Here is a 60,618-nt window from a genome sequence, read left to right on the forward strand (position 1 = left end):
TGCGTGCATATGTTTCTGTGTGTGTGTGTAGTCTGTTTCAACACGTCTGCAACTTGCGGGAATCTTATAATCTGGAAGTGGAATATGTGCTCATGTCTGTGTCTGTCTAGCCCTGCTCCACCTCGCTCCTTTTCGTCTTTTCTCGGCCCCTCATTCTTTGACAGCTCTAATAAGTTTTGTGGATCAGATTACACTGTTGATGCATGCCAACTTTACCCTGTACTTCTGTTTTCTCCAATTCGGTCGGTGTCTTCTTTCTTTTTCCCAAAATGCGATTTCCCACCAGTAGAAAGTTTCTCAGGAACATGAGGATACACACACTGAGACAAGTGGGACACAGTCCATGTATGCACTGTCTCTGTAGGCCTCTCAGTTTGCTGACATTTTCCATTTTTGCGCATATAAAGTAATAATAATAATATTAGTGGGTGTGACAGAGCAAGGGTCCATTCACTACCACTGCCAGCCTCCTATAAATATCCCCCTTCTTCTGGGGAATCCGAGAAGCAGCAGAGACCTTCAGTTTACACAGCTGAGGAGCATGTGGACGAAAACCTCCATTCTCCCTCTTTTTTCCTCCCTCTTCTTCCCCCTATCCCTGGTCTTCACTTTCCTATCACCTCCCTACTTAGTGTGCTACTGGATGTCTTTAACATTTTTCTGTTGGCTTTCTTTGTCCTCTCTTATCTCCTCTCACCTGCCTTCCTCCCTCATAATTTCTTGCTCGCATCTCTCTGTCTTACATGAACTCCCACCTCACCCCTCCCTCCCACATCTCTCATTTTCTGTTTGTCTTCTCTGATAGATATCGTGCTGAAACACTGGACAAAGTTCAGCAGGTTATTATGGAAACTGTGGAGTGATGGGGTGAACTTAATTGCAGGTGGAAGTCACCCTCCTTTTCATCACATGTCTGTATTTTGCTGCATCTGCGCTGACTTCCCTTTGACTTCTGTTCACCTCAGACCCCAACACATACACACGTGCACACACACACACATCTGCTGAAGTAATCAAAATTATTTCAATACATTGTCATTTATCTAACAAACATGCATACAAAATATCACAGGCGATTCATATAGACACACACAGGCTACAAACACCTTTGAAGCAGATGTACATACCTCATTAGATCATGTGTTTATATCTGTATAGAAGACAGACACAGAATGTGGAAAACGTGCCTCGGTCTGTGTTTTATTAGTCTCCAGCTCCTCCTAGTGGACATTATGTGTCAACATAAATCTCTGAAAAGGGATACGTCATTCCAATCCCTCTCTGGAGTGTCATCAAATCCACCCGTTTCACCTGTGTGCTACCTGAGCACGTGGAAGAAATGCGTGCGCAGGCAGAAAGTGTCATACGGTCATTTCCAGTTATGACACTCAGGTAAATTGGAGGAGATGAAAATAATAAAAGCTTTTTCTAAAAGATGAATGGCTGTTTTCTTATTATTGGGAACTGCTAAATATCATTCATCTGTTATATTCTTTTTGCGCATCACGGTTCCAAAGCAGACCAAAAAGAAGCACAAGCTGTTGGTCAGGTCTGAGTCACCGCACACCACGTGATCTGGTGCGTGTACACACACAGGAAGACACCAGTCTGTCCCCACACGTCAGCCCCAGAACTTTTAAGATCACAAATAACTTATCATACAATTCTTTCTGGGTTTGCTCTGTATTTATTCAACATGTTGAGTTTGACTCGTAACGTCGCCTCTTCATGGATTGAATCGCTAAAGGAAAAATAAAACCAGTCGTCAGCACGTCCATATGTACAAAGAGCTTTATAAGGAAGTTGTAAGCCTATTTTATTTGCATCGGTTTAGCTCAGTGGTTACTTCTTACATCAAACGTTTCCGTCTCACGGTCCGCGGACTGTCAGGTTCAACCACGGGCGCTGTCCGATGTTTTTTAGTCTTTTCACCCTCATACTACTGTAAAGGCTTACTGAACCAATGAGGGTGAAAAAAGTGTCAGTGGAGAAATTACAATCTGTAGCCTATACAAACACCACAAATTCTCATTTGACTTTTGCCTTGGATAACAAAATCCGAATCTAAGTTATAGTAGAGAGAGAGAGAGAGAATAAGTAGCGTCTGTGGGGCAATGAAAATCTTCAGGTGCTCAACGCGTCGGCTTATTTGGATGTCCATGATTCAATAAAGGACTTTTAAGGACTTCAGAGTGCCTCGGACCCCTTCTCTTTTTACCTCTAAGTTATAGTAGTTAGAAAATAAATAAATACATGGCCACCAAAACCCTTTGCCATTGTTCAAATTGCGATTTATTTTCTTAACAAATGCACACAGTATGTTGGGATTTAACAGCAGCTCATACATGCAACACTGTATCCAGTAGAAGTCGCTATATATAACTGTGTTTATCCAGGTTATAACAAGTCGCGATCTTGTGATTTTTAGCGGTTCTTCAAGTTTACTACAATCTTAATCGAGATATAGTTCACAATATCAAATGTAAAGTGAAAAACACATGTGCCGAAATGTTTTTTCCATTGAATAACTGAATAGAATGTATCTTAACTATTTTACTGTCGGGACTAATGTTTGATGAAGTTAAAATGGTAAAAAATAATAACTAAATAAATAAATAAATAAAATAAAATAAAAACAACAACATTAGCAATGAAGATAGTGGATGGCACTGTGAAATAACGGAACAACAACCAGAAATAACGTCCCAGAAATAGGCTGTTTACGAGAGAAATATGGACGTCCGATCGTTTGCTTTTGAGTGGTGCTGATCGGTGGCTGAAATGCACATAAATGTCCAGCGGATGGCGCCAAAAAAAAAATAGAGAAAGAAAACTCGCCTACTAGACATTGGTCCTTGAAGGGGGGCCGAGTCACATGGAAGTTTTTCTGTGCCATCAGTTTGAATACGAATTTCTAATATTGATTTTTTACAGCATCAAAATCAGACTTTGAATTTGAAAAACCAACAGTGTAAAAAAAAATCAATTTCTAAAAACAAAAATCAGTGTAAAAAAATTCAACATCTAAAAATTCAGTGGAAAAAATTCAATGGAAAAAAATTCAGTGGAAAAAAATTCAGTGGAAAAAAATTCAGTGGATAAAAATTTAACTTAAAAAAATTCAGTGGAAAAAGAACTGGACTCAACATCCGGGTAAACAGGGAGAAGCAATAGATCCCTCAATAGATAAATAAAAAAAATCATAAAATCAGCCCAATAGATATTAGTAATATATATTACTCAATTTTACTAACACAAATGGCAAATAAAGTAAACTCAGTCACCGAAGCACCATCACCCACTGGTGGACATAGCTGATCTGTCCAATGGAGCGTAACTTGATTGGCTGCTGTTGGATGAATTGAGACAGGGATCGATTGCTTCTCCCTGTTTACCCGGATGTTGAGTCTGGTTCTTTTTCCACTGAATTTTTTGAAGTTGAATTTTTTTACACTGATGGTTTTCAAATTCAAAGTCTGATGTTGATGCTGTAAAAATTCAATATTAGAAATTCGTATTCAAACTCTAATGGCACAGAAAAGCTTCCATAAAGTTACAACTTCAGAAACTTAAGTGACTAATCCTGATCAGCAGTTTTCTCCATTAGCAAAATGTTTGTGTTTTTTTGGCTGGAAGCGACCATGAGAGGTACATTCTGGGAGAAAACCTCCGATTCTGTGTTTGACATAATCTGAAAGCCTGCACCTGGAATAATTGTTTTGCACCTGTATCCTAACGCTCAATTTATCTGAAAAAAAGGAAATTAAGAGAACAAAACCTCATGCTCCATGTGCATCAAAACTTTCTAAATTCTGTTTTTTAGTTGCACTTTGAAAATATATTTTTTTTTCTAAAAGACATCACAATGAAGACTGTAGTCTGAAACACATTTATGTTAAACTCAGTGTTTGATTAGTCCATTTATGAATATGGCACTTTCATGTTGTCTTGGTGCAAGACTACCTTTGCCTTGAAATTCTATCCACAGACAGACAGATGTCCTTTCAAATTCACTGGCAGTTTTCTGATTCATTGTTTCATCAGTCAAGCCATCCCGGCCCAGATAGTGGAAACAAGCTCAAACTACCACCACTTGCTTAATGAGGTTCTTTTTTTTCTTCATTTTTTTTCAAATCTCAAATCGTTGCCCAACAGTCTTCTGGCGCTCCTCTCCTTAATCTTCAGCAAACTGCAAACAGGCAACGATGTCCTTTTAGGAGAACAGCAGCTTTCTCCTTGCCTGAGATAAACACCATTGTTGTTCAGTGTCCTCCCGACAGAGGACTCCCGGACATGAACATTGGTCAGTGTGCATTGGTACTGCAACAACTTAAATTACAACGTGTGAGTAAAAATGTTGGAAAATCATTTTGATCGCTACTCTAATCCACATGTGTTACTGAATCAAACAATTATCTTGATTGCATATAGACCTCAAGTATAAACTGTGTGAACTCATCATTGTGGCCTTCTTTGCAGTGGTTGTTATGTGGATAAATGTCCAGTAGATGGCGCCATAGGATCATAAATGAATATGGAAAAACATTAAATGAATATTGGACCCTGATGGAGGACAAAGTGACAACAGCAGACTTTTTGTTCAGATGAGTCGGCCATATCTGCTCAAACTATGAACTCAAAACATTTATTCTCTTTAAATATATTCATTATTTTGTTTCACTTTCTGGAAGGTGGACTTCAGTTCTGGGATGATCATGATCTAGATTAGTTGTAATATTATCACCTTTTGTCCACCCTGATTCTCACTGTTAATTTATGTTGTTGGCCCAGGACTAAGAAACCTCATGCTCAAGTCGTACGTATTGATGTTTATGTGTGAATTTCACAGTTTAAAATGTAGTTACTATTTTAAGTTACTATTTAAGTTACTATTTTAAGTGACTATTTTCATTGTAAGCCAAGTTTACCAAAGACATGAAAGTGAAGTGTGCATCATAACTGTTTTCATAACTTTTTTTACAGCCACATGAATTGGTTGTCAGTAATCAATTTATTCATATGACATGTTCTTTGTATCAGAGACATGTGACTGGGACTACTGCAAAGAAATTATTTGCTCTTAAGTCATGTCTCCTTATTGCTTTCAGTGATCATTTTCCTTGTCTTAATGCTTCAGTCCTGAGCGTCAGCTTGGAGGAATTTCAGTCCACTCATCCGCACAACACAGCTTCGACTCTGGGATGTTGTTGTGTTTCCTCATATGAACTGTTCGCTTCAAGTCTTTCTGCATGTCCGTTGGATTAAAGTCAGGACTGTGATTTGGCCATTAAGAAAAAAAACAACAACTTTGTTCTTTAACCATTCTTAGCAAAACAACTTGGATGCTTATTTGTTGTCTTGGCGATTGTCTGGCTTTCTCTTGAGAGTTAGTTGGCACACAAATGTCCAGACATCTTCATTCAGAATTTAGTTGTATAATTCAGAATTTTTTTCATCAGTGATGGTAAGCTGTCCTGGCCCAGATGCAAGAAAACAGGCTCAATCCATGATACCATTACAATGTGTCACACATAAGAGACCAGGGTTCTCCTGAGAAAGGAGTCGTGTACATTAACATTAGCCAATGTGAGAAGTTTAGTTGCTTTGAAGTTACCCTGAGGTCCTTTGTAACCTCACACATTGTTACACCGTTTGTATCTGGAGTGATCTTTTGTTGGTTGACCACACATTGTGAGGGTAACAATGGCTTTGAATTCCCTCCATTTGTACACGATCTGTCTCGCTGTGGATTGACAAGAGTCCAAACTCAATAAAGATCATGTTTCCAACAACTCTTTTTGTGAGGCCCTGAGAAAACTCATTTGTATGTGCCATGATACACAATCATGATGTGAAGCTCACTCTTTTATAGTTCCCTCTTCGGTAAATAACTCACACCTGATTGTATCTCATTGATTGAAAACACTTGACTCTTAACTTTGCCTTCAATTTAAGTGCTAATCCCAAATACGCACGCAGTGGCTCACTTGCATTGAATTATAAATGACAAAGTAACATTCTCTTTATACTACTTCTAGGACTGTTTATATCTGGGGATGTTTTTGGTCACATTTACGCATAAATGTAAAAAAATATAAAGCACAAAAACAATGTGTACGGTAGAGAATCAGATTCAGAATAATTTGTCAGGTAAGTTAAATGAAGAAAAAAAAAACTTGATTTTTCTAATCTTTTGAAAATGTTTTGATTATGGTATCTTGTTTGGCAACACAGCAGAACTAATTGCTACGCTACGTTTCTACAGTTCAGCAGAGTCTCCAGGAGATGGCGCCATTAAATCACCAAAAATAAAAGAGGTTCAGTTTGCTCCGCTTGTTCATATCATGGGGCCAAAAGAAAAGCAGCCCACTAGTTTTAAGCTGGAAACATTTGTAGAAAAAGTAACTTTTTAATTTTGAGGGTGCCAAAGAGAGGTGTTTATGAGTTCATAGAAACGATCTTTTCCCATGCCTGATGCAGCCCCCCGTCGCCATATCATCCCCCGACACTCTTCAGGAAGTGCAATGACGGGTCACGGTCAGGTGGCTGTTGAGCGGCAGTTCAGAGAAAGTAATGACTGTCTTCCTGTTGGACAATGGGGGTGAGCAAGGCGATAGGGCGGATGAGAGCGGCTTAATGCTCCGTGTAATGCATGTTAATGTAACATGCACCGAGGGAGCGCCGGTCGGAGTGCTGTGGGATTATTTATCACAAAACATTTGTATTCTTCCGTCGGAGAACGGTTGATCCCGGATAGCTGCACACTAATCCTTCACTCCGTTAATTAAAAAGAAGGGGAAAGCAATGGAACTGGTGGTGGGGATTTTTTTCTTCTTTTTTCCAGAAATGTAATCATTTCTGGAGAAGCTTAACCATCTGCTTGAGGTTAAGTCTACAAGCAGATTGTGTTTTCTGCTTATTTAAACCTGGGGATTTTAGTGTTTTCTCTTTTTTGTCCTCAAAAGGGGGAGGGTGTGGCATTTCAGGACTGTTGGAGAGATGGGTTAGAACTTTTGTTGCCAAGTAAATGATAAGTGACATTTTTCTGCAACTTCTTCCAAATGACGGTACACGCTGAGAGCAATAGAGCTAAAAAAAATTAAATGCCAAACTGAACACGAATTTCACAGAAAATACATGCCTTCCCTGATGATTAGTTATTTTCCCATTTGATTGAGGGAGACATATCATAAACAACCGCTAATTCAAAGTGGAAGCATCCTCGATTGCCCTGCTTGATTTGATTTCTTTTTAGCTGAAAAGATCACAGCAACATAAGACATCAGCAATGCTTTGTTTCTCCAATCACTTTCACAGAGGACCAGCTACCATTCCAATTTCAAACAGAGGATGCAGTCCTTGGGTTTTCGGGGCAATTTGATAGAAAATGTGTCATCTAGAATATAAGAAAAATGCTGCCCATAAGGAAGCAGAAATATTTGTTTCTCTGTTCTCTCTCATCTTTTTAGTAGCTAACAAGCTCAACGCTGCCCGAGGGCCAAGGCTGTGTCGTCAGTCCCAAGAAGAGACTTTCACATTTCAATCCACAGTTTCACATTAGGATGCCGCTCGTGTCTTTTTGGAGACGAACTCGAATTCACAAAGGCATCCTTTAATTCCCCCTCACTCTTCCTTTCGCACTCTGTGTCGTTCACTGGTCTAACTGACCAGGATAAACAGGGAAAAGATTAGATCTGGGCAAACAAGTGCCGCGCCCAATAAAGGCTTCTCATCTTTATCGTATGAAAAACGATAGTGGTAGTACTTTCATCCATTGGCGTCACTTGTAATCTGATTTTAGTATTCTAAAATTTCCTCAGCATCCATGTGCGGCTTTTTTTCGCCTCTCCCAATGGTGTAAACACATCACCTATTATCTGGGATATTCACCTAATCCGAACTATAAAACCTGATTAGAGAACAAGTGTGATTGAATCTTTATGACATTGCTTTTATGTTGATTCTGTTGATACATGTTCAGGTCTACTTAAGTGAATTAAAGTCGTGTAATGCATATTTGTATGGGAGCGTTGTCCATCCACGATTGTCATTGTAATCATTTTAAGCTCCACAAAGTAGCTCACACTGATTTGAATGTTGATTAAAAATGAATACCCTGACCTATCAAAGATTCTTTTTGTAAAAGCCCATTTCGTCTGTGATGATTAATGAATGGGACTGTTTTGCAGTGCGGGCATTCATCTTCAAAGGGCTCTAATTAAAAAGCATTATTAAGTCCCTAGAGCCTGCTGGTAGTGGCCACTGGACCATTTGAGGCAAAGCCAATGAGAGCTTTGTAGAGCATAGTGGAACCCCGGAGTTTATTCTTTTCTACAGCTAATGGGGTTATATCAAAACTTTGTTCAATCATGTTAGCTATCACCGTCACCCTGTCAGACACTGTGGACACCAAGACAAAACCTTATCCGATCTCATCTGGTAAATCCAGCCTAGAAAGCGACACCCACGACACAGTTAGTCTCTTAATCCAAATCTGGCTCTGACGTCTGGTGTCAAATTTACACCCTCACGTCTCTTTAATGGGTCAGACGAACAGACATGGGGATGTGAAAGGGTTAAACGTCTACAGTAATTAGTCGCACTTCGCGTCGGCGTCCTCCAATACGGAGCAGCGAGAATCAACGTCCACCCCCTCCACCTCTCCTTTTCTCTCTCTCTCTGTCAAACACTCACACACATACACACCCATCCTCTCTCTCTCTCTCTCTCGCACACAGACACACACACACGCACACACACAGACACACACACACACACACACACACACACACACACACACACACACACACACACACACACACACACACACACACACACACACACACACACACACACACACACACGCCTCCCCACCAGCTCCTCCGAGTGCCTAATACACTGGAAAATCAAAGCGCGATCCTCCTCCGTTCACACATCATCAGTGTTGCGCGCGGGGCACAACACAGAGAGAAGAGCCTTCGCTCTCCTCTGCCTCCCTGCTCTCTCATAGTCAGTATTCTGTAAAGTTATCCATACACACAGATGTGACAAATTTACATCTGAAGGTTTTATTTTCTAACTTGGGACAAACCCCTCCTGTTTTTACTTTGTGGCTGTACAGCTGAATGGCTTTTGAGGAGAAAGATGTCTGGGTGAGGTGATTTTACGCACGCTGCTGAAATGGATCACAGACTCTCCAGAGGCAGCTGGGTACCGGTGACTGGTCTAGTTATATGTCTGCTTTTTTGTGCGTGTGTTGTGGACTTGGTTCTCGCACAAATTCGATACTCAATTCCTGAGGAGCTGGAACATGGAGCGTTTGTGGGCAACATCGCAGAGGACCTGGGTCTGGATGTGGCCAGACTGTCAGCCCGTCGGTTTCGTATTGTCTCCGGCGCAAAGAAGCAGTATTTAGAAGTGAACTTGGAAAATGGTATTCTTTTCGTGAACGAAAAGATAGACAGAGAAGAGCTGTGTGAACGAAGTCCAAACTGCTTTCTACACTTACAAGTGGTCATTGAAAACCCTTTAGAGCTGTACAGAGTGGAAGTTGAGATTTTAGATGTAAACGACAACTCGCCCAGTTTCCCGTGGAGTGAGTTTAACCTTGACATCACGGAATCTGCCGCACCCGGTTCACGTTTCCCGTTGGAGAGCGCACAGGACCAGGACGTGGGTACCAACTCTCTGCGCTCCTACCAGCTGAGCGCAAACGAGCACTTCCTACTGAATATCCAGACGCGCAATGATGGAAGCAAGTTTGCTGAGCTCGTGCTGGACACCCCACTGGACCGTGAACAGCAGAAAAAGCACGAAATGGTTCTTACTGCCTATGACGGAGGATCACCGGAGCGCTCCGGGACAGCGTTGATAACTATTACAGTGCTAGATGCCAATGATAATGTGCCTGTGTTTGACCGCTCTGTTTACCGGGCAAGCATGGTGGAAAACGCACCGAGGGGGACGCTGGTGCTGAAACTGAACGCCACGGACTTGGACGAAGGCTCCAACGGGGAGGTTACTTATGCGTTTAGCGGGCACGCACCTCTAAAGGTGCGTGAGCTGTTCAGCGTTGACCCGTACATGGGCGAAATCCGAGTCAAGGGCGTTGTGGACTATGAGAAAGCCAGTGTGTATGAGTTGTATGTGCAAGCAAAAGACAGGGGACCCTCGGCTGTGGCGGTGCACAGTAAAGTACTGGTGGACATCCTGGATGTGAACGACAATGCGCCCGAAGTCATCCTCACATCCGTATCCACACCTGTCCAAGAAGACGCCCCGCCGGGGACGGTGATAGCTGTGATCAGCGTCATGGACCGGGACTCGGGAGAGAATGGGAACGTTGACTGCCAGATTCCGAACACCGTCCCCTTTCAGCTCCATTCATCTTTCAAAAACTATTATACTCTGGTGACAAGCGAATTCCTGGACAGAGAAACGGTGTCTGAGTACAACATAACTCTCACAGCGCGAGACTTGGGCTCTCCTTCGCTCTCCACCAGGAAAACAATCCTTGTTCAAGTGTCTGACATTAACGACAACCCCCCGCGGTTCTCCCAACCTTCATACACAGTTTATGTGACCGAGAATAATGCCCCAGGCGCTTCCATTTGCTCTGTCTCTGCTTTTGACCCTGATTCTAACCAGAACGCCTATCTGTCTTATTCTATTCTCGAGGGTCAGATTCAGGGCATGCCCGTGTCCACTTATGTCTCAATCAACTCTGACAACGGCAATATCTACGCTCTGCGCTCTTTCGATTATGAGCAACTTAGAAACTTTCAGATTCTGGTACAGGCACAGGACGCTGGTTTCCCCCCTCTCGCCAGCAATGTCACAGTCAACGTCTTTGTCTTGGACCAGAACGACAACGCACCTGTTATTATATCCCCGCTGCCCAAAAACGGCACCGTGGCCACAGAGGTAGTTCCACGGTCAATAGACGCCGGGTATCTGGTTACAAAAATAACGGCGTTAGACGCAGACGCAGGACAGAACTCAAGGCTGTCCTACCAGGTGGTGCAAGCGACAGACCCGGGGCTGTTCAGTGTGGCTCTGTACACAGGGGAAATCAGGACTATTCGCCGCTTAGTTGAAAAAGACGCAACAAGGCAAAGACTCGTAATATTAGTGAAGGACAACGGACAACCACCGCTTTCCGCCACCGTCTCCATTGTCCTGACAGTGGTAGACAGCGTACCCGAGTCGCTGTCAGATTTCGGAGACCTCACACTCAGCCCACAGCCCCCCTCAAACCTCGCCCTCTACTTGATCGTGTCACTGAGCACGATATCCTTGATATTCCTAGTGGCTATTATCGTGCTGGCCGCGGTCAAGTGCTACAAGGACAGAGAGACCCACAGCGGGTATAACCTGCACCCTTTAGCCTGCTGCTGTTGCGGTGGGTTTCAGCCAGAGCCGCCACCGGAGGTGTTAAAAAAATCCAATCTAAACCTGCAGATTTCATCTGCGGCCAAAGTGCCCACAAACTGTATGGAGGTGAATGGAAATAGCAGTCTCTCTCAGTCATATTGTTATAAAGTATGTCTGACCCCCGAATCAGCCAAAAGTGACTTTATGTTTCTGAAGCCGTGCAGCCCTAGCAGCGCACCGAGGAACAACAAGGCGAAGAGCGCGGAAAACTCGTGGAACGCGCACAGCCGGAGCGCATCTGTAAACAACGGAGCAACTACTCCCAGCGAGGTATAGTCAATTCAGATAATAGAATAAGACCTGGGAGGGGGTGTTATCCTTTTCACCTGGCATACTCTGTCAAAAATAAAAACCCGACTCAGTAAGAATCCACACTGTGACATTCTATCCCATGAAGGTCAAATCACGCATGCCACACAGGTTTAAAGTCAACTTAAAGAAAAACCGAGTTGAATCATTCTTTTCACCCTCTGTTATTAGAGTGTTACACACTATGTCATTTCAATATATTAAGATAATAATTCCTCTTCATTGTGATGCCTATGGTAATGTTTTGCACCCGGGGAATGAAATGAGACGACGTGAGATTACAATTTAATTGACTTGTTAATGAAAGTGTAAAGCCCCCTCTTGCGAGGAGCATTTGATGTGCGCAGACCGTGTCTTGCAATGAAGTGAGATGTCAGTTACTGTGTGAGAGAAAGGATAGATGCAGTTAAAGCTGCCCTCTGCTTCAGTCTTAGTAACAATTCAAGCATTTAACAATAATGTACCAAGCTGTTGTAATAAATTGTGACCTGCGTGAATAATCCTGCAGGGTCACTGCCGTATACCTTTCATGGGATGAGATGGAGCGCATACCTGCTTACAGCACATCCACCTGAGTTTGAACAAGAAGGCAAGGTTATATACGTGACACTGAATATAAGTGGTTTGGATTCAGACAAGTGTTGTTGACGAGCCGGTTTTGCCACACGCCTTCTTGCACTTGAACTAACAATATAGGACAGATAACCTCACTAACTATGCCTCAAGGGCACAAGCACGACCGTATCGCTCCACTACACACACAATGTGGCGTATTCACAAGGGGGTTGGGGGGGGGGGGGGGGGGGGGGGAGTTGTCAATTATTGATGAGAAATGGCACATGGCCGGTTTTGGAGAGACGAGGGAGGACATCGTTGTGGGGAGGGGGCAAGGAGAAGGAAGAGGGGGTGCAAGGACATGGCTGGACTGAGACGTGGACAGCCTGTAGATCGTAGCGTTGTCCTCTGAATGTGAGGAGAGAGGGAGGGAAAGACGAGGCTTCATGTTTGCCGAGCGAGGGAGGGGAAGAGGAGGGCTGTAATCGAAGAAGAGGGAGGGAAGGAGACAATGAAAGAGGGCATTTACAGTGGCAGGATGTCTACACTGGTGTTTTCTGATTCTAATAGGCGGAGCGGGAGACCGTGAATATGTGCGTAATGCTGATGTTCGTCTGCGCGCTTTTCCTCAAAACGCAGAGGGACAAATCAGTCAGAACCCTCTTACTAGACTCCACCAGGAAAAGTAAGAAATGTCACTGGTACAAACACCTCTGGCCACAAGAGGGATTTCGAGGTCACGCTGATTGTTCCGCCTGTGGGTATGCTCCTTCAGGAGAATGTGTCCTTCCTCCTATTAATTGGCTCCTCTAATTCACCCGGATTCCCTCAGCGTATACTCTTGAGTCCTCGTGAGGTCGTCAATGACACATAAAAGACAAATCACAGAGAAACTATGTGAGTATTATGTAAAGCAAATTCACATGCCCGCTTAAGTTGATGGATAGAAGGCGAAAAGGGACATTAAGGACACATTCAGTCATGCAAAACAACACAGGGCAGGTACATGAAGTGCCATGCTTCGCTATATAAATGCACCTACAACTGCAAGGGCTGCAAACTTTTCAAGGCTTTCTCTGAGACTTTTAATTAAAAACCTTGCTCGAGGAGCATCAGGAAAGCATTAACGTAAAATGATGCATAAAATCCAAGAAACAATGACGTGTGTAATGTTCTTAATTTTCTCCCCGGCACGGTTTCCTTTGATGATTAAAATCATGTTTCGTTTCATCCCGGTGGGGTTCTAATTGGTTTTGTGCGTATTTAGCGAGGGGAGTATTTTGAATACCGAATATAATAATACGCTTGCATCGCATCCTCTCTGTTAACAACTTTAGATGAATTAATAGAGCGTAGAATCGATACTATGAGCAGCTTATCCGGAATAAATATCACTCGGGCGCCCTCCTTCACCCTTCCAGCTGTGCAACAGAGGATAAAAGCAAAACTTAGTAACAGGCGAGTCGTAGCTGAAGGCATCTCCTCCAATGTGTGTTCTGACAAAACTCCACAAGGCGGCAGCCACGATCCACCAGAAAAGAGTCTCCAGGTCAAGGCAAACACAAAAGACTGCTCCTCTCAGTTCCCACTGGCCCTTATGACATAGGATGGCACCGTAAACATATGTCGTTTGTCAGCAAACCTGGTAGTAACTAAACATTGTCTAAAAGGAAGACATTTCTGAAAATAGGGAGGTCCTTTACTTATTAGATGGGATTTTAACCGGGGTAATTGTAGTCAAATTTTGATTAAGGCGTACTTGTCTTTTTCCCGCAGCTGAAGCAGCCAAATACAGACTGGACTCTCACAAAGAATCAAAACTCTTCCATCAAAAGGTATCATGCTCAAATAATGAGCTGAATTGAACAGCGTCTTTAAATGTTTCACCACATTACCATATTTAGAAAGATTGGATTTTCATGAATATAAAATGTTCTCTTTCTGTTTTGCAGTTACAACTCTATCAACATGGATGGCACCTTAATGGGGAAGGCCATGCATGCAGACCCAGACAACTATGTCACTTCCATGACACCTGGGCAGTACTGGACCTGGGGGTCTCATATGAAAGGCACGAAAGGTAAGATGTGGTGCGCCTCAAGCAGCTTTCATCAAAACTGTACACATTCACAATTACAACTGTTTATGTTCAACCAGACTGCAGAATTCTTCTTTTTCTTGTCCCTATTGTCATTATTTACAACACAGCACCTTATACATGCCTTCAAGAACAACACAAGGGTTATCATGTGCAACATTAGTTTATCTTTTACCATTTTGCTGCAGACCTCTCCTTTCGCTCCGTGTATTGTTTATTGTCCTTTTTGCAAAAAACAATGGACCACAATTTCCATAAGTGTTATGTAAATGTAAATAGCCCTGTCGTAGTAAGGTCAGTAGTGTATAATAAGTTGCTGCCTCTGCTGTCCTGTGTCCTCATAGACTATAAGATGTCTCCTTCACCCAGTGGGCTCCCCTCTCGCCCTTGGACTCCTCGGTGCACACCTCCTCCCCAACAACAGCAGCCATCGATCCCCTCCCACCCACACCCGCACCCACACCCGCACCCACACCCACACCCACATCCACCCCCTGACTACCACCACAATGTGTACATCCCTGGAACTCCATCAGGCTTCTGTACCCTGCGGCCCACTGCACAACGAAGTGAGCTGGATGTTCACAACTCCTTCTCTACTTTTGGCAAAAAGCGACGCCTTCAGATGTCCCCACAGGGAGAGGCGGCGATGATAAACAACGACTTGTACAATGACTGACTTTGTAGTGACTGCCCGAATGGATGACTGAAATGATGCATAACCTCATATAAAAAAAAAGGAGAGTCGATTCATGACATAAAGAAATTAGCGTATGATTAATAAGTGGTATATAAAATGGGGAGGATCAGCAGTCCCAGAAGGAAAAGAGTCTGATGGATGTGATGTATGTGACATGCCACTGCAACATTATCTATATGTGTCTGTTATTATTATCATTACTTCTATTATTACTATTATTACTATGATTATGATTATTATTTAGACAATCAAACTGGAGCAGCAATTCCATCCAAAATGTTTTGAAAAGCATAAGTGGACATTGATTTTGCACATTCTTATGAATTTATATTTTTGGTTTTATGAAACGAAAAGCTCTTTGTTTTTTCTTTTTTATGTTTATTTGCTTACAAAGCTTGTGTAAATATGACAAATATGTAAATGTATATGCAAGCTGCACTATGAAGCAGGCCACTGTAATGATGGGTGATTTTTTTTTTCCCCACACATGTACTGTATACATTTATGAAAATAAAGTATTTTTTTCACCTGGTCTTTTTTACGTCTCTTGAACACGCATGTGTGACCTGCTGAAGTCCATGACTCAAAGTTTGACTGAGCCCATGCAACCAAACACTGACTCACAGAATCTGCATACATAAATCTTTTGGACTAAGTTTCAAATATCTAGTTTTAATGAGCTTGAGTCAATTATTTGGGTTGAAAAAGTTCTGCAGCTACTCTGACAATGGTGGAAAGCCTTTCTGCCTTCGTAAGCTGTTTTCCACGGTGAAGAATAAACATAGTAAAATGCTAACATATGCTAATTGGAGTGCTTGCATTTCCATTTGCCCGCAGAGAATACTGGGGTTCATTAACTGAACAAACACAACCCCCTCTCTCGAAATATCACTTTAATTAAGACTACGAACATGAATACAAGTGTCAGGGGAAGTGGGGGATCAACTCCAAATGCCACCTGAATAAAAACTACAGGGGCCTGTGGCTTCTCTCCTTCTCTGCCCTTTTACATCTTGGGGAATTAGTTTCTACCAGCAACAGATGAGAACAGGCCACTGGCCAGAAATGAGCAGGGTAATTAGGTCATACCATGGCTTGAATTAAAAATAATTTTGTTAATAAGGGAACCAGTGTCCACAGAGACCATTGGGGGGGCAGACTAACCTTCTCTGCAGTAAGGTGATCCACTGGGATGACTGAAGGGGCAGCCATATTTAGGTCAGCTTGGCTTCTTTTTTTCAGAAGAATGAGAAATTGCCCAGTTTAAACAGGAGTTTAAGAGATTTCTAGTAGAACTAAGAACCTAAGAATACAAATATGTAAATATAAAAAAAAAACACCAGTTCAATGGCTGTAAAATAGGAGTAGGCACACTTATTTTTTTGTTTATTTGAACTCTCTGGATGGTGAAAATAATTAAATGTCTCTGTGAAAGTAAATGTCATTAAAGATATCACACAGTCTGAAACTTGTCACATCCCTTTGTCCAAGTCATTCGCACTGGGAGCTGTCCGATGACGTGGTGCTGAAATGACGGTGACAGTGGTCTTTTCTATCAATGTATAAGGTCATCCACCAGAGGGCGCACCAAACGGTACTCAATACATACTGATATGTATTAGTACACCGCACAACACCGCACACACAATAAAATGTTTTCTTTTTTTTTTGTCAGGCCTGTGGTGGATGAATTATTCATATAATTTATAGCTTCAGCAAACCAAATAATAATAAAAATAGTTACAAAAGCAAATTTAAAAAAAATGCTTTGAATGCACAGGTCATATTTAAACTTCTTAAATAATTTAAATACTGTTGGCCATGTTAATCTATAATAATGTCTATATTATTTGAAGTGATACATCGAAGTGGTGCATTGTAGTAGCATCTTAATCTGTAAATTAACAAATAACATCAGTTATATACATACATATTTGGGTTTGGGGCTCAGGTTGATTAAATAGTATCCTTTTTTGTCGAGAGAGCGTACTTGTGACAAATTTGAAACCCTTTAAAAATGTACATAGAGTAAATAAGTTTAAAGTAATAAATACATTACATGTATTTAAATGCATGTATTTAATACGCATGTTTTGTTACCTCAGATTAGTCATTTGTTTACACAAAAGTTACGTGCTCAGAACTGAAACGTGACTTTGTCATTATTATCTCTAACAAATAATCAGAACACCTTTTTAGAAGAAGCTGCGCATTTGATGTTTCAACTTTGTTTCAACATTTCTCCAGCAGATGGCATCGTTGAGTAAGAATCACTTAATACCAAATAAAGAATCATTTGAATGGAGGAGTCATATTTATAACATTTATAACATTCAATTGGGAGTTGAGACATGTAAATCAGAACAATATCACAAAAAGGAGACTATGGCTTAAAGCCTTTGGGGGGAACAACAGCAACGACAAAAGGAAAAAAGAGGGAAGCTAGAGGGGGAGAGAAACCCATCTCCTTTTCTTTTGTCTTTGTATTTGAAACCATTAAACAGACTCAAAACAGACTGCAAAAACACAAAACCAGTGTAATTTACTGTCTAATATTTCGATTAAGTTTGTGTTTCTTTATGAGTACCAAATTGTGAATGAAAATAAAGTACTACTTGTTTGGATGAAATCATACAGACTGCTCTCTCTTATTCCTTCTGTAAGATATGTGAATGCTCCTTATAGGGTTGCCTATAGCCTCTTAAGATAATTTCTTAAAACTCTGGATATTTAGCTTGTTGCCATGCAACAGAATTCATTTGGGAGCAATTAGCTGCCCCATAAGAATTTGATGTGGGATGTTGCCAGAGTTCAAGAAGGGTCACCATAAGGAAATATAAATCTTGCTGTTAAAGAATTTGATTAATTATTTATAGATTTGACTTGTAATTGTGGAAGGTTTCACTGAAATCTGACTAAAGAGTATATTATGGTTATTGGTCCGTATCAAAGAACTTATCAAAGGTTATATTATTACTCATATCAATGAATAGCCATATACAACATAATATTATGGCTCCTTCTTGCCAAAATTGCGACAAAATTAATTAAAAGTTAGAATGTTAGATAAAAAAACGTCAGTTATATTAGTTTATGACCTCATTGATTATTGACTGACCAGGTAGTATATTGCAAAGATTAAGGGACGTAAATTTATTATAGAATATAAAACCTAGATCACTATATTATCCCTCAAGTTAATGCTATTTTAAAAAGTATACTAAGCAATGAAGCAGCATTTTGTTATCCTTACATTTAGTGTATTATTATTATTATTATTATTTAGTAATAAGAACAATTTCTCTCTCTTCTTTCATTGTTTGGCAAGTTGCTTATGAACAATGCTTTTTTGTGCAACATGCATGTGTAAAAATACGTGCCCATTTCAAATAATACATTTCTTAATCTTGCTTTGCTATAAGGGCACACCATCTGTCCCACATCTGGTCAAAACGTACCAACAACATTCAGGTTAACAGTATAGCAGAAGGATTGGAATATCACTGTAAACCTTTTGTTTAAAAAATTGTAAAAGTAAGTCAGCCCTACTGACAATAGAGAGCAACGTATAATGAATACAGTACAAAGATTAGGTTTTACATGTAAAATGAGCACGAGCCAATAACTGGTGCACCTCTGAACTTGTGGCTGAAGTTGCAAAAATGACAACCAGTTTCCCAAATGTTGTCTTATGTGGATAAGTTATTTACATGATATATATATACAGTATATATGTGAGGGTGTACAATGTCAAGAACAGATTCATATAACATTCATATGTATTGCAAATCATTTGACTTACATAGTTAATGAACAATATCAGATTTTTTGACTTGAGAGTGTCTAAATGAAAAACAGAACATGGAGGAGAAGCTGAAACTTTTAGAAGCGCTCTAAAAATAAAGGACAGTTGATCTCTTTTCTTTTAACAATAAGATGTGTGAAAAGAGGCATATTTTTTACGATAGCAGAAATGGCTTCGGAGCGCTGTGAGCCGTAACGCTGTGAGTTTTGAGGCACCAGTGAAATCGCAACTTTTCAACACACGAGCAAATGTTATGAATTTAGAAACCACGTGTTGTGAATACCAAAGCACGACATTTTGTGACAGGGATCGTGTCAGCACACAGAACCCTGGTTAGGGAAGTCTGACGAAACAAAGACAACGACACAAGTGGACCCCGATGCATGTCACTGTCCTGTGAGTTTAAGACACAAAGCTGATTAAAAAATAACACAACATTACTGTATGTGCAGTGTGAGTCACATGGTGTCACTGTTGACCACTAAAGCATTATGCAGCTCTTCTCTCGAAATCATGACACACCTCTTTGGGTGTGTAGAACCCACAGCTTTCTGGATAACATGCTTTTTATTCTCAAGCACTCTTATTTTTTTCGCACATTTTTCATAATAATCTATTTTTCAAAACTTTAAAATCAACAAAAGATCGAACGCTTTCAGCCTCTGAAACATATCTATATTTTCCCTGCAGAAGAAAGGATGACATTCTGGGTCGCTGTCTTTGTCTTGGCTGCAGTGTGGCCCAGAGCTTTTTGTGTGACACGGTACTCCATAGCCGAGGAGATGGAGATGGGCTCTGTTGTGGCTAATCTGGCTGCGGACTTGGGACTTGAACCTGGAGGTTTGTCACAACGAGAGGTAAAGCTCGATATTTTCACCAACAGAAAATATCTAGATTTTAACAAAAAGACAGGAGAACTTTACATTGTGGAAAAAATGGACAGGGAATATCTTTGTCCGGCAAAGCCCTCATCCTGTTTTTTAAAGCTTGATTTCATCATAGAAAGCCCCTTACGCATCTTCAATATTGAGCTTGGAATAACAGATATAAATGATAACGCTCCACATTTTCGACGAGACCGAGTAGAGCTCGACGTTTCAGAGTCCGCAACACCGGGAGAAAGGTTCTCTCTGCCAAATGCTGTAGATCCAGATGTTGGCATCAATACAATTAAAACATACAAACTCAGCGCCAGCGGACATTTCACCATTGAAATTCAGACCGGCAGTGACGGTACTCAATATGTGGATTTGGTATTGACCAAATCTTTAGACAGAGAGGAGAATGCTGTTCATAATTTAATATTGACTGCTGTGGATGGAGGTGTCCCTGTGCGCTCTGGCACTGCCAATATTATAGTTAGAGTACAAGACACTAATGACAATCCTCCTAGGTTTGACAAGCAGACCTACACGATTGACATGACAGAAAACACCCCGATAGGAACATTGGTGATGAAGCTTAACGCTACAGATCTTGACGAGGGTCAGAATTCAGAGATACTGTACTCATTCACTCTTTACACGTCAGAAAAAACACAAGGGGTTTTTGCACTGAATCCTAAAACTGGGGATATAACCGTAAAGGGAACAATAGATTATGAAGACATGAAATTTTATGAGATGCATATTGAGGCCAGAGATAAAGGGACGCAACCCCTACTGGGGCACTGTAAAGTAGTCGTTCACGTGACAGATATGAATGATAATTATCCAGAAATAACTATACAGTCTGTGAAAAATACAGTAGCCGAAAATATACCAGTAGGAAGTGTCATTGCGCTTGTAGGAATAAGTGACATAGATACTGGAGATAATGGAAAAGTCAGTTTATCTATACATCAGTCTATGCCTTTTATGCTTAACAAATCATCAGATAGACCCGCACATTACAAGCTCATAGTGTCTGAGCCCTTGGATCGTGAAACTGTACATGAATATGACGTCACATTGGTTGTGACAGATTCAGGCACGCCCCCATTGTCTGACAATGAAACAGTAACAGTGCATCTATTAGATGTTAATGACAACGCGCCACAGTTTGCTCAGTCATTTTATACAATACGCGTGAAGGAGAATAATGCACCTGGGGCCTTGCTCAGCTCACTCACTGCGTTTGACCCTGACCTCCATGAAAACCAGTATCTAGTTTACTTCATAATAGAGAAAGAGATTGCCAACACCTCCATGTCCATGCTGTTCTCCATCAATCCAGAGAACGGTAATCTGTACGCACTGAAAACCTTTGACTATGAGATTGAGAGGGAGTTTCTTTTCCACATCGAGGCCAGAGACTCTGGCTCTCCTCCACTCACCAGTAACGTGACCGTCCACATCATTATTGTGGACCAGAATGACAACGCTCCAGTGATTGTTTCTCCGTGGCGCGCGCACGGCTCGCTGGTGGAGGAAAAGATCCCCAGATCCACTGATAAAGGCTCCCTGGTTGCCAAGGTGATAGCCTTAGACACAGACTCTGTGCACAACTCTCGGATTACCTACCAGTTTCTACAGGTTACTGATGCCACCTTGTTCAGTCTGGACCAATACAACGGAGAGATCCGGACTATGAGGATGTTCAGTTACAAAGATTCGCGTCACCACAGACTGGTTGTTGTTGCCAAGGACAACGGGGAGCCTGCTCTCTCTGCTACAGTCACCATCAAGCTGTCCACAATAGAGACTGTCATGAAGGCCTACTCTGACATGACTGAGGTTCCTCTGGAATATGACATCTTTTCAGATCTGAACCTGTATTTGGTCATCGGTCTGGGCTCTGTGTCATTTCTCCTGCTGATCACCATATTGGTCACCATCGTGATCAAGTGTCAGAACCCCAAACCCAGCAAAGCGGCTCCACCCAGCAGGAACAGTGTGATCAGTGAGAGGAACTCCACCATCGCAGACTCCACTCTGGTCTCCAACGATGCCTACTGGTACAGTCTGTTTCTAGCAGAGACCAGGAAAGGAAAGATGGTGGTTAGACAGCCTATGCCAAAAGGCTCCAGATACATCGTGTCCAGTTTACCAAGAGGGACAGGACTGACTGACACCAGCGACTCAGCAGCTTCAACTCTGCAGGTATGAATCCAATGCATACTTTTGCTTTTATGTGTATCATTCGTGTGCAGTATATTCTTCTCTATCTACTTTTACACCCTAGAATTTTTCAGGTGGCTAAGCTTCATCACTGGGGCTGGTTAAGGGCTGCATAAATGTGAAAACATTTTGCAACAACTTGAAATTGGAACTTCAATTGAAAGAAAAATCACATTTCAGAGGTATGCTGTTTAAATCAGTTCAAAGTTTCAGGCAAAAATCTTATAGGTGGCGCTATTCTATCAGTAATATGATCGTCCATCAACACTGTGACAGAATCTCCCTGTTTTCGGGGTTAATGAAGAGACAACTGGACAGCTCCGTGGTGCGGAAAAACGACTGCGAAAACACGCAAGCCCATTTTACTGCTGCATGATCAGTCGAATGTTATTCTTGGGATAAAGGACAAAAAAAAAATCAAAGGAAACGTTTATAATACCGATTGATGCGTTGCAAACCCCGTACACAACAATCGGTCCCGTTGCAACAATGGAGACAAGCAAAAGGTATGTTTCGTTCGTTATACTTATTCATTTTTCGTTTGTGAGCAAAATATCAACCTCCGTTACCCATTACTCCATACCCGAGGAAATGAAAGAAGGATCAGTCGTTGCAAACCTCGCTAACGATCTCAGTTTGGACGTTAAAACGCTAAATCAGAGGAAGATGCGTCTTGACATCATCGCAAACAAAAAATATCTGAATGTGAACAAAGAGACTGGTGAGCTGTACGTTGTGGAGAAGATTGACAGAGAACACATTTGTAACACAAAATCATCAGCTTCTTGTTATCTAAGACTGGAGGTAATACTAGAAAACCCTTTACGAATTTTCAATATAGAGGTAGAAATTTTGGACATAAACGACAACGCCCCACAATTTCGAAGAGACGCCATTCATCTAGATATATCTGAAGCAACACCAAAGGGAGAAAGGTTTTCACTTAGTAATGCAGTCGATCCTGATGTTGGATCGAACTCAGTTAAAACATATATTCTGAGTGAAAGCCAATATTTTAACATTGAGGTTCAAACTGGAAGAGAAGGCACGAAGTTTGCTGATTTAATCCTGACAAAGATTTTAGATCGAGAGGAGCAGGCTGTTCATAATTTAATACTGACAGCAGTAGATGGAGGAACCCCTGCTCGATCTGGCACAGCCAGCGTTATTGTTCATGTCTTGGACACAAATGATAATTCTCCTGCTTTTGAAAAAGTCAACCTTAGTGTAAAAATAATGGAAAATTCTCCTATTGGAAGCCTTGTTATTGATCTTAATGCAACAGACTCAGATGAAGGCTCAAATGCTGATATAACATACTCATATAGTTTATATACATCAGAAAAAACACAAGAAACGTTTTATCTGAATCCTAAAACAGGTGAAATTACTGTCAAAGGAATGTTGAACTATGAGGATTTCAGGATTTTTGATATGGAAGTTATAGCAACAGACAAAGGAGCCAACAGTTTATCCGGACAATGTACCATAAAGATTCTAGTTGAAGACATGAATGACAACCACCCAGAAATATCTATTAAATCATTTCAGAGTCCAGTCAGTGAAAACATAGAGTTAGACACAGTGATAGCTGTAGTTAGTGTCAGTGATAAAGACTCAGGTGACAATGGAGTGGTTGATCTTCATATTCCACATCATATGCCTTTCAAACTGAGGGAGTCCTCTGATAACTATTATGAATTAGTGGTGTCAGAGCCATTAGACCGTGAGAAGGTCCCAGAATATGACATCACTTTCACTGTCACAGACAGAGGTTCTCCTCCTTTATCTGACAATGAAACTATGACTTTAGAGCTGCTGGATGTTAATGACAATGTTCCACAGTTTGCTCAGTCATTTTATCCAATACGTGTGATGGAGAATAATGCACCTGGGGCCTTGCTCAGCTCACTCACTGCGTTTGACCCTGACCTCCATGAAAACCAGTATCTAGTTTACTTCATAATAGAGAAAGAGATTGCCAACACCTCCATGTCCATGCTGTTCTCCATCAATCCAGAGAACGGTAATCTGTACGCACTGAAAACCTTTGACTATGAGATTGAGACGGAGTTTCTTTTCCACATCGAGGCCAGAGACTCTGGCTCTCCTCCACTCAGCAGTAACGTGACCGTCCACATCATTATTGTGGACCAGAATGACAACGCTCCAGTGATTGTTTCTCCGTGGCGCGCCCACGGCTCGCTGGTGGAGGAAAAGATCCCCAGATCCACTGATAAAGGCTCCCTAGTTGCCAAGGTGATAGCCTTAGACACAGACTCTGTGCACAACTCTCGGATTACCTACCAGTTTCTACAGGTTACTGATGCCACCTTGTTCAGTCTGGACCAATACAACGGAGAGATCCGGACTATGAGGATGTTCAGTTACAAAGATTCGCGCCACCACAGACTGATTGTTGTTGCCAAGGACAACGGGGAGCCTGCTCTCTCTGCTACAGTCACCATTAAGCTGTCCACAATGGAGACTGTCATGAAGGCCTACTCTGACATGACTGAGGTTCCTCTGGAATATGACATTTTTTCAGATCTGAACCTGTATTTGGTCATTGGTCTGGGCTCTGTGTCATTTCTCCTGCTGATCACCATATTGGTCACCATCGTGATCAAGTGTCAGAACCCCAAACCCAGCAAAGCGGCTCCACCCAGCAGGAACAGTGTGATCAGTGAGAGGAACTCCACCATCGCAGACTCCACTCTGGTCTCCAACGATGCCTACTGGTACAGTCTGTTTCTAGCAGAGACCAGGAAAGGAAAGATGGTGGTTAGACAGCCTATGCCAAAAGGCTCCAGATACATTGTGTCCAGTTTACCAAGAGGGACAGGACTGACTGACACCAGCGACTCAGCAGCTTCAACTCTGCAGGTATGAATCCAACACAGACTTTTGTTTTTTTAAGTATTGTTAATCTGTGGTATATCTAATTATATCTAATTTTAGACTTAGAAATGTTTTTATGGTTGTTCTTCATCAGTAGGGGTTGTTAAAGAGCCAAATAAAAACAACAATTCTAGTCAGCAATATTTAAATACAACTCAGATTGAAAGAATTTTCAGAGGTTTCTTGATTAATTCTGTTAAAATGGTGCGGCAAAACTTAATGGGGGGCGCTGTTTTATTAGTAAAAAACCTATCCATAAACGCCATGACAGTGAACTGTTGTCTTCAGAGCACATTTGGGAAAAACGGAAAGCTACGTGATGTGGAAAGTCTTTTACGAAAACACTATTCCTCATTTTACTGCGGACTGATCTGCAAGAATATAGCCTACTTGGGATGGTGACCTTTCAGCAAAATTAAGTGTTATTGGAAACGTTTGTTTTACCGATTTATGTGTTTTAACCTCCGAACACAACAATGGATCCCGTCGGAACAATGAAGTCTTGGAAAAGGTATGTCCTATTTGTGATTCTTTGTTCTTTTATAAGCAACGTATCGGCCTCAATGACACATTATTCTATACCCGAGGAAATGAAAGAAGGATCTGTTGTGGCCAATCTCGCCACCGATCTCAGCCTGGGCGTTAAAACACTGAATCAGAGGAAGATGCGTCTTGACATAATTGCAAATAAGAAATATCTGGATGTGAACAAAGAGACTGGTGAGCTGTACGTTGTGGAAAAAATTGACAGAGAATACATTTGCCCAACAAAGACATCAGCTTCTTGCTATCTAAGACTGGAGGTCATTCTTGAAAACCCAGTACGTATTTTTAACATAGAGGTAGAAATTTTGGACATGAACGACAACGCCCCACAATTTCGAAGAGACACCATACATTTAGACATATCGGAAGCTACGCCGAAAGGAGAGAGATTTTCGCTCAGTAATGCAGTCGATCCTGATGTCGGAATGAATTCTGTAAAAACTTATCATCTGAGTGAAAGTGAATATTTTAACATTGAAGTCCAGACAGGAAGAGACGGGTCTAAATTTGCTGATTTGATCCTGAAAAAGACTTTAGACCGGGAGCAACACGCTGTTCATAATTTAATACTGACCGCTGTAGATGGAGGAACCCCTGCTCGTTCTGGCACTGCCAGCGTTATTGTTCGTGTTTTGGACACAAATGATAATTCACCAACATTTGACAAATCGATTTATAATGTCATAATAATGGAAAATTCTCCTATTGGAAGCCTTGTTATTGATCTCAATGCAACAGACTTAGATGATGGGTCAAATGCTGATATAACGTACTCATATAGTTTATATACATCAGAAAAAACACAAGAAACTTTTAATCTGAATCCTAAAACAGGTGAAATTACTGTCAAAGGAATGTTGAATTATGAGGATTTCAGGATTTATGATATGGAAGTTATAGCAACAGACAAAGGAGCCAACAGTTTATCCGGACAATGTACCATAAAGATTCTAGTTGAAGACATGAATGACAACCACCCAGAAATATCTATTAAATCATTTCAGAGTCCAGTCAGTGAAAACATAGAGTTAGAAACAGTGATAGCTGTAGTTAGTGTCAGTGATAAAGACTCAGGTGACAATGGAGTGGTTGATCTTCATATTCCACATCATATGCCTTTCAAACTGAGGGAGTCCTCTGATAACTATTATGAATTAGTGGTGTCAGAGCCATTAGACCGTGAGAAGGTCCCAGAATATGACATCACTTTCACTGTCACAGACAGAGGTTCTCCTCCTTTATCTGACAATGAAACTATGACTTTAGAGCTGCTGGATGTTAACGACAATGTTCCACAGTTTGCTCAGTTATTTTATCCAATACGTGTGATGGAGAATAATGCACCTGGGGCCTTGCTCAGCTCACTCACTGCGTTTGACCCTGACCTCCATGAAAACCAGTATCTAGTTTACTTCATAATAGAGAAAGAGATTGCCAACACCTCCATGTCCATGCTGTTCTCCATCAATCCAGAGAACGGTAATCTGTACGCACTGAAAACTTTTGACTATGAGATTGAGACGGAGTTTCTTTTCCACATCGAGGCCAGAGACTCTGGCTCTCCTCCACTCAGCAGTAACGTGACCGTCCACATCATTATTGTGGACCAGAATGACAACGCTCCAGTGATTGTTTCTCCGTGGCGCGCCCACGGCTCTCTGGTGGAAGAAAAGATCCCCAGATCCACTGATAAAGGCTCTTTGGTTGCCAAGGTGATAGCCTTAGACACAGACTCTGTGCACAACTCTCGGATTACCTACCAGTTTCTACAGGTTACTGATGCCACCTTGTTCAGTCTGGACCAATACAACGGAGAGATCCGGACTATGAGGATGTTCAGTTACAAAGATTCGCGTCACCACAGACTGATTGTTGTTGCCAAGGACAACGGGGAGCCTGCTCTCTCTGCCACAGTCACCATTAAGCTGTCCACAATGGAGACTGTCATGAAGGCCTACTCTGACATGACTGAGGTTCCTCTGGAATATGACATCTTTTCAGATCTGAACCTGTATTTGGTCATCGGTCTGGGCTCTGTGTCATTTCTCCTGCTGATCACCATATTGGTCACCATCGTGATCAAGTGTCAGAACCCCAAACCCAGCAAAGCGGCTCCACCCAGCAGGAACAGTGTGATCAGTGAGAGGAACTCCACCATCGCAGACTCCACTCTGGTCTCCAACGATGCCTACTGGTACAGTCTGTTTCTAGCAGAGACCAGGAAAGGAAAGATGGTGGTTAGACAGCCTATGCCAAAAGGCTCCAGATACATTGTGTCCAGTTTACCAAGAGGGACAGGACTGACTGACACCAGCGACTCAGCAGCTTCAACTCTTCAGGTAGGGATCCAATGCATACTTTTGCTTTAGTATTTCAAGTAACAACTTAACTTTATCTGTAAATATCTCCTTAGTTGGTTAAGCATTATAATTTAGGTTCCTAATCAGTCTGAATACATAAGAAAATTTTTCATGACCAAAAATCTATTTTGTAACAGTTTACAGTACTGATATATCAATTATCATGCATTCATTGGGGACTTCATCCATGAAAAGCTATTACAAAATATATTTCAGACCTGACATACTCTCATTAATGGAAATTATTTAATGCACAACTGAATCCAACAACAATATTTTTCACAAGTGAACACCGAGGATCATTATTTTGTGTTTGGTGGTTTCATGAAAATCTTTATGAATTCTTCATGATCAAGAGTATTATTAATTGGATGTACCATTCGGTCATGACAGTAAATAATAATTTCAAGAGAACTAACCTTCTTTAATATCAATTTAGTCATTTGTGTCAGTCATTTGTGTCCATTCTTGAATGCAACTGAATCTCTGGTTCATTGAAAATTATGATAAAAATAAAAAAATTACTAATTCAAATCAAATCGCAATTTTGAACTACCCTTTAATTGTTAGTTAATTGGTTGGGTAAAGCAGTATATCTTAATAATTATATTTAAAAAAAATCTAACCTAAAAGCTCTAAAATTAGGACAGTTAAGACAGTTATTGCTAACTTTTTATGACAATGTAATGTTTATGTTCAAGTATGCCTAATCCTGATTCTGTTAATATTTAATATGCTGTGCATTTAGTCAAAATCAACTTTCATTATTTCAGTTTTTGTAAAGTTGTTGACACTGAGATGGGACGGTAACAATTTGAAATCATAGATCCAGAAATACACCTTTAGATTCTGGGGTAATAACACTCAACATTTATCCGGAGGAATGTTTTGGGCATAAACAAAGCCGTGATACATGGTGACAAAAAAACAAAACAGATCTTTGGAATCAAGATTTTAACTAACTATTGACTGTGTGTTTTATGATTAAAAACAGGTCACAACTTTCCCAGTGGCACCACAAACACGATTGAGTTAATAGGAAGTGACGCTCAGTTAATAGTTAAGATGGCATTTGTAATTTTGGTGAATGAAGGGTAACTCTGAAATGTAAATCCTAATTAATTAAAAAAATATGTATATATATCATGATTTATCATTTTAAGTGAAGTTCAAAAAGAGTAAGTGAATTGCTTAGGGGTGGCGCTGTTTTATTACTAAAATGCCAGCCGATTACCGTGACCCGCTGTAATTGGGGCTGTTTGGAAAAATACAGGACAGCTCCATGGTGCTGAAACTCCGCTACAACACGCAGTGGTTATTTTCATTCCTGGGTGATATAAATCTATCAGAATATGCCAAGGAATAAGACTGTTACAAGAATATACGCTGATTCTGGAAGTGTTTCTGTTGTTAACTGAGGTGTTGTGACTCGCACATAGCCATGGGTTCCGTTGTAACAATGGAGTCGTTAAAAAGGTACGTGATGCTTGCGATACTTATAATTTTTACATTGGTTCAAAACATATCAGCCACAGTGGCTCATTATTCCATCCCCGAAGAAATGAAAGAAGGATCTGTTGTGGCCAACCTCGCTTCCGATCTCAGCCTGGATGTTAAAAAACTGAACGAGAGGAAGATGCGGCTTGACATTGTTGCGAACAAGAAATATCTGGACGTGAACAAAGAGACTGGGGAGCTATACATTGTTGAGAAGATAGACAGGGAATATATTTGCACGACCAAGTCGTCGGTATCTTGTTATCTGAGACTAGAAGTAATATTAGAAAACCCAGTGCGAATTTTCAATATTGAAGTTGAAATTTTGGACATGAACGACAACGCCCCACAATTTCGAAGAGACACCATATATCTAGACTTATCGGAAGCGACGCCAAAGGGAGAAAGGTTTTCGCTCAGTAATGCAGTCGATCCTGATGTTGGAAGCAACTCAGTTAAAACATATCATCTAAGTGAAAGCGAATATTTCAATATTCAGGTTCAGACTGGAAGAGACGGGTCGAAGTTTGCTGAATTGATCCTGAAAAAGACTTTAGACCGGGAGCAACACGCTGTTCATAATTTAATACTGACCGCTGTAGATGGAGGAACCCCTGCTCGTTCTGGCACTGCCAGCGTTATTGTTCGTGTTTTGGACACAAATGATAATGCACCTACATTTGACAAATCAATTTATAATGTTAAAATAATGGAAAATTCTCCTATTGGAAGCCTTGTTATTGATCTTAATGCAACAGACTCAGACGATGGGTCAAATTCTGATGTAACATACTCATATAGTTTATATACATCAGAAAAAACACAAGAAACTTTTAATCTGAATCCTAAAACAGGTGAAATTACTGTCAAAGGAATGTTGAATTATGAAGATTTCAGGATTTATGATATGGAAGTTATAGCAACAGACAAAGGAGCCAACAGTTTAACAGGACAATGTACCATAAAGATTCAAGTTGAAGACATGAATGACAACCACCCAGAAATATCTATTAAATCATTTCAGAGTCCAGTCAGTGAAAACATAGAGTTAGACACAGTGATAGCTGTAGTTAGTGTCAGTGATAAAGACTCAGGTGACAATGGAGTGGTTGATCTTCATATTCCACATCATATGCCTTTCAAACTGAGGGAGTCCTCTGATAACTATTATGAATTAGTGGTGTCAGAGCCATTAGACCGTGAGAAGGTCCCAGAATATGACATCACTTTCACTGTCACAGACAGAGGTTCTCCTCCTTTATCTGACAATGAAACTATGACTTTAGAGCTGCTGGATGTTAATGACAATGTTCCACAGTTTGCTCAGTCATTTTATCCAATACGTGTGATGGAGAATAATGCACCTGGGGCCTTGCTCAGCTCACTCACTGCGTTTGACCCTGACCTCCATGAAAACCAGTATCTAGTTTACTTCATAATAGAGAAAGAGATTGCCAACACCTCCATGTCCATGCTGTTCTCCATCAATCCAGAGAACGGTAATCTGTACGCACTGAAAACTTTTGACTATGAGATTGAGACGGAGTTTCTTTTCCACATCGAGGCCAGAGACTCTGGCTCTCCTCCACTCAGCAGTAACGTGACCGTCCACATCATTATTGTGGACCAGAATGACAACGCTCCAGTGATTGTTTCTCCGTGGCGCGCGCACGGCTCTCTGGTGGAGGAAAAGATCCCCAGATCCACTGATAAAGGCTCCCTGGTTGCCAAGGTGATAGCCTTAGACACAGACTCTGTGCACAACTCTCGGATTACCTACCAATTTCTACAAGTTACTGATGCCACCTTGTTCAGTCTGGACCAATACAACGGAGAGATCCGGACTATGAGGATGTTCAGTTACAAAGATTCACGCCACCACAGACTGGTTGTTGTTGCCAAGGACAACGGGGAGCCTGCTCTCTCTGCTACAGTCACCATCAAGCTGTCCACAATAGAGACTGTCATGAAGGCCTACTCTGACATGACTGAGGTTCCTCTGGAATATGACATCTTTTCAGATCTGAACCTGTATTTGGTCATCGGTCTGGGCTCTGTGTCATTTCTCCTGCTGATCACCATATTGGTCACCATCGTGATCAAGTGTCAGAACCCCAAACCCAGCAAAGCGGCTCCACCCAGCAGGAACAGTGTGATCAGTGAGAGGAACTCCACCATCGCAGACTCCACTCTGGTCTCCAACGATGCCTACTGGTACAGTCTGTTTCTAGCAGAGACCAGGAAAGGAAAGATGGTGGTTAGACAGCCTATGCCAAAAGGCTCCAGATACATTGTGTCCAGTTTACCAAGAGGGACAGGACTGACTGACACGAGTGACTCAGCAGCTTCTACTCTGCAGGTAGGGATCCAATTAACAATGTTTTTTTTTTTAATTATTAATCAATATTCTGCTAAATGGAATTTATTTTTATGCTTATTTTGGGGACTACAATATTTCATTATTGAGTTTAAGTGCACAATTACATTTATAACACTAAATAAACATTTAGATGCCTTATTTACTGCAATCGGTTTACTGGCGATGTATCATAATTAGCACAGATCATATTAAGCAAAAGGGGAGATAATTACTGTACAGAAAGGTGAAAAGAACGAAAAAGAAAAAAAAGTCACTCTATCACTAATCCACGTAAGTTACAAGGTGATATTGTGTCGTTACCATTGTTCCTGGTCAAATTCTCCAAATAAAATGCAAGTAATTTGATCATTCTTATCTTGAAAGTTTTTTTTTTCTTTTTCTCTCACATTTTTACCAAGAAATCTACATATTAGTGGCACTTAATAAACAAACTTTTTTTCAGTTATGATTTCGAAGATTTAAACTGATTGGTTTATTCACACGCGATCCATAATATCACATATTACTTTAAAATCTTTGGCAAAAAAAACCCCAAAAACTTTTCTTCACTTTTACATTATTAAAACAAAAATATCACAACAGACACTTACAAACCAAAATAAATGTCTTAATTCATGAAACACACGGAATATATTTAATCGTGAAATAGTTTTCACTTGAAATTTTTCATTATTTTCATTGGAACAACCTTGACAATAACGAAAAGTAGCACTGGAGATCTGAATGGTGGCGCTGTTTTGTTTGCAATGGTCCAGAAAATGACGGCCATGACAACGTTTCCTTGTCATCAAAGCTCATTCGTACACATGGACAGATCCGTGGTACTGAAACGCCATTCCGAAAATAGGACTGCGTATTTTTTCTTTGTCTTATTCTCAGGATACAATTTTTGTCACCTCGTTTGGATCAGTGCTTTTACGGGGGAAACATCTATGAAAGTAAAAATCAGTTTTTAATAATTTGAACTGCTGTTTTCCTGCACACAAAAATGAGTCCCCCTGCAACAAAGGAGTCTTGGGAAAGGTATGTGCTATTCCTTATTGTTTTAACCTTCGTTCGCAACGTATCGACCTCAGTGACTCATTACTCCATTCCCGAAGAGATGAAAGAAGGATCGGTTGTCGCTAACCTCGCAAGTGATCTCAGTCTAGACGTCACAACACTGAAAAAAAGAAAGATGCGCCTTGATATTATCGCCAACAAGAAATATTTGGATGTGAATAAAGAGACTGGTGAGCTTTATGTTGTTGAGAAGATTGACAGAGAACACGTATGCACAACTAAATGGTCATCGTCATGCTATCTAAAGCTTGAAGTAACATTAGAAAACCCATTGCGGATCTTTAACATAGAATTAGAAGTATTAGACATGAACGACAACGCCCCACAATTTCGAAGAGACGCAATACATTTAGACATATCTGAAGCAACACAAAACGGAGAGAGATTTTCTCTTAGTAATGCAGTTGATCCTGATGTTGGGTCGAACTCAGTTAAAACGTATCATCTGAGTAAAAGTGAATATTTTAACATTGAGGTTCAGACTGGACGAGATGGCTCGAAATTCGCCGAATTAATCCTGACAAAGAAACTAGATCGGGAGCAGCACGCTGTTCACAATTTGATTCTCACAGCTGTAGATGGAGGGACTCCTGCTCGTTCTGGTACTGTTAGCATTATTGTTCACGTTTTGGACACAAATGATAATTCACCTACATTTGACGAAGCTATTTATAATGTAAGCATAATGGAAAATGTTCCTATTGGGAATCTAGTTATTGATCTTAATGCAACAGACTTAGACGAAGGCTCAAATTCTGATATATCTTATTCCTATAGTTTATATACATCAGAAAAAACACAAGAAACGTTTTATCTGAATCCTAAAACAGGTGAAATTACTGTCAAAGGAATGTTGAACTATGAAGATTTCAGGATTTATGATATGGAAGTTATAGCAACAGACAAAGGTGCCAACAGTTTATCTGGACAATGTACCATAAAGATTCTAGTTGAAGACATGAATGACAACCACCCAGAAATATCTATTAAATCCTTTCAGAGTCCAGTCAGTGAAAATATAGAGTTAAACACAGTGATAGCTGTAGTTAGTGTCGGTGATAAAGACTCAGGTGACAATGGAGTGGTTGATCTTCATATTCCACATCATATGCCTTTCAAACTGAGGGAGTCCTCTGATAACTATTATGAATTAGTGGTGTCAGAGCCATTAGACCGTGAGAAGGTCCCAGAATATGACATCACTTTCACTGTCACAGACAGAGGTTCTCCTCCTTTATCTGACAATGAAACTATGACTTTAGAGCTGCTGGATGTTAATGACAATGTGCCACAGTTTGCTCAGTCATTTTATCCAATACGTGTGATGGAGAATAACGCACCTGGGGCCTTGCTCAGCTCACTCACTGCGTTTGACCCTGACCTCCATGAAAACCAGTATCTAGTTTACTTCATCGTAGAAAAAGAGATCGCCAACACCTCCATGTCCATGCTGTTCTCCATCAATCCAGAGAACGGTAATCTGTACGCACTGAAAACTTTTGACTATGAGATTGAGACAGAGTTTCTTTTCCACATCGAGGCCAGAGACTCTGGCTCTCCTCCACTCAGCAGTAACGTGACCGTCCACATCATTATTGTGGACCAGAATGACAACGCTCCAGTGATTGTTTCTCCGTGGCGTGCGCACGGCTCGCTGGTGGAGGAAAAGATCCCCAGATCCACTGATAAAGGCTCCCTTGTTGCCAAGGTGATAGCTTTAGACACAGACTCTGTGCACAACTCTCGGATTACTTACCAGTTTCTACAGGTTACTGATGCCACCTTGTTCAGTCTGGACCAATACAACGGAGAGATCCGGACTATGAGGATGTTCAGTTACAAAGATTCGCGCCACCACAGACTGGTTGTTGTTGCCAAGGACAACGGGGAGCCTGCTCTCTCTGCTACAGTCACCATCAAGCTGTCCACAATGGAGACTGTCATGAAGGCCTACTCTGACATGACTGAGGTTCCTCTGGAATATGACATCTTTTCAGATCTGAACCTGTATTTGGTCATCGGTCTGGGCTCTGTGTCATTTCTCCTGCTGATCACCATATTGGTCACCATCGTGATCAAGTGTCAGAACCCCAAACCCAGCAAAGCGGCTCCACCCAGCAGGAACAGTGTGATCAGTGAGAGGAACTCCACCATTGCAGACTCCACTCTGGTCTCCAACGATGCCTACTGGTACAGTCTGTTTCTAGCAGAGACCAGGAAAGGAAAGATGGTGGTTAGACAGCCTATGCCAAAAGGCTCCAGATACATCGTGTCCAGTTTACCAAGAGGGACAGGACTGACTGACACCAGCGACTCAGCAGCGTCTACCCTGCAGGTGAGACATTTCTATTGATAAAACACCTTCATAAGGTGTAATAAAATATCTGAGCCCTTCGAATTTATTTAGAAACAACATAATGTATTTAAACCTTGCACTCCTGAATTTACAAACCTTTGTCGAATATGCTTGCCTTTGTCCAAAAACACACATGTACAACACACATTTTTGTCTTGTGTGTAAAAAAGGCTTTAATTGTCTTTTTCATATGTAATTTCATATTGTTAAATTTTTTAAGTTAAAAGGATGTTCTGTTTTATAATCAAATTTCATGTAAACCACCCAAATCTTATTCAGCTTCATATTGCCATTTGTTATTCTCTTTTATAGATTTGAATGACTTAGCATCACAAATAATTATGACAGTCAGAAATGTTAGAAGAAAACACATAAATATTCACAGGATAAAACAAAATAAGTAAGTGGACATATGCCTACAACTAAAACAACCTCGTTGTGAGAGAAAAAAAATATCCTGAAAAAAAGTGCACAAAGCAACCAAATAATATGTTAAAAAAAAACGTAAACTTTGCGAAAGTAGAATACTGTACTAGATGTTATAAGTCTAGGAGACCCTTGAATTATAACACTGAAACCTATTTCAACACACATCAATCTTAACATTTTGACCATCAGCCTACTTTAGATCCCCCACCCCCTTTTTTTTTGTAACCAAATCAGCAATGACCAATCAGTGAAGGCACATAGAACACCTGAAGGTAACATGATGTTTGCAACAGGTGTTTTTTTGCCCCTTGGGTTGTTGGGTCGGTTCTTTTGGGTTAGTTTTTTTTTTCCCCACAGATGATATCAGATTAAACCAGTTTGATATTTGGGGAGTTTGGAGGCTGTATGAAACCTTCAGACAAATTTATATGTATTTTGAGACCTTATCAAGCAGTTTCTGTGGGGCCCACTGCTGTCTTGCTGGGAAGGCTTCGACTGTAATAAACGAGTGCTGTTGGCTTATGGGAGAGTACGAAAGGTCTGTAAAATTATTTAGGAAGGTTAAGGAGTATTAAAGTTAAATTCAAGTGAACAGGATGCCGGTTTCTCTGAGAAATAAATTGAATTGTAACTGGATGAGCAGTGTTACTCATTTCACCTGTCAGTGGTTTTAATATTGTGGCAGATCGGTTGTTTATAATAAATAGTGATGAGACGGTCGGTTTCAAGCACACTGAGGCGCTGTTCCCCAGCCCGACATGCAATCATGACGTGACAATCCTCATGACAGCCTTCATTAGAATGAAATGAAGAGGATGTGGAGTGAACAGCTGCTGGTTCTGAATGCATTAGATTTTGTTAGATGGATCAGCTTGCTTAAACAATTGTTTCGGGGAATTTACCTTATGCCTTGGTTTTGGTCAGAATCCTACATGAAAAGGTTTTAAATTACACTGAAGAAAACAAAGATCCGAGGCAAAAATGGAGGGTTTTATCTGCTCTGGACACTGGGCAAGGTATGTCTCGACAATTCTTCTCTTCGTTGTTACTCTGAATTCTACGTCAGCTGTAACACACTATTCTGTTCCCGAAGAACTCGAAGAAGGCTCTGTCGTTGCAAATCTCGCTGGAGATTTGGGACTCGACGTGAAGACATTAGTCGAACGGAACATGCGTTTAGACATCATTGGCAATAGGAAATACCTGGATGTGAACAAAGAAACAGGGGAGCTGTACATTGTTGAGCGAATAGACAGGGAGTCTCTTTGTCCTGCAAAGACATCTTGTTATGTGAAAATGGAAGCAATAATCGAAAACCCTAAACGGATATTTTACATCGAATTAGAAATAATGGATATAAATGACAACGCCCCACACTTTAGAAGAGACACGATAGATTTAGATATATCAGAAGCTACACAGGCCGGTGAACGTTTTTCTGTGAGCAATGCAGTTGATCCAGACGTGGGTGCTAACTCCGTGAAGACATACCAGTTGAGCGAAAGTGATTATTTCACAATAGAGATACAAACGGGAAGGGATGGCTCAAAATTTGCTGACTTGATATTGAAAAAAAGTTTAAACCGAGAGCAGCGAGCTGTTCATTATCTAATACTAACAGCTTTAGATGGTGGTATGCCGTCTCGTTCTGGTACAGCCAGCATAATTGTTAATGTTCTGGATACAAATGACAACGCCCCTTCATTTGAACGAGAGAGTTACCAAATTAGTGTATTAGAGAATTCTCCAATTGGAAGTTTGGTCATTGATCTCAATGCGACAGATTTAGACCAGGGCATAAATTCAGAGTTAATATATTCGTTTAGTTTGTATACATCGGAAAAAACACAAGAAACGTTTAATTTAAATCCCACCACTGGTGAGATAACTGTAAAAGGCTTGTTAAATTACGAAGATTTCAGGATATATGACATGGAAGTAATTGTAACTGATAAAGGTATCAGTGTATTATCAGGACAGTGCAAAATTAAAATTGTGGTTGAGGACATGAATGACAACCATCCAAAAGTTTCCATCAAATCATTTCAGAGTCCAGTCAGTGAAAACATAGAGTTAGACACAGTGATAGCTGTAGTTAGTGTCAGTGATAAAGACTCAGGTGACAATGGAGTGGTTGATCTTCATATTCCACATCATATGCCTTTCAAACTGAGGGAGTCCTCTGATAACTATTATGAATTAGTGGTGTCAGAGCCATTAGACCGTGAGAAGGTCCCAGAATATGACATCACTTTCACTGTCACAGACAGAGGTTCTCCTCCTTTATCTGACAATGAAACTATGACTTTACAGCTGCTGGATGTTAATGACAATGTTCCACAGTTCGCTCAGTCATTTTATCCAATACGTGTGATGGAGAATAACGCACCTGGGGCCTTGCTCAGCTCACTCACTGCGTTTGACCCTGACCTCCATGAAAACCAGTATCTTGTTTACTTCATAATAGAGAAAGAGGTCGCCAACACCTCCATGTCCATGCTGTTCTCCATCAATCCAGAGAACGGTAATCTGTATGCACTGAAAACTTTTGACTATGAGATTGAGACGGAGTTTCTTTTCCACATCGAGGCCAGAGACTCTGGCTCTCCTCCACTCAGCAGTAACGTGACCGTCCACATCATTATTGTGGACCAGAATGACAACGCTCCAGTGATTGTTTCTCCGTGGCGCGCGCACGGCTCGCTGGTGGAGGAAAAGATCCCCAGATCCACTGATAAAGGCTCTCTGGTTTCCAAGGTGATAGCCTTAGACACAGACTCTGTGCACAACTCTCGGATTACCTACCAGTTTCTACAGGTTACTGATGCCACCTTGTTCAGTCTGGACCAATACAACGGAGAGATCCGGACTATGAGGATGTTCAGTTACAAAGATTCGCGCCACCACAGACTGGTTGTTGTTGCCAAGGACAACGGGGAGCCTGCTCTCTCTGCTACAGTCACCATCAAGCTGTCCACAATGGAGACTGTCATGAAGGCCTACTCTGACATGACTGAGGTTCCTCTGGAATATGACATCTTTTCAGATCCGAACCTGTATTTGGTCATCGGTCTGGGTTTTGTGTCATTTCTCCTGCTGATCACCATATTGGTCACCATCGTGATCAAGTGTCAGAACCCCAAACCCAGCAAAGCGGCTCCTCCCAGCAGGAACAGTGTGATCAGTGAGAGGAACTCCACCATCGCAGACTCCACTCTGGTCTCCAACGATGCCTACTGGTACAGTCTGTTTCTAGCAGAGACCAGGAAAGGAAAGATGGTGGTTAGACAGCCTATGCCAAAAGGCTCCAGATACATCGTGTCCAGTTTACCAAGAGGGACAGGACTGACTGACACGAGTGACTCAGCAGCTTCCACTTTGCAGGTATGAGAAAGGTGTTACAAACTCCTGTGTATTTCTTCACCATGTTCGTAAAACACACCAATTTCAAGTAGGTTTGCATATGACATCTTTTGGTATTAAAACTGTATTATTTTCAGAAAAGATTTAACCACTGTGCACAGCCAAAATCTGAAAACTTTTAAAAAAGCATAGCATTTATGAATTATTGGTTAAAAAGAAGTTGAAGTTATTGCCATTTTATTTCATTTTCAGTTTCTAATATATTGTTTTACTTCAGCAGAAATATTTGACAATTTCTTCATTTCAAAACATTAATAGGAAACTGCGGGAACTGCATCACTTTCTTCAACATATTTCAATAATATTACTGATATGTTGGAGCATCAAACTCAAACTTAAATGGAAAGCTTGCCAAAATACTGTTCTAATCGTAAGTCATTAAAATAGGTCCAAAACCATGAACAACTATTCAAGCAATTATGTCCAGAAACAGTACAATAAAGAATAGAATATGGAATTTTAACTCTTTCATAAACCACAATAAAAAATCAACGTTCAACAAAAATCTATTATTTAGTGGGAGAATTTCTCTAAATAAAATGTAATTATTCATCTTTTACGAGGTGCCAAGGCTTTAAAACAACTAGTCATGTCGCTGCTCTCCACAAAAACTCCCTCTCAGTTGAAGTCATCGTTGTAACGACAGTTCATTGGAGGCTAGGTAGGCAGACATATTCCCGGCAAATCTCCACCGATAACAGTCAAAATTGTTTTTCTTCGAAGTAGCTCCGTGACCTTCATCACAGAATATAAGAAATACTTCCCTTTGCATCGCTGCATATCAAATTTCAAGAGGTTAAACAAGGAATTTATTTTTTGTACTCCATGGCTCGCCTTATTCTTCATCTTTCCTGGAAAGGGTATGTCTCAGTATTTTTCTGTCTCTCTGCCATGATGGACTCGTTATATGCGGTCACCCATTATTCTGTACCGGAGGAAATGGATGAAGGCTCTGTCGTTGCGAATGTAGCAACTGATTTAGGATTAGATGTGAGGAGTCTGAGTAAGAGAAAAATTCGCGTGGACGTTGTAGGCAACAAGAAATATATTGATATTAACAAAGACACCGGAGAGCTCTTTATATTGGAAAGGATCGATAGAGAGTTTCTTTGTCCCCTGAAGACAACTACGTCCTGCTTTCTTAAATTAGATGCTACAATTGAAAATCCGATACGTATGTTTAACATAGAGGTGGAAATTATGGATATTAATGATAACGCTCCGCATTTTCGAAGGGGGACAATGCATTTAGACATCTCAGAATCAAGCCCCGTTGGAGAGAGATTTTCACTGAACAATGCCGCAGACTCAGATGTTGGAACAAATTCTGTTAAAAATTACCATCTGAGCGCAAGTGAACATTTCTCGATTGAAATTCAGACCGGGAGAGATGGGACGAAGTTTGCTGACTTGGTTCTCAAAAAAGCTTTAGACAGAGAACAGCAGGCTGTTCATAATCTAATTCTCACTGCTGTGGACGGTGGAGTTCCCACGCGCACAGGTACAGCGAGCGTCATTGTCCGCGTGCTTGATGTGAACGACAACGCCCCTTCATTTGACAAAGACAAGTACGTTATAGATGTCATGGAAAACTCTCCAATTGGTAGTCTAGTCATCAAACTAAATGCTACTGACTTAGATGAAGGGGCAAATTCTGATATTATTTATTCATATAGTTTATACACGTCAGAAAGAACACAAAAGATGTTCAACTTAAATCCAGGAAATGGTGAAATCAGAGTGAAGGAAATGATAAATTATGAAGATTTTAAACTGTATGAGATGGAGGTTATAGCCAGTGATAAGGGCCCTAACTCTTTATCTGGACAGTGCAAACTAACAATACAGGTGACCGATATGAATGACAATCATCCAGAAATTTCCATCAAATCCTTTCAAAGTCCAGTCAAAGAAAATGTGGCCACAGACACAGTGATAGCTGTAGTTAGTGTCAGTGATAAAGACTCAGGTGACAATGGAGTGGTTGATCTTCATATTCCACATCATATGCCTTTCAAACTGAGGGAGTCCTCTGATAACTATTATGAATTAGTGGTGTCAGAGCCATTAGACCGTGAGAAGGTCCCAGAATATGACATCACTTTCACTGTCACAGACAGAGGTTCTCCTCCTTTATCTGACAATGAAACTATGACTTTAGAGCTGCTGGATGTTAATGACAATGTGCCACAGTTTGCTCGGTCATTTTATCCAATACGTGTGATGGAGAATAACGCACCTGGGGCCTTGCTCAGCTCACTCACTGCGTTTGACCCTGACCTCCATGAAAACCAGTATCTAGTTTACTTCATAATAGAGAAAGAGATTGCCAACACCTCCATGTCCATGCTGTTCTCCATCAATCCAGAGAACGGTAATCTGTACGCACTGAAAACTTTTGACTATGAGATTGAGACAGAGTTTCTTTTCCACATCGAGGCCAGAGACTCTGGCTCTCCTCCACTCAGCAGTAACGTGACCGTCCACATCATTATTGTGGACCAGAATGACAACGCTCCAGTGATTGTTTCTCCGTGGCGCGCGCACGGCTCGCTGGTGGAGGAAAAGATCCCCAGATCCACTGATAAAGGCTCTTTGGTTGCCAAGGTGATAGCCTTAGACACAGACTCTGTGCACAACTCTCGGATTACCTACCAGTTTCTACAGCTGACTGATGCCACCTTGTTCAGTCTGGACCAATACAACGGAGAGATCCGGACTATGAGGATGTTCAGTTACAAAGATTCGCGCCACCACAGACTGATTGTTGTTGCCAAGGACAACGGGGAGCCTGCTCTCTCTGCTACAGTCACCATCAAGCTGTCCACAATGGAGACTGTCATGAAGGCCTACTCTGACATGACTGAGGTTCCTCTGGAATATGACATCTTTTCAGATCTGAACCTGTATTTGGTCATCGGTCTGGGCTCTGTGTCATTTCTCCTGCTGATCACCATATTGGTCACCATCGTGATCAAGTGTCAGAACCCCAAACCCAGCAAAGCGGCTCCACCCAGCAGGAACAGTGTGATCAGTGAGAGGAACTCCACCATTGCAGACTCCACTCTGGTCTCCAACGATGCCTACTGGTACAGTCTGTTTCTAGCAGAGACCAGGAAAGGAAAGATGGTGGTTAGACAGCCTATGCCAAAAGGCTCCAGATACATTGTGTCCAGTTTACCAAGAGGGACAGGACTGACTGACACCAGTGACTCAGCAGCTTCTACTTTGCAGGTATGAGAAACGTGTTACAAACTCCTGTGTATTTCTTCACCATGTTCGTAAAAGACACCAATTTCAAGTAGGTTTTCATATGACATCTTTAGTCAAACTGTATAATTTTCAGAAATAATTCAACCACTGTGCACAGCCAAAATCTAAAGAACTATAATTTTAACTTTAAAAAAAACATAGCATTTATGAACTATTGGTTAAGAAGATATTGAAGTTATTGCCTTTTTATTTAATTTTCAGTTTCAAATATATTGTTTTGCTTCAGAAAAAATATTTGAAAATTTCTTAATTTCAAAACATTAATAGGAAACTGCGGGAACTGCATCACTTTCTTCAACATATTTCAATAGTATTACTGATATGTTGGAGCATCAAACTCAAACTTAAATGGAAAGCTTGCCAAAATACTGTTCTAATCGTAAGTCATTAAAATAGGTCCAAAACCATGAACAACTATTCAAGCAATTATGTCCAGAAACAGTACAATAAAGAATAGAATATGGAATTTTAACTCTTTCATAAACCACAATAAAAAATCAACGTTCAACAAAAATCTATTATTTAGTGGGAGAATTTCTCTAAATAAAATGTAATTATTCATCTTTTACGAGGTGCCAAGGCTTTAAAACAACTAGTCATGTCGCTGCTCTCCACAAAAACTCCCTCTCAGTTGAAGTCATCGTTGTAACGACAGTTCATTGGAGGCTAGGTAGGCAGACATATTCCCGGCAAATCTCCACCGATAACAGTCAAAATTGTTTTTCTTCGAAGTAGCTCCGTGACCTTCATCACAGAATATAAGAAATACTTCCCTTTGCATCGCTGCATATCAAATTTCAAGAGGTTAAACAAGGAATTTATTTTTTGTACTCCATGGCTCGCCTTATTCTTCATCTTTCCTGGAAAGGGTATGTCTCAGTATTTTTCTGTCTCTCTGCCATGATGGACTCGTTATATGCGGTCACCCATTATTCTGTACCGGAGGAAATGGATGAAGGCTCTGTCGTTGCGAATGTAGCAACTGATTTAGGATTACATGTGAGGAGTCTGAGTAAGAGAAAAATTCGCGTGGACGTTGTAGGCAACAAGAAATATATTGATATTAACAAAGACACCGGAGAGCTCTTTATATTGGAAAGGATCGATAGAGAGTTTCTTTGTCCCCTGAAGACAACTACGTCCTGCTTTCTTAAATTAGATGCTACAATTGAAAATCCGATACGCATGTTTAACATAGAGGTGGAAATTATGGATATTAATGATAACGCTCCGCATTTTCGAAGGGGAACAATGCATTTAGACATCTCAGAATCAAGCCCCGTTGGAGAGAGATTTTCACTGAACAATGCCGCAGACTCAGATGTTGGAACAAATTCTGTTAAAAATTACCATCTGAGCGCAAGTGAACATTTCTCGATTGAAATTCAGACAGGGAGAGATGGGACGAAGTTTGCTGACTTGGTTCTCAAAAAAACTTTAGACAGAGAACAGCAGGCTGTTCATAATCTAATTCTCACTGCTGTGGACGGTGGAGTTCCCACGCGCACAGGTACAGCGAGCGTCATTGTCCGCGTGCTTGATGTGAACGACAACGCCCCTTCATTTGACAAAGACAAGTACGTTATAGATGTCATGGAAAACTCTCCAATTGGTAGTCTAGTCATCAAACTAAATGCTACTGACTTAGATGAAGGGGCAAATTCTGATATTATTTATTCATATAGTTTATACACGTCAGAAAGAACACAAAAGATGTTCAACTTAAATCCAGGAAATGGTGAAATCAGAGTGAAGGAAATGATAAATTATGAAGATTTTAAACTGTATGAGATGGAGGTTATAGCCAGTGATAAGGGCCCTAACTCTTTATCTGGACAGTGCAAACTAACAATACAGGTGACCGATATGAATGACAATCATCCAGAAATTTCCATCAAATCCTTTCAAAGTCCAGTCAAAGAAAATGTGGCCACAGACACAGTGATAGCTGTAGTTAGTGTCAGTGATAAAGACTCAGGTGACAATGGAGTGGTTGATCTTCATATTCCACATCATATGCCTTTCAAACTGAGGGAGTCCTCTGATAACTATTATGAATTAGTGGTGTCAGAGCCATTAGACCGTGAGAAGGTCCCAGAATATGACATCACTTTCACTGTCACAGACAGAGGTTCTCCTCCTTTATCTGACAATGAAACTATGACTTTAGAGCTGCTGGATGTTAATGACAATGTGCCACAGTTTGCTCGGTCATTTTATCCAATACGTGTGATGGAGAATAATGCACCTGGGGCCTTGCTCAGCTCACTCACTGCGTTTGACCCTGACCTCCATGAAAACCAGTATCTAGTTTACTTCATAATAGAGAAAGAGATTGCCAACACCTCCATGTCCATGCTGTTCTCCATCAATCCAGAGAACGGTAATCTGTACGCACTGAAAACTTTTGACTATGAGATTGAGACAGAGTTTCTTTTCCACATCGAGGCCAGAGACTCTGGCTCTCCTCCACTCAGCAGTAACGTGACCGTCCACATCATTATTGTGGACCAGAATGACAACGCTCCAGTGATTGTTTCTCCGTGGCGCGCGCACGGCTCGCTGGTGGAGGAAAAGATCCCCAGATCCACTGATAAAGGCTCTTTGGTTGCCAAGGTGATAGCCTTAGACACAGACTCTGTGCACAACTCTCGGATTACCTACCAGTTTCTGCAGCTGACTGATGCCACCTTGTTCAGTCTGGACCAATACAACGGAGAGATCCGGACTATGAGGATGTTCAGTTACAAAGATTCGCGTCACCACAGACTGATTGTTGTTGCCAAGGACAACGGGGAGCCTGCTCTCTCTGCTACAGTCACCATCAAGCTGTCCACAATGGAGACTGTCATGAAGGCCTACTCTGACATGACTGAGGTTCCTCTGGAATATGACATCTTTTCAGATCTGAACCTGTATTTGGTCATCGGTCTGGGCTCTGTGTCATTTCTCCTGCTGATCACCATATTGGTCACCATCGTGATCAAGTGTCAGAACCCCAAACCCAGCAAAGCGGCTCCACCCAGCAGGAACAGTGTGATCAGTGAGAGGAACTCCACCATTGCAGACTCCACTCTGGTCTCCAACGATGCCTACTGGTACAGTCTGTTTCTAGCAGAGACCAGGAAAGGAAAGATGGTGGTTAGACAGCCTATGCCAAAAGGCTCCAGATACATTGTGTCCAGTTTACCAAGAGGGACAGGACTGACTGACACCAGTGACTCAGCAGCTTCTACTTTGCAGGTATGAGAAACGTGTTACAAACTCCTGTGTATTTCTTCACCATGTTCGTAAAAGACACCAATTTCAAGTAGGTTTTCATATGACATCTTTAGTCAAACTGTATAATTTTCAGAAATTATTCAACCACTGTGCACAGCCAAAATCTAAAGAACTATAATTTTAACTTTAAAAAAAACATAGCATTTATGAACTATTGGTTAAGAAGATATTGAAGTTATTGCCTTTTTATTTAATTTTCAGTTTCAAATATATTGTTTTGCTTCAGAAAAAATATTTGAAAATTTCTTAATTTCAAAACATTAATAGGAAACTGCGGGAACTGCATCACTTTCTTCAACATATTTCAATAGTATTACTGATATGTTGGAGCATCAAACTCAAACTTAAATGGAAAGCTTGCCAAAATACTGTTCTAATCGTAAGTCATTAAAATAGGTCCAAAACCATGAACAACTATTCAAGCAATTATGTCCAGAAACAGTACAATAAAGAATAGAATATGGAATTTTAACTCTTTCATAAACCACAATAAAAAATCAACGTTCAACAAAAATCTATTATTTAGTGGGAGAATTTCTCTAAATAAAATGTAATTATTCATCTTTTACGAGGTGCCAAGGCTTTAAAACAACTAGTCATGTCGCTGCTCTCCACAAAAACTCCCTCTCAGTTGAAGTCATCGTTGTAACGACAGTTCATTGGAGGCTAGGTAGGCAGACATATTCCCGGCAAATCTCCACCGATAACAGTCAAAATTGTTTTTCTTCGAAGTAGCTCCGTGACCTTCATCACAGAATATAAGAAATACTTCCCTTTGCATCGCTGCTCACCAAATTTCAAGAGGTTAAACAAGGAATTTATTTTTTGTACTCCATGGCTCGCCTTATTCTTCATCTTTCCTGGAAAGGGTATGTCTCAGTATTTTTCTGTCTCTCTGCCATGATGGACTCGTTATATGCGGTCACCCATTATTCTGTACCGGAGGAAATGGATGAAGGCTCTGTCGTTGCGAATGTAGCAACTGATTTAGGATTAGATGTAAGGAGTCTGAGTAAGAGAAAAATTCGCGTGGACGTTGTAGGCAACAAAAGATATCTTGATATTAACAAAGACACCGGAGAGCTGTTTATATTGGAAAGGATCGATAGAGAGTTTCTATGTCCCCTTAAAACAGCTACGTCCTGCTTTCTTAAATTAGATGCTACAATTGAAAATCCGATACGTATGTTTAACATTGAGGTGGAAATTATGGATATTAATGATAACGCTCCGCATTTTCGAAGGGGAACAATGCATTTAGACATCTCAGAATCAAGCCCCGTTGGAGAGAGATTTTCTCTGAACAATGCTGTGGACCCCGATGTTGGAACAAATTCTGTTAAAAATTACCATCTGAGCGCAAGTGAACATTTCTCGATTGAAATTCAGACCGGGAGAGATGGGACGAAGTTTGCTGACTTGGTTCTCAAAAAAGCTTTAGACAGAGAACAGCAGGCTGTTCATAATCTAATTCTCACTGCTGTGGACGGTGGAGTTCCCACGCGCACAGGTACAGCGAGCATCATTGTCCGCGTGCTTGATGTGAACGACAACGCCCCTTCATTTGACAAAGACAAGTACGTTATAGATGTCATGGAAAACTCTCCAATTGGTAGTCTAGTCATCAAACTAAATGCTACTGACTTAGATGAAGGGGCAAATTCTGAAATTGTTTATTCATATAGTTTGTACACGTCAGAAAGAACACAAAAGATATTCTACTTAAATCCAGGAAATGGTGAAATCAGAGTGAAGGAAATGATAAATTATGAAGATTTTAAACTGTATGAGATGGAGGTTATAGCCAGTGATAAGGGCCCTAACTCTTTATCTGGACAGTGCAAACTAACAATACAGGTGACCGATATGAATGACAATCATCCAGAAATTTCCATCAAATCCTTTCAAAGTCCAGTCAAAGAAAATGTGGCCACAGACACGGTGATAGCTGTAGTTAGTGTCAGTGATAAAGACTCAGGTAACAATGGAGTTGTTGATCTTCATATTCCACATCATATGCCTTTCAAACTGAGGGAGTCCTCTGATAACTATTATGAATTAGTGGTGTCAGAGCCATTAGACCGTGAGAAGGTCCCAGAATATGACATCACTTTCACTGTCACAGACAGAGGTTCTCCTCCTTTATCTGACAATGAAACTATGACTTTAGAGCTGCTGGATGTTAATGACAATGTGCCACAGTTTGCTCAGTCATTTTATCCAATACGTGTGATGGAGAATAATGCACCTGGGGCCTTGCTCAGCTCACTCACTGCGTTTGACCCTGACCTGCATGAAAACCAGTATCTAGTTTACTTCATAATAGAGAAAGAGATCGCCAACACCTCCATGTCCATGCTGTTCTCCATCAATCCAGAGAACGGTAATCTGTACGCACTGAAAACTTTTGACTATGAGATTGAGACAGAGTTTCTTTTCCACATCGAGGCCAGAGACTCTGGCTCTCCTCCACTCAGCAGTAACGTGACCGTCCACATCATTATTGTGGACCAGAATGACAACGCTCCAGTGATTGTTTCTCCGTGGCGCGCGCACGGCTCGCTGGTGGAGGAAAAGATCCCCAGATCCACTGATAAAGGCTCCCTGGTTGCCAAGGTGATAGCCTTAGACACAGACTCTGTGCACAACTCTCGGATTACCTACCAGTTTCTACAAGTTGCTGATGCCACCTTGTTCAGTCTGGACCAATACAACGGAGAGATCCGGACTATGAGGATGTTCAGTTACAAAGATTCGCGTCACCACAGACTGATTGTTGTTGCCAAGGACAACGGGGAGCCTGCTCTCTCTGCTACAGTCACCATCAAGCTGTCCACAATGGAGACTGTCATGAAGGCCTACTCTGACATGACTGAGGTTCCTCTGGAATATGACATCTTTTCAGATCTGAACCTGTATTTGGTCATCGGTCTGGGCTCTGTGTCATTTCTCCTGCTGATCACCATATTGGTCACCATCGTGATCAAGTGTCAGAACCCCAAACCCAGCAAAGCGGCTCCACCCAGCAGGAACAGTGTGATCAGTGAGAGGAACTCCACCATTGCAGACTCCACTCTGGTCTCCAACGATGCCTACTGGTACAGTCTGTTTCTAGCAGAGACCAGGAAAGGAAAGATGGTGGTTAGACAGCCTATGCCAAAAGGCTCCAGATACATTGTGTCCAGTTTACCAAGAGGGACAGGACTGACTGACACCAGCGACTCAGCAGCTTCTACCCTGCAGGTATGGGAAAAATAAACACCACAAGATAAGTGTATTCATCCATTTAAATTAGTGTGTAAACGAAAAATAATCAAAAAATATTTTACCTCACCATAGTACCATTATTTATCATTTTACAAAAAAGTATCAACTTCTGTTTATTCTGAAAATGCACTTGAGTGACTAAACACTCCTTGAAAAAACATTGTTTAGTAATTACCATTAACACACATTTGAACAAAAAAGGAAAAAAAGGAGATCATTTAAACATTATTGAGTTCATTAGCAATTTCCAATTCTCCTGATAAATTAAGCGTCAGTATAAAATTACTTGAGAAGACATCAAACTCCTCAGTGTCAGAAACCCAAACCTATAAGTTTATTCCATCTACATGAGTCCATCATGGGCCAAAATTGAAAAGACTTTCAATAAGAACTGATATAAGTGGCATGATCAGTGCATTTTGGTATTGAAACATAAAATAGATATGTTTATGTGGAAATCAATTTCTGTGACATCTCAAAGAGAGCAAAGATGCTGACATTGTCAATCCCTTTCAACATTTTCCAAAATAACTAAAGAAAATTAATAATTTCACTTGTTCCTCAGAGCACAACTTAAAGATTATTCTCTGCAAAAGGATATAGGAAGGAGTTGGATTAATGATGGGTACACATTCTAGTGAAATTAGATCACAGTAAATTTGTTCAGCTCAGACTGAGTGTAACAAAGCCAGGGTGACTACGTGAATAAGTTCTGACATTGAAGCACAGAAGTAACAGAATGATGATATGTGTTAGAAACACTGTAAAAAGGTGTGGAGACTACATTTATAGGGGGCAGCTTTTGGATATACTAAAACACTGGCTGACTAGACAGCTCACAGTCTGCAGCAGGTTGAGAGTGAATCAATATTTCAGTATGACATTGATTCAAAGCACACTGCTAACATCACACAAGAGATTGTAAAGAGGAAAACAAAACAACAGCTGTGACCTGCCCACATATGTCACCCAGCAGCTGAATTCAACACAGAACCATAGGTGTGTTTTAGAGAGCTACATGACCTCACTAGTAAAATAGAGGTGAAAAAAGCTTTCTCTGAAAAATAACAAAAGCTATTTAGAGTTTTGAGCAACACTGGTCTCCTCCGTGCTGAAAAGACTTCAGTTTGTCATCAAAACATCAAATTGAACATACAGTGTACTGGAAAAGATTAATTTCAGTTATGAAAAGTGTGTTTACTTTTGTTGCTTATAGTTTGTACCTTTGGGCTTGTATCTTCAGTGTATCTAAATAGTTTTTAGCTGTAACAACATATACCATCCAGGTCAACTTTGGGTTAGGGCGTTACTTCAAGGTGATAACATTTTGACTCACTTCAGATTTGAGTGATCTTACAAAGGTTTGAACTCAAGTGACCACAGCCAATTCATAGTGCTGCTGAGACTCATTCTGCTTTCAGGGATGGTGAATTTGGGCTTTTTCTTCACTTTTAAAAGTTATTTATGTATTAAATGTTTAAGAAAAGAAAAACACTTCTAAAATGAAGGAAGCACTGCAAGTTGTGCATATTAACACTGTGTTAGTTTGGCATTTTAAAAGTTACTGTAAGCAAGTTTTTTATTAAATCTTCACGTATTTTTATGAACATTTTAATAAGAATTTTCATTATCTCTATTTTTTCTTTCCTAAATATATTTTTATTGTTGTTTGAGCCCATATCTAATTCAATTCATTACTCTTCTAGTTTTGGAAAGATAAATGCACAATCACAGTTATGTCATAAAACTTTTAAAACAAAGTTATAACAAACAGACCTTAATCACCTACTTGCTCACACACATAACCACACCCACAACAGAGACAGTTTTTACACCATCCCTCTCACCGCTTACTCCGTGTGTAAAACTCACGAAGTAGGAAGGAAAGCGGACGGGCTGACAAAAACTACCCTGTAACAAACAGATACAATCTGTACCACCAGTGACTAAAACGAGTGATACATTCATATGGAAATAAAAGCATGTAATGAGTGACTAATATTTACGTCCCATTCCAAAAATGCAAACGTCAGCAGATGGTTTATTTCTCCTTTGTTGAATGGTTATCATAATACACTCATTTTCTACGATTTTTGAAATACAATTTTGTCTGTTTTGAAAAGTTTGAAAACGGCTATTTTCACCGCTAACCAGCTGAACTGTACGTTTCTTGATGACGTCATCGTCATCGCGATAGCTTCCGCTGAGGAGGAGTCTGTGTGTCTTGCTAACTGCACGTCATTACTGAGGAAGAAACGTCCAACTGAACAGTCCCCGTTTCGAATTTGCACACAACATAAAGACGATTCATCCTCGTTTTCGTACACGCCGTCACGTCACATTTATAATCTGGACGATAACACAACCTGTGAGACAACAATCCACGATGGGGTACGTTTACCTATTTCTCTGTCTTTCTGCCACCCTAAACTCGGTATCTACTGTCACCCATTATTCTGTTCCCGAAGAAATGGAGGAGGGATCTGTCGTTGCAAATATAGCGTCTGATTTGGGATTAGATGTGAGGACTTTGAAGACAAGGAAAATGCGCGTGGACGTTGTTGCCAATAAGAAATATCTCGATATCAACAAAGACACCGGAGAGCTGTTTATTTTGGAAAGGATTGACAGGGAGTCGCTGTGCCCATTAAAAACCTCATACTGCTTTCTTAAATTAGATGCTACAATTGAAAATCCAATACGTATGTTTAACATTGAGGTGGAAATAACGGACATTAACGACAACGCTCCTCATTTTCGAAGAGGAACAATGCATTTGGACATCTCAGAATCAAGCCCCGTTGGAGAGAGATTTTCACTGAATAATGCTGCAGACCCAGATGTTGGAACAAATTCTGTGAAAGATTACCACCTCAGCTCAAGTAGTCACTTTGAACTCGAAATTCAGACCGGGAGAGATGGATCAAAGTTTGCTGACTTAGTTCTAAAAAAAGCTTTAGAAAGAGAACAGCAGGCTGTTCATAATCTAATTCTCACTGCTGTGGACGGTGGAGTTCCCACGCGCACAGGTACAGCGAGCATCATTGTCCGCGTGCTTGATGTGAACGACAACGCCCCTTCATTTGACAAAGACAAGTACTTTGTAGATGTCATAGAAAACTCTCCTATTGGTAGTCTAGTCATCAAACTAAATGCTACTGACTTAGATGAAGGGGCAAATTCTGATATTATTTATTCATATAGTTTATACACGTCAGAAAGAACACAAAAGATGTTCAACTTAAATCCAGAAAATGGTGAAATCCGAGTGAAGGAAATGATAAATTATGAAGATTTTAAACTGTATGAGATGGAGGTTATAGCCAGTGATAAGGGCCCTAACTCTTTATCTGGACAGTGCAAACTAACAATACAGGTGACTGATATGAATGACAATCATCCAGAAATTTCCATCAAATCCTTTCAAAGTCCAGTCAAAGAAAATGTGGCCACAGACACGGTGATAGCTGTAGTTAGTGTCAGTGATAAAGACTCAGGTGACAATGGAGTGGTTGATCTTCATATTCCACATCATATGCCTTTCAAACTGAGGGAGTCCTCTGATAACTATTATGAATTAGTGGTGTCAGAGCCATTAGACCGTGAGAAGGTCCCAGAATATGACATCACTTTCACTGTCACAGACAGAGGTTCTCCTCCTTTATCTGACAATGAAACTATGACTTTAGAGCTGCTGGATGTTAATGACAATGTGCCACAGTTTGCTCAGTTATTTTATCCAATACGTGTGATGGAGAATAATGCACCCGGGGCCTTGCTCAGCTCACTCACTGCGTTTGACCCTGACCTCCATGAAAACCAGTATCTAGTTTACTTCATAATAGAGAAAGAGATTGCCAACACCTCCATGTCCATGCTGTTCTCCATCAATCCAGAGAACGGTAATCTGTACGCACTGAAAACTTTTGACTATGAGATTGAGACGGAGTTTCTTTTCCACATCGAGGCCAGAGACTCTGGCTCTCCTCCACTCAGCAGTAACGTGACCGTCCACATCATTATTGTGGACCAGAATGACAACGCTCCAGTGATTGTTTCTCCGTGGCGCGCCCACGGCTCTCTGGTGGAGGAAAAGATCCCCAGATCCACTGATAAAGGCTCTCTGGTTGCCAAGGTGATAGCCTTAGACACAGACTCTGTGCACAACTCTCGGATTACCTACCAGTTTCTACAGGTTACTGATGCCACCTTGTTCAGTCTGGACCAATACAACGGAGAGATCCGGACTATGAGGATGTTCAGTTACAAAGATTCACGTCACCACAGACTGATTGTTGTTGCCAAGGACAACGGGGAGCCTGCTCTCTCTGCTACAGTCACCATCAAGCTGTCCACAATAGAGACTGTCATGAAGGCCTACTCTGACATGACTGAGGTTCCTCTGGAATATGACATCTTTTCAGATCTGAACCTGTATTTGGTCATCGGTCTGGGCTCTGTGTCATTTCTCCTGCTGATCACCATATTGGTCACCATCGTGATCAAGTGTCAGAACCCCAAACCCAGCAAAGCGGCTCCACCCAGCAGGAACAGTGTGATCAGTGAGAGGAACTCCACCATCGCAGACTCCACTCTGGTCTCCAACGATGCCTACTGGTACAGTCTGTTTCTAGCAGAGACCAGGAAAGGAAAGATGGTGGTTAGACAGCCTATGCCAAAAGGCTCCAGATACATTGTGTCCAGTTTACCAAGAGGGACAGGACTGACTGACACCAGCGACTCAGCAGCTTCAACTCTTCAGGTACAAATGACTAAGAACTTATTTGTGGTAGAAAATAAACCTAGAATATTTTATCTACATTCGACATTTGCTTTACAATGTTTGCAGTGTCTTTCATGTACAAAGTTCTGCTCTTAGTTAACTAGAAAGACATTTCCAGTGCACAAAACTGATATTATTGAGAAAAAATAAAACATAAACAAGCTAAATAAATAAATCCAGTCTCTGCAAAAAAATAAAAAAAATAGATAAAAAAAGTTATGATAAAACTCTACAGAGTATAAATCCACATAATGCTTGGCTCTGTTTTACACTTGTAGTCCTTATACGTTTAATGTGTGTGTGCATGTGAGTGGGTTGTTCAGACAATTGTTGACCATTAAACACCCTTAACAACAAAGTGTCCTGTCATCTAGACTCACTGTAAAGCTGTAAAAACACTGGTATATTTTGTTTGACTCTCTCTCTTTTTTTTTTTTTTTACAGATATTAACGGAAAATGCAATTATCTCAACTCTAAATATTGTCTTCAACATTCAGTGAACTGTTCAGCAGAAAAGTCAATAGTTGGTCCTACTGTGTTATGACAATTTATTCAACTTTATATAAACAGAAAGGAAAATCATCACTGAAGCAACAACAATAATCACTAGTAGTAAACACCATAAAGAAAATAAAAGATGAGTGGTTATGCCTTTTTTTTTCTTTGAATATGCTTGGGTAACTTTTTCAACAGAAACTGCCTCAGAAATATGTGGCATGCACATGTGTGAAATGTTGTGTTTCACTGTAAAGCGTACATGCAGGAAAATTCAAGTTTGAAAAAAACAAACAATAGAAGCATTATTAACAAGGTGTTTTAAGGCCTTTGACCATCATTTAATTCTACTCCTAATAATCTGTTTATGGTTCTGTCATGCATTTTCCACTGTTCTTACTGAAGTCTCAATACTCCGTCGTTTGATATTTTTTATCAATGATGGAATAGAAAAGGTGTACGTCGCAGTATTTCAGTACACATGAACTTTTAAACTTTGGAAATGTATATGGGCTTTTGCTGTTCTGCACTGTTTTAACTTTTCATTTTCCAGAATGATTTTTTCTTCTTCTAATGTAGGTTGTGACCATGAATATCTATCTATCTATCTATCTATCTATCTATCTATCTATCTATCTATCTATCTATCTATCTATCTATCTATCTATCTATCTATCTATCTATCTATCTATCTATCTATCTATCTATCTAGGTAAGTATATATGCTGATGGATAATTCTGAGTTTGTACGATTTTTCACAATTAAAATTTTATTCATAGTGTCTCCACATCAACTCTGTAATGCACTGTCCTGACCATTAAATTGCTTGTTTTTGTTTTCTTCCCCCACTAAAGTACCCTAAATGAGGAAAGTCCGCTCAGCAGCTGGAGGTATGCAGAGTCCTCGCCCGAGATAACCTTTTATGGATTATATTGCTAACTTTAGTGTTTAACTGTTTCCTGTGTTTGTTTTGTAAGTTGATGTTTATTAGGATTATTATTTTGTCTTGTTTAATTTCTCTTGTAGAAGGAGAATGTTTTTAATTGCAAAGCCTCTCACATTTCACATCACGTGCAGTTTTGCCGGGTCCTCTATTAATTCTTCCTGCCTCTATGTGGTTAGCTGTTACTGACATTACAGTCTCAACTTTAAAGAATGATAAAATAAACTGACTGTACAATCTAAATAACACACTGTTAACACCACATTTGTCAGTATTTCAGGATTATGACCCCTTCCCCAAATGTTTTTAAACTTTTTTGATAGTTGCTTCAATGTAAAGACAGAATGAGCTTGAATGACCTCAGAGAGGTGATAAATTGTGGTCTTGCAGACAGTTGAGCAAACATGGTGATTCATATTGAGTGGTATCAAAAGAGAATTCCTGTCCTAGTGACTGCTTTTGATGAAAAGAATGTATGAAAATGAATCTGAGCCAAAGTCTGTATCCAAGGCTCAGATAAAATTCTTCTTGTGTTCATAATATCGACATTTGCTGGCTTTGCTTCTCACAATCTGGCCTTTGCTCTTAATGGGAAGAAAATATTTGTCTTTAATAGAATCACCATGTTCTCAAAAGGATGCAGTGCATGTAAATATTAATCTGTGTTCATCCCCTTACTGACCCGTCACTTCTATATTAGGAATACAAGCTATCTTTGAATGTTATTCAGTAAGTACGACTGTGCTGTTTCTGTCCTCTTCACAGAATGACACTTCTGAACACGAATGACAGTATTTCCTTTAGTTTGAATTGTGACCTAATTCTCTGTGCAGGACAGGCGCAAAGAGAAACCAGTCACCCAGTTACCTAGCAACTACTTTCCTTCACATAATTTTCAAGCATGGTGTTCATTTATAGACCTGCCAGATCCCCAATACATGTTCAAGGACCTGCCCTATCCCACCACCCACTCTCTCTGTCCTCTGCCTGAAGCCCCTGTCTGAACGACAGACGTCGGCTGCATGAGATGTGTCAGTTTGGCCAGTCACAAGGCTCTCAGTGCTCTGGTTCCTTTCTTTGTTTAATTCTCGTCTCATTTGCAGGCATCCACCACCAGCAGCAGCAGTTCCACATGAGGCAGCACCTCCAGCTGTGTGCAGTATTGACGCTAACAGGAAGAGCTTCTTGCAAGAAAGGAGGAACTTTCTATAAAAAACCACTCCCACACATCGATCCTGTTCAGTCTGGTCCTGGTTCCTCCATCTATGTGTAACTGTCATGCTATTACACCAATTAACCGCGGTGACAAATTTACAAACAAGATCTTAACCCTTTAGTTGTTCGAGTACATTGCCAGCTGATCAACAACCCCTCTATGTCGAGTCATTGTGCATGATGAGACTGCATGGCTTCAATTACACTTCAAGATTGCTGAAGATTTTGAGAGGAAACGCTCAAATAAGCACCACTGCACTGAATATAAAGAAGCAACAACAAGGACTCTTAAGAGTGGACAAAAAAAATGTGTAAATTCCTTTTGGAGACATTTTTCCTCTCTGAAAAAGGAACACATGTTGGATATTACATTTTTAACCCTATGCTCTTTGTCTTGCTCCATAACAGCATTGATGTATGATATAAGTAACCTAAAGAGAAAAACAGCACAATTAACTAAATGTCAAAAAAGCACCAACTCACAATATTAAAAAAAAGAAGCAAAGTGGAATCAGTATTTTATAAGTGTGTTAGCTTTTAGTAGTTTTGTTTTGTACTTGACTTTGTGTTTTATAAGTGAGGTATATGAATGAGAGCCAAGTACATCAAACATACAAGTAGATAAGAGTGGGGCTTTAGTCATCTTGCCTTTCAGTTGTTTCTGCATGAAATAATCAAAGTGCTTTGATAGCTTTAGATATTTTATGACATTAAACATATCATTTTTCTGCTATTAAGACTAGTATTTCTTATCTTTTTCGCACTAGATTTAAGATTACATTTTAATGGGACCAGAATGAAGAACTACAGTGTTTAGTCTCTATCTTTTCCTGTGTTCAGCATGAACAACATAAAGACAATTCTATGGATTCACATAGTTAAGTTTACTAGCAGGTGAAACTTAAATCTACAGTGTGCTTGAATGTGTTGTCCATTTGGACACTGCTGGAGAGTGATTCTTAGAGTTTGAACACAAGTGAACACAGTGAGTCTTTCAGAATAGACGGCTGTGTCTTTATGATAACTGTATATACTCTACAAACACCAATATGTACTGTCACTTTTTATTTTTGAATCTGGATTCACTCTGGATGTTTCTTATTTCTTATCTGTTCTGCAGCTGTGTAACTTTTTGAAAATTCAGAACTAAACATGAACATTTATTGCCTACTTTACAATATCGAAGCAACTTAACTGTGCTTGTGTATATTGCTGACTGCTGTACGTGTCATATCCAACACATATAATGAGATACAGATGTAACTGACTTAATTCATATGTTTGTCTGTAAAATGCCTTTCATTTTAAGTATCAGTGCTTTAGCAACTCTTCTATGTGAACATAATGATGTGCCATCTGACTCATGATTCACTCTCTATGTGAAAGAATCTCACAATCATGTAGTCAAACTTACTAGCACAGCTCACACTGCATCTGTTGTAACAAGTTGTAATGTCCTGCAGCCAAACATATACAGTAAGAGTACAGTTTTACTTACATGGTGCAATGTTTTGTCAGCTGTGTATTGTTGGTTGATTGTATGCTATGGTCTGGTCTGTAAGAACTATTAAATACAAAAGCAAATTCAATGATGACCTTGTTTTCTAAGTCAAATGTATAACATTCCTTTAGGATACCAGCACTGTTTTATAAGGAGTTTTTATTCTAGGGCATGTCAAAGGAAATGTGTGTTGACTAATTAATAGATAAGATCAAATGATCTTGATCATTTAAAGTTAATCCAAAATTTTGATGACATTGTTAAAATATCTTAGTTGAAGGGCTAATTCTCTTCATTATTATTTATGTTCTTAACTTTTCATGCTAGTTACCCAACTGACTTAAATTTCACTGAAGCAACTTTTTAATTCAACTGATGTTGATGTCTCATTTCTAAGATTATATTTATATGTACAGTGCGGATAACAAAGGAACAATCTGGATTTGTTGGCTTTGCTGATTAAGTGGCTTTGTAGAACTTAGGAACATAAATAGTTCAGATTGTAGCTCATATAGAGAACTGCCTCAGGAAGGATTGCACTACAAGCTTGCATTACATTATGCGATGATGTAACATGTAAAGATTGTTCTGGTTGTTACATTTTAACGTGGCCAACTCTCTAAACAAGATTCCCACAAGGGTCTGAAATATAGGCCAGAATATCTAAATGCCAAAGTGCACCTCACACAAACAGCTGTTATTTAATGTCTGTAAGGCCATCTGCCCATTTTCCAATGAAAATAAAATTAATATTTAAAAGAAGAAAAAGAAGAAGAAAAAAAAGCTTTCCCCTATTTGAGAAAGTGACATTTTTACAGTGCTGTAAAAATCAATCAATCAACTTGGGAGTTGTAAGACACAGTTTCTAGTTTTATTGAACAACGTCTCTCTGGTGTGGGGACAGAATGGATATGATAACAAATACAAACAAAGGAGCATGAAGCTTGTGAAGTGACAAAGAAAAGAAAAGGTAAGTTGTGTGTGTCCACAAAGATCTTCCATCTACAGGTACACTGCTTAAAGTTGTTCCAGTGTCCACACTGACATGCAATGTAATATTGCTTTAAATGAAAATCACTCTGTTGTATTTACGTTCTTTAAAATATAACTTATACATTTAAATGGAAATTTGTAGTAACAGTAAAATAATGTATAGTTTTCATTAATTACTGCTCATGTGCTGTGCAATGCTTAACTGAACTGAATTTATTAAACATACTGTACTGCTGCATCCACTTAAGCTTCAAAGTGGAATATGATAAATGCAGAATATCACGAAGGCAAGTTTATAAAGAATTCAGAAAAAAATAAGTCTGGTTGTTTGAGCATACACAATCACACAGACTCACTGATTATTAATAATTATAGTTCAACTGTAATTATCAACTATCAACTCCTCATCAACGTGTGATATGTGAGGTCGCCTTTGCGTACTTTCCCAGGACAAGAAGCACTCTGTCTTAACTCCATTGGTATGACAATATTGCAGCAGCATTACAATTCATGAAATATTTTGATTAATTGGTAACACCTACATCAGAGTTTAAAAAAAGGTATACCAGCTTACCAGGTATACCAGTTTACCAAAACTTGTTCAGACATTGTTGTATCTTATGCTAACATTTATTTTTATTGTTGATTTACCAGTATAGCATCAGGGATGCTAACCACTGTTACCACTGTGTTCTTTGCTGAACAATTGAATGGGCCTTTTTCTTTGTTTGTTTGAGACATTTGGCTGTACTAAGCAGGCGGATTAATTGGGAGAGTGTTTTTGCGTGTGTTTTGCTGTGTTGTGAATTACCATTATTCATGGAGGTTTTTTTGCTTTCTTGACTTTTTTATGTATGTTTAGCCTGCTACTTAATTCTCTACCACAGCCTCCGTAGTAATGCCAGATAGTCTCCCTTTGTTTGTTTTTGTGTGGTCCATGTAACGTTTGGTTTGCTAAACATATCTTAATGGAAATATTTTATAATAACCAGCATTTCCACTGCCAATTTAACCTTTTAAATCATTTTGTTTTATTGTAAATATAATTTAGATTTTTTTTTAGTGTAGTGGTCCCTTGTTCCAGTTTATTCTGTGTTTTCGAGGTTTAATATCACTCTGTCACACTTGGTTAAAAGCATTTGGGTTAGGGTCATCTATTTCTTCTTTTTCAGTACTAAACTATGTAATTTATTTATTTATCTATTGAAACATTTAGTATCGTTAAAAGGGCTCCATTTCAGTTCAAACAAGTTTTTCTTCCAAACAAAGCAATAAAATGTTTTTTTTAAATAAAATGTTTTACTTTAAGAAAGATAACATGTTTTTTGTCAAAGCAGCAGAAACACTTCCACGTGGAGGTTTGTAACAATACCTCTTTCAAGTGTGATGGTAGTGGAATCTGCCTCTGGTAAGTTCCCCTTCTGTACCGTCTTTACCAATCACACTGAGCACATACACCATGTCCTTTTTATCCGGCACAGAAACACAACATTTAAAGCTACATGTATAGGAAAGGACCAGCCACATTATGTCTTCAGCGTAGCTCAAATTACAGTCTAATTAATTGTGCTAGACTGGAAACTGTGACTATGATGCCGTAATACTTAGCATATGAATATACATTATATGACAATATAAAAAGAGTAGCTTTGGTTATGTATGAACATTGTTTTACATATAGCATTTATTTGCATTATCTTCTCCCTGGAGTGACAGTGTGTGATCACATGACCTCATCTCCCCTGAGAGATGAGGTCATGTGAGCACACACAGTCAGAAAGGCTGGGTCTTTTTAATTTATTATCCTCCAAATTTATCAATTTAGTGACACACTTAACATATACAATTTTTTTCTGTGTGTTTTAAAGAGATGAACAAGGATTAGTTTGGCAAGATAAAAACAAGAGCTGAC

General features: G+C 40.2%; 7 protein-coding genes across 16 annotated transcripts; all 7 read left to right on the forward strand.

Annotated features, from left to right (window-relative positions):
* The first annotated feature begins 8,937 nt into the window (after nt 1–8,937).
* Nucleotides 8,938–15,622, forward strand: LOC142397743 (protocadherin-10). 2 transcript variants are annotated; one of them, XM_075481333.1, is made up of 5 exons: nt 8,938–11,499; nt 11,590–11,703; nt 14,074–14,132; nt 14,250–14,377; nt 14,740–15,622. In XM_075481333.1, exons 1-5 carry the CDS (start codon nt 9,181–9,183, stop codon nt 15,072–15,074), a joined length of 2,955 nt encoding a protein of 984 aa, XP_075337448.1. In that variant the 5' UTR covers nt 8,938–9,180; the 3' UTR covers nt 15,075–15,622. The 2 variants fall into 2 exon arrangements, with proteins under 2 accessions (XP_075337448.1, XP_075337447.1); XM_075481332.1 differs by having other exon boundaries at nt 8,938–11,703.
* Nucleotides 15,623–19,435: 3,813 nt separating this feature from the next.
* Nucleotides 19,436–21,986, forward strand: pcdhb (protocadherin b). Its single transcript, XM_075480496.1, has one exon. The coding sequence runs from the start codon at nt 19,599–19,601 to the stop codon at nt 21,984–21,986; it is 2,388 nt and encodes a 795-aa protein (XP_075336611.1). The 5' UTR covers nt 19,436–19,598.
* Nucleotides 21,987–22,514: 528 nt separating this feature from the next.
* Nucleotides 22,515–24,890, forward strand: LOC142397153 (protocadherin alpha-C2-like). The gene has a single exon (XM_075480497.1). The coding sequence runs from the start codon at nt 22,590–22,592 to the stop codon at nt 24,888–24,890; it is 2,301 nt and encodes a 766-aa protein (XP_075336612.1). The 5' UTR covers nt 22,515–22,589.
* Nucleotides 24,891–25,393: 503 nt separating this feature from the next.
* On the forward strand, nt 25,394–27,814 carry LOC142397154 (protocadherin alpha-C2-like). The gene has a single exon (XM_075480498.1). The coding sequence runs from the start codon at nt 25,394–25,396 to the stop codon at nt 27,812–27,814; it is 2,421 nt and encodes an 806-aa protein (XP_075336613.1).
* Nucleotides 27,815–29,075: 1,261 nt separating this feature from the next.
* Nucleotides 29,076–31,896, forward strand: LOC142397302 (protocadherin alpha-C2-like). Its single transcript, XM_075480647.1, has one exon. It carries the CDS (start codon nt 29,247–29,249, stop codon nt 31,857–31,859), a length of 2,613 nt encoding a protein of 870 aa, XP_075336762.1. The 5' UTR covers nt 29,076–29,246; the 3' UTR covers nt 31,860–31,896.
* An 817-nt stretch (nt 31,897–32,713) lies between these two features.
* Nucleotides 32,714–57,801, forward strand: LOC142397745 (protocadherin alpha-C2-like). Of its 9 annotated transcripts, none has more exons than XM_075481343.1 (3): nt 32,714–35,079; nt 54,909–54,944; nt 56,101–57,801. In XM_075481343.1, exons 1-2 carry the CDS (start codon nt 32,785–32,787, stop codon nt 54,918–54,920), a joined length of 2,307 nt encoding a protein of 768 aa, XP_075337458.1. In that variant the 5' UTR covers nt 32,714–32,784; the 3' UTR covers nt 54,921–54,944; nt 56,101–57,801. The 9 variants fall into 9 exon arrangements, with proteins under 9 accessions (XP_075337458.1, XP_075337455.1, XP_075337451.1 ...); XM_075481340.1 differs by lacking the exon at nt 32,714–35,079 and adding an exon at nt 35,086–38,913; XM_075481339.1 differs by lacking the exon at nt 32,714–35,079 and adding an exon at nt 42,347–45,468.
* Nucleotides 38,923–42,263, forward strand: LOC142397746 (protocadherin alpha-C2-like). The gene has a single exon (XM_075481344.1). The coding sequence runs from the start codon at nt 39,778–39,780 to the stop codon at nt 42,190–42,192; it is 2,415 nt and encodes an 804-aa protein (XP_075337459.1). The 5' UTR covers nt 38,923–39,777; the 3' UTR covers nt 42,193–42,263.
* Nucleotides 57,802–60,618: the final 2,817 nt, after the last annotated feature.

This window comes from Odontesthes bonariensis, chromosome 13, assembly GCF_027942865.1.
Source record: "Odontesthes bonariensis isolate fOdoBon6 chromosome 13, fOdoBon6.hap1, whole genome shotgun sequence".
Lineage (NCBI taxonomy): Eukaryota > Metazoa > Chordata > Actinopteri > Atheriniformes > Atherinopsidae > Odontesthes > Odontesthes bonariensis.

Excerpts from the sequence above, each read along its gene's own strand:
- LOC142397743 (XM_075481332.1), top strand. The coding sequence starts at position 9,181 with ATGGATCACAGACTCTCCAGAGGCAGCTGGGTACCGGTGACTGGTCTA. Across the intron at positions 11,704-14,073 it reads GAGCAACTACTCCCAGCGAG|CTGAAGCAGCCAAATACAGA; the intron begins GTATAGTCAATT and ends TTTTTCCCGCAG. Across the intron at positions 14,378-14,739 it reads TCATATGAAAGGCACGAAAG|ACTATAAGATGTCTCCTTCA; the intron begins GTAAGATGTGGT and ends GTGTCCTCATAG.
- pcdhb (XM_075480496.1), top strand. The coding sequence starts at position 19,599 with ATGACATTCTGGGTCGCTGTCTTTGTCTTGGCTGCAGTGTGGCCCAGA.
- LOC142397153 (XM_075480497.1), top strand. The coding sequence starts at position 22,590 with ATGAAAGAAGGATCAGTCGTTGCAAACCTCGCTAACGATCTCAGTTTG.
- LOC142397154 (XM_075480498.1), top strand. The coding sequence starts at position 25,394 with ATGAAGTCTTGGAAAAGGTATGTCCTATTTGTGATTCTTTGTTCTTTT.
- LOC142397302 (XM_075480647.1), top strand. The coding sequence starts at position 29,247 with ATGGGTTCCGTTGTAACAATGGAGTCGTTAAAAAGGTACGTGATGCTT.
- LOC142397746 (XM_075481344.1), top strand. The coding sequence starts at position 39,778 with ATGGCTCGCCTTATTCTTCATCTTTCCTGGAAAGGGTATGTCTCAGTA.
- LOC142397745 (XM_075481335.1), top strand. The coding sequence starts at position 43,060 with ATGGCTCGCCTTATTCTTCATCTTTCCTGGAAAGGGTATGTCTCAGTA. Across the intron at positions 45,469-56,100 it reads CAGCAGCTTCTACTTTGCAG|GCATCCACCACCAGCAGCAG; the intron begins GTATGAGAAACG and ends TCTCATTTGCAG.